This window comes from Triturus cristatus, chromosome 5_1, assembly GCF_964204655.1.
Source record: "Triturus cristatus chromosome 5_1, aTriCri1.1, whole genome shotgun sequence".
In the NCBI taxonomy this organism is placed as follows: domain Eukaryota; kingdom Metazoa; phylum Chordata; class Amphibia; order Caudata; family Salamandridae; genus Triturus; species Triturus cristatus.
Window position 1 is genome coordinate 963,789,920 of NC_140587.1, and position 72,089 is coordinate 963,862,008.

Here is a 72,089-nt window from a genome sequence, read left to right on the forward strand (position 1 = left end):
GGCTATGGGGTGTAACTGCCCAGTGTGACGGTCACGTTGAGACAAAACAGCCCCCACAGCGATGTCTGAGGCATCAGCCTCCACAATGAATGGCGCCTCTCGTTGTGGATGTTGCAGTATAGGAGCTGTGGTAAAGGCCTTCTTTAGGTAGACAAAGGCTGTCATGGCCTCGGTGGTCCAAGAAAAAGGAACCCCTTTCCGTAAAAGACAAGTGAGAGGGGAGACCAACTGAGAGAAGTGGGAAATGAACCTCCTGTAATAATCGGAGAAGCCCAAAAAGCACTGTACATCTCTCACAGTCGTAGGAACCGGCCACTCTTGCACTGCGGTTACCTTTCTTTCTGCCATGCATAAACCAGAGGGGCTCAACATCACCCCCAAGAACTCAACTCTTTATGTAGACAACCACGTAATTATCTATGTACTCCTTCAACACATCGTTTAAAAAACCTGTAAAGCCGCTGGGGCGTTGCAAAGCCCGAACAGCATCACCAGATACTCAAACAACCCATAGCGTGTCTTAAAAGCCGTTTTCCACTCATCCCCTTCTCGTATTCGAACCAGATGATAGGCACCTCTCAGGTCAAGCCTGGTGTAAACGACGGCCTCCCGCACCTGGTCCAGCAGAACCGAGATGAGTGGAAGAGGGTATCGGTTCCGGATGGTGTTTTTGTTCAGGACCCTGAAGTCTATGCACGTCCTCAAATCCCCGTTGGCCTTTTTAATAAAAAACAGGGGCGAGGCTGCAGGTGACCGAGAGGGACGGATGAACCCTATGTCAACGTAGTGGCGTAAGTATTCACGCAAGTGTTGGGTCTCTGGTTCCGATAAGGCGTATATCCTAAATGATGGCAAAACCGCTCCGGGTATCAGATCAATCTGACAATCCTAGTCACGGTGTGGTGGTAGGAGCTCGGCCTTGCTTTCACTGAACGCATCTTTGTACCTGTCATACGCTGAAGGGAGAACCATTTCCTTTTCTGCTGCTGTGACAATACGGTACCCCTGTGTAAGAGCCAATAGACGGGCCGGGTGAGTGTGAAGGCATGTTGCCATGCACCTGTCAGAGTCGAACACCACCGTCTAAGTAGTCCAGTCAATCGTGGGGTTGTGGCTCCACAACCAAGGCATACCCAGGATCACCTCATACTGTGGTGCCTCAATGATATTTAATGTGATCTTCTCGACATGGTCCCCGTCTTTCCCTTTCCTATTTCCAGTTCTTCTGTTACTTCGATAATGGGACCTGATTTTAGCGGTTTTCCAACTACCGCCACTACTGTCTCTGGTGTTTCTCTAGGAACCCGAAGGAGACCCAGACGCTGGACCAACCCATTATCGATAAAGTTCCCTGTGGCACCGGAATCCACCATTACCCCGACCTGATGTGTCCGGGACCCATCCGAAAGAAACATGGGCAGCACGATATGTGCTTCCAACATAACCAGCTCTGTCCCGGCCCAAGAAGGCAACAGCAAACTTGGTGCTGGTGGCTGTACCCTTCCCCCTTCCAGGACAGGAGTGGTAGAATGGGGTGTGGGTACCGTGGTAGCTGCCACCTTCTTGCTGAAACCAAACGGGCTCTGTATCTTGGGTTTGGTGGGACAGTCTCTCACAAAATGCCCCTTTTTTCCACAGTACATACATAGTCCTAACATCCTGCGATTCTCTCTTTCGGTTCTTGTTAATGGGGCCCTAACAGCCCCTACTTCCATAGGTTCAAACTGGTGTTCCGAGGAGGACATCGCTGTCCTAACTCCTCTCTCTGTTTTCTCAGAATGGTCATACGTCCTTTCACCCCTCCGTTCTGCTAGCCTATGATCCAAACGTAACGTGAGATTCATTAAATCCATATTCGAGGTGGGCTGCGGATCTATCTGGGCGATCACGTCTTTCATTTCGTCCCTCAAACCTTGATAGTACAGGGACATTCTCTCCTCCTCCGGCCAAGCGGTTTCGGCAATCAGACGATTGAATTTGTTGAGGTAAGTCACCAAATCCTGTTTCCCCTGTCTCAGTTCTAACAGCTCCCTGTTTGAAGAGAAGGTCGTAGCCTGCCTATCAAACACCCTTTCGAATTCTCTGCGGAATGCATCCCAGTCAGAAAACAGCGAATCGTCGTATTTAACCAGAGGTACCGCCCAATTAGCCGCATCGCCAGTCATGTAAGAGATGGCAAAGGCAACCCTGGAGTGATTCGTGGGAAATGAAGCTGGCTTACACGAAAAGTGCAACATGATTTGCGTTAAAAAGGTCTGTATCTTTTGCGGGTCACTGGAAAACCTCTCAGGACTAGCCAAAGGGAATGGAGGGGGCACATTTACTTGTATCTGCAACGTGGCCTGTGATGCATCGAACAGGCTCCTAGCCTGTCGGTCTACCCTTTCTCTGAGGGGGGCGGTTTCTTTAGAGGCAGCCAGTTCTTGCTGCACTACCACTAACGCTTGTAGTACGTCGTCTAAGGTCGCCATGTTTGTGTCTCGCCCTGATCGGAAGGAGTAGTATATCATGGGCGCGTAATCCTGTCAGATTCACTGTGACTCCTTAGGATCCGGACGACGCACAAAGGAGTCCACCTCCCGATGTCCCTAACTCTGAATAATGCAACACAGAGTATAAAGCAATCATGCGAGGGAAAGGAATTAGGGCAGGAACAGCGGGGGTGAGGAGACCTGTGACAAAAGAACACACACGGTTAACACATATTATACACACCTCTGCTACACTCATATGGTCTCACTAACCCTGTCTATTACCTAGGGAGCCGTCCTTCCTTACTACGACACATGTACCAAAACGGTGATACGTCTCTCCCGTAAAAATGCTGTATACCTACAACGAGAAAGCAAGACAGGTCAAACCACCATCAATCAAACTAGCAGTTATAACACTAACACTCTGCCTCATACATACTAGTACTCATTCCTTTCCTGCTCATAGTTAAAAGCGTATCCAAAATAGTAGAAGGTTACTTATGCATCCCGCATCAGCCCGAAATACTCCCGGACTCAGTATGCCAAAGTAATCCAAGGTAGTGAAAGTAGCCAAAGAAGCACTTCCCTGTTTTTGCGGAAAAGACACCTGAATATCTGCTCCAGAGGCGGGCTGTAGATCTGTTCAAAAGCCCCGCTTTGTGTTCTACAACTCGATCACCACCCCCATGACCTTGTTCCAGCAGGAAGGAAGCCAGGGAGGCCGGGCAGCATAGCGCTTACGTCAGCGCTCTCTGTCTGCCCTTCGAAACAGCAAAGCGCCAGGAGCCAAAGGAGAGGGGAGTCAAGAAGGCAGGGCAGGAGAGCGCTTACGTCAGCGCTCTCTAACTGTCCTTTGAAACAGTAAAACGCCAGGAGCCAAAGGAGAGGGGAGTCAAGAAGGCAGGGCAGGAGAGCGCTTACGTCAGCGCTCTCCAGCTGCCCTTCGAAACAGCAAAACACCAGGAGCCAAAGGAGAGGGGAGTCAAGAAGGCAGGGCAGGAGAGCGCTTATGTCAGCGCTCTATAACTGCCCTTCGAAACAGCAAAACGCCAGGAGCCAAAGGAGGGCAGCGCGCGACTCCCAGTCTGAGTAGTGCTTCCAATAGTGCTGGCTTAAGAACGTGTTTGCATCCCCTACCAAACACAAAGTCCAGCGGCCTGGGTTACTAACAGCGGAGACGGCAGCGCTTACCTCAGCGCGCGGTCTCTGCACGAGTGTTCCACCGTTGCGGCGCTTCCCTTAGCGTCGGTTTTCTCCAAGCGGCGCGGGGGGAGGAAGTCTTCTACTTCCAGCGTTTCTGGAACCTGAAAGCCGTGAATCCTCACGGCACGGAATAGGCAGGATTACGTGCGCGGGTGCCTCGCGCCGCCTGGTAATGACGAGGATGCCTCGCCCATCAAGCTGCTGGGTATCTGGGAGTTGTAGCCTATACCCTACGCAGCGGTAGGCGCCTAGACTCGGTGCCTGACAGCCAGGACCAAATCTTGCCAGTTTTTGTCAGCAGCGTCTCGCTTGGCTTTATTTAACTTCACTTTGTAACTGTTGCGAGCCCAAATTACTTCAGTTCTAGAGTGCTCTCTAACTGCTAATTGTAGAGCATTCTTGGCTATCTTACAGTCATTATTAAACCACTGGTTTACCCCAGTGCTAAGGGGCCTTCTGCCAGGGCTACTTTTAGTAAAAACAGTTTGTAAAGCCTCAAAGAATTTAAGATGCACCGATACAATGTGATTTTATACCGGGGTTGTGTACTTTCCACACTGCTACACAGATTGGTTAAAAATGATGTGAAGAGCTTGTATATTCTAGTATACAAGCTCGGGTCAACTTGGATTTTGGGCCATGCAACTCTTCTGCGGTTATAAGTTACGCGCGGCTCCTCGTTTTTAGAGATTTGACTTAAAAAATTCCTGTCCAAATCAGTACCCCTCATTTTTAATAGTAAAGAATTGTGGTTGCTGTCATCCCTTTGTTCGATGCGCATATCTTCAACCAGTGACCACACTCTTACATCAATGGATATCTAATCGATGATACTAGAGTAGGCACGCCTTTTAAAAGTGGCCTTCCTCCCTAAATCAGATGCAGTTCTCCCATTACAGGCTCTCAGGCTCCTACCAGTGACTAGAGAAGCAATCTGCATGGAGACATTTGATAGCCGTGAGCCTTGTTCACCAGCAGCCAGATTAGGAATACCCCATAACTCGTCCTCTTGTTCGAGCAGGGTGCTCAATAAGGTAGATGGTTCAAAAGCAGCATTAAAATCCCCCACAACAATGACTTTAGAGTTTGATTGATATATTCCAACCAGATCGTCCAGCAGTGAGAGTACGGAGGAGTCGCTGTTATAAAGTTCAGACCTAGCATAAACGTTGAACAGGGTCAAAATTAAGCCAGCCGGAAAAACAAGCTGTATCCCCATAATATCTGGAGAGTCAATTGGTATGTGCTTATATTTGCAAGATAAAAAGTTTTTTACAAGTATTAGTTGCCAACCACTAGCCCTAGCCGCCGTCTTGGGCGGGATAGCTTCCAAACTATAAGTAGTGTAACCGTTTATATGTACTCTATCTACGGCCCAGGTCTCTTGAAAGACACTGATGTCATTTATCTCTATGTAGGAAAACCAATCTGGGTCATGGAGTTTTGAGTGGATACCCGCCATGTTCCATGATATTATTGTTAGAGTGCTATTTACCTCATTATTGATAATGGTTCTACACCAATGGGTGTCTGTACCGATTGGAAGATCACTACCACAGGATGTGCTGGTCGGACATGATTTTAATTGATGTTGCATCAAGGGGGTAGTCTTAATAGTGCAATTTGTGTTGTTTGTTAGCATATCTGTGCTTATACTTAAATGCAGATTAATTGAAGCTTGTTCAACAGTATCACTGCTGACCCGAGGCGCGAGGATTGGTTTGTTTTCAGTATACGGGAGGTCTGCGATAGCTACATTAAAATCGGTATTACAGGTTTCTTGTTTTAAGTAAGGTCTAACAGTGATATTTTTCTCAATGGGCTCCTTTGTAATTGACCTATGGGACAACTTAGGATCACGGGTCTCCACGACCGCCAGGCAATCAATTGGTGCTATTGCTGTTGTGATGTCCCTTATAGTACCTATGTCCACAGTTAGCCCCTCATCCAGTGAGGACAGTCAGTCATTGTCGTCTAGGGGTTAAAAACGTCATATTGATTATTCACAGGGATGGTGTGTCTGTGCTGTCTCCATCCTCCCACCGAGAACCCCCCTATCAAAGGCTGTATGGAGCTCTGTGGTTTGTAGAAGTAACCAAGGGGCAGGAAGCTGTTGGACTTGGCCCTTCTGGCAGGTTCACCCCTAAACTTTTTGCTTTTTATTGTGACCTGGTGTTAGTGATTTTTGGCTTCTGCGCACTTTACCACTGTGTCCCAGGGTAAAGTGCGTGCGTGTAGTGAGGTTGGCCTGCCCTCCTATAGGAATGCATGGGGGAATGAATGTGTACCTGGTAGTTCCTGATGCGTGGGGAGTGCAGGTGCGAGTTTGGTATGTGCGAACTTGTGAGAGTGAATGCTGCGCGATGATGTGTGCGGCGTCACTGTGGCTAGTGTAGAAGTGCCACTTCTAGACACTGGCATAAATGTGAAGTGACTGTCTAGCGTGTGATTGGCTGGTGTGCCTGGCTCCAGGAGTCAGGATGGGTCTGGCCCATTGGTGAGTGGAGAGGTCTGCATGTTGATGAGTGGGAGGAGTACACCTGGGACCTGAATAGGGCTGGGCTTTCCCCACACAATGCTGGCTCCGCCCCCTGTGGTGCGACTGATGTCCCTAGCCTGTCCAGTGAATGGGGAGAGGGGCTGAGCACAACAGAGTGCTCCAAAACCAGTTGCATCTGGTTTTTCCTTAACCCTGCAGCTTGGAACAAAGGAAATATGTATATAAAAAGGGGCTGTGACCCCATGTGTGTTGTTCTGTTGTGCCTGTGTTCTTGAGGGGACACTCTGCCAGGAGGACCCGCCGCGGGACCCAACTGCTGTTTCCTGTGGGTCCCTGCGTGCTGGCCTGCCTGGCTGCGCCTTGCTGGGGTCCCCCAGCACCATAGATCCTTTTGATTTTGCCTTCCTGGAGGCCTTGTGGATATTTGTTTGCATTCCCTAACAAGCGCTTTGCGTAGCGCTGGACTTCGTGAGCAGTTGGGAACTACCCGAGGTGTGGAGGATTCCCCCATGCTCCGAGGAGTCGCGGGTGCCCACCCCGCTTATTTCTTTATTTACGGAGCGGGTGCCCATCCTGGAGAAGTGTGGCTCAATGATTAGAGTGGCAGACCCTGATACAGAGGTCTAGCCCGGGACCAGGGTTCAATTCCCTGCCTCGGCGGGTCTTGGGCTAAAAAATTCCACGGACCTGATAATTCTTGCCTCGGTGCCATTCCAGTCATGGAGTCCCACTCTGCAACTCTGGGCAATAGCTTGCTTAATCTCCACAACGGCCCCCACAACGCTAAGGATGCCTGGCCTCCACCTTGGGGGTGCCCAGGAGTGGACGCCTCACAGGGAAAGCCAGGATGGGTTCCACAGCGGTATTTGTACAAGCGCCTTGAGACCCTTGCGGGTGAGTAGTGCGCTATACAAGTATCAATTTACATTTTACATCTACCCGCTCCATCCTTTTAATTTCCAGAGGGAGCCTAACCCTCAGTTGCCCACTTCACACTATTTTTACTGGCGGGAGCCCACCCCGCTTGGTAAACGCTCTTACGAGGGAGCCTACCCCTCCTTTACCGTCTCACCGCCACGACCCGGCGACCAGGAAGCCAGGCAGCCTCGGGGAAGACGTGGGCGTGGTTTAGACAGGAAGCGGATGGGAGCCCACCCCGCGCTCCTGTGAAGAAGACCAGAAGAGAGGACGAGGCCGGCGTTTTCCACCCCCGGGGCTCCCAAGAGCGAGGGAGAGCCCCGGTGTGCAGCGGAGGGCAACGAACAGCGGGAAGCAGACGGGAGCCTACCCTGCGGTCCTGCGAACAGAAGAAGACCGGGAGAGTGAGGACGGCGGTGGCGGCTCCCCACGCAGGGCTCCCGTATGTGGAGGGAGCCCTGCAGGTCTCCAAGAAGAGAGAAGACCCCACCGGAGGAGTCTCCGCGTCAGTCCGGTGAGTGGGGCCTCGTTGTCAGACCGGAGGAGGGGGGTGTGTGAAGGGCCTTGCCGGTGCCTCCCCCCCTGCAGCTGCAATGTATTGGGGGCATTGCTATTCAAGAGTCCCCCGTGGCTCCAACGGTTGAGGACCATTATTATCCAAGAGCCAGAGAGGCTCCAACCTTCTGGGGGCATTTTGTCGTGCTAAAGTCCCGAGTAGGACTCCAACCTTTTGGGGGCACTGTTGGCAGTGTTGGTTATTCCGAGTCCCAGCTCAGGACTCCAACGCTTTGGCCCCTTTACTTCAGAGCCTGTGAAGCTCCAGCGTTTGGGCAGAGTTACTTCCAGAGCCTAGGTGGTTCCAGTGCTACATATTTGTTTTGAAAGGCACAGTGGTGCCTCGTTTTCCACAGCTGCCCAGCACTTAGTGGGCAGCTGCAACGTTTAGGTGGTGCCCTGCACCCTGTGCGTGGCTGCATTCGCAGCTAGCCCTGACTCTGCTGGACAAAGGGCGTTTGAGCCCCTGAGAGGCCAGGTTGGCCTAGGGGACAGGTCTAAGTGATCTGTGGGCTATTTGTCATTATTGCCTAATGTGATTTATGTAATGCTTTGTGTATCCCTCTAGATGTATTTTTATACCTAGGAGGTTGTGTTACCTAGTATAGTGATACTAGTGAGTTCATGGTTCCCTGCGTAATATTTTCCTAAGGTGGTTAGGGTTGCGTAGGTGGTACTTACCTGTTACCAGTGGTTACTGGTTGTGCGCTACATTTTCTAATTGGTGCTACAGTGATTATATGTGCTATGGTCTAAAGTGTTATTCCTACAAAGTGCTAATTCTACCACGTGCTAGTTCTAAAAGTGCTTATTCCTGACAGTGGTCCATGAGGCCCTGTCCCATGTAGATAATTCCCCTGTAAATTCTGCCCGTGCCAGTGGTACATTGTAAAGTGTGTATTTATTATCTAATGTGTTTGGTATAATACAATGGCTATTTTTATATATAACCTTATGTGGAGTTTCTTTTGTGGTGGGCCTTGGGTGTTGTTGCTGGGTGCGCGCGCAAACGCTTTACACATTGCCTCCGGGATAAGCCTGAATGCTCGTGCCAAGCTACCAAGGGGGTGAGCAGGGGTTATCTTTGGCGTGTAACTCCCCAGCCCTGACTAGAATGGCGGTTTCTGCCTGGCTTTGGCGCAAGCCCTCGCCAACCAGAAATCCCATTTCTAACATTGGTGATCAGCGGTGGGATAGGACTTGCGTTCATGCTGTACCGCAGCAGCAACTGGCTGCACTACAAAACTCTGCATTTTAGATAATCACGTATTTGGGGATTATTGTTTAGAGTTCCATTATTTCTTCTCCTAAAGGTGTCCTTTGTGAATTGTGTACTCCTATTTTAGCTCAGACACCTAGGTTCCTTGTGTTGAACTTTTCTCGAGAACGCCCGCCAAAATGGAGCCTGCTTTTAATTTCTGTGGTCTGTTTAGATACAGTATGTTAGAGTTGGTCAGATTCTGTGAAGAGAGAGACATAGAGGTGGGTCAGACACCCAGTCCAAACTGAGGGACAACCTGATCCTATGGCAAAAGGATGAATGGAAACGTGAGCGCAGTGAGGAGGAGAGGGCCCGGGCCGCACGCCAAGCGGGTGGTGGGTCTGAGGGGGGCCCTGAGGAACCTGAAGAAGAGGAGGAAGAAGATGACCTGACAGGGACGCCAGTAGATAGTGAAGACCCCATAGATAGGGAGTCCCTTGCTGGGTCCAGTGTCAGGGGCAGCGTCCCATCCCTTTTCCTGTCCCCAGAGGAGTGGGTAGATAGGAGGGATGAAAGGGAGCATCAGCTGGCTTTGGAGAAGCTCAGGTTAGAGCATGCCAAGGAGATAGCGCAGCTGAATGTGGAGGAGAAAAAGTTTGAGACCGAGAGGGTCTTAGCTCAGAAGCAGATGGGGGAGGCTGAGAGGGCCTTTGCCAGAGAGAAACTAGCTCTGGAAGGTAAGTTGTCCCCTGAGCGCAGTGGTAGTTTTCTGGATTCCCCAGGGAGGGTAGAGTCCAGTGGTGGCAGCGATATAGAGTCCAGTGCAGGACGTCCCATTCCCAGTTCCCCGAGTATGGTACCTTGTTCCCAAGAAGAGGAGTATAGGTTGAAGTTCAGGGACAGTAAGAAACCGTCTCACCAGTCTTGGGAGGAGTTTGTGGATGAATGTGATGATGCACTAACCGATTGGGTAATGCTTAACCCGGAACATGGTTATTTCGCCCTGTATGGTCTGGTTATCAAAGAGCAGATGCTCAGTAGTTGTTATCCCGGGTTGCGCCAACACCTGTTGAGGTATAACTCCTTTTGTCCTTGGTACCTGGCAGAAGAAGCAGACCGATGAGAAAGGGCCCAAGGTTCTGAGGAGGCATGGGAAAGCGATTCCAAAAGTAGTGGCTCATGTATCTTCCCGTCCAGTATTGGGGAAGAGGCTCAGAGTAGCCCAGCTAGTTCCCAGAGTAGTGAGAGGGGTGTAGGGGCTGAAGTCCTGTCTCAGTGGAGTAGGAGTGAGTGGGTGACTGAGTGTCCCCAGGTGCCCGAAACCCAGTCTCAGAACCTGGATGGTTTCTTCAGGGAACACCAGGTTGGGGGCCTAGGCTGTTCTGTTAGTCCATTTGAGGAGGATCACCTAGCGTATGGAGAACCTGGAGCATCTGTAAGTAGAGCTCCAGGGGTTCTGGTGTCTGGCAGTGCCGCTCCAGTAGGGAGGGTACAGAAGTCCAGCGAGAGGGGTGGCATAGGGTTGTGTTCCCCAGTGGAGGTGCCAGTGGGTCAGGGACCAGCCGGGAGGGCTGAGTCTCCTAGAGGTGACCATGGTGACCACACGTCTGTCCTGGGAGATCTTCGCGCACTGTCAGGTGGACAGGGGATGGGAGATCTGCCCCAGGCAGACTGTCACGCAACATATGAGGCATATGTTACCCTCGGGTGGATGGTGTGTAAGTTCCCAGAAGTCCTGGAGTGCCAGGCAAGTACTCAGCCAAAGGGTTTAGACCCCTGTTTGGGAGGCCAGGTTCAGGATCAGCCTGACCTGGAGGGAAGGACGACTGTAAGCAGTGTCCTGACCGATGTAGCTGCTAGGGGCACCACTCCAGTTGGGAGGGTGCCGGACTCTGGAAGGGGGTGCAGAGGGAGGGAGTACTCGCCTCTGACCCCGGTACAACCTGAGGGGTGAAACCCTAGGTTGGGAGGCCAGTTCTCAGGGAGAGGTCCTGAGCTGGTGGGTGAATTGTGTTACGAGGTCGCCTCTCAGAGGAAGAGAGGACGAAACCCTAGAAGAAGAGGTAGGGGGAGGAGAGGCTCGCCCGTGACTGTTGGTCAGCTTGAGGGTACAGACCCTAGGCTGGAGGATCAGTGGCAGTTTAGAACTGCCCTGATGAGGGGTAGAGTGGAGAATGGTTGCTATGTGCCAGGGGTTACAACCCCCCACTCTGTGGTTAGGCAAGGACCAGTGGCATCTGGATGGCCTAGGGCCTGGTCCTGGCCGCGGACAGCTGAGGAGTACCAGTGGGGTAGCCCAGTTGGTCCGCAGAGCTTTTACAGATGGAACCACGTGGGTTCAGAGTGACTTAAAACCGGAGAGTGTCCCTGCCGTTGCGGGCCTGCATCCGTGTTTTATCGCCCCAAGCAGGGAAGACCATCACGGTGGTGATTGGTCTACCCTGCGTTTTGGCTGGAAGGGGGTTGTGTTGGACTTGGCCCTTCTGGCAGGTTCACCCCTAAACTTTTTGATTTTTATTGTGACCTGGTGTTAGTGATTTTTGGCTTCTGCGCACTTTACCACTGTGTCCCAGGGTAAAGTGCGTGCGTGTAGTGAGGTTGGCCTGCCCTCCCATAGGAATGCATGGGGGAATGTATGTGTCCCTGGTAGTTCCTGATGCGTGGGGAGTGCAGTTGCGAGTTTGGTATGTGCGAACTCGTGAGAGTGAATGCTGTGCGATGATGTGTGCGGCGTCACTGTGGCTAGTGTAGAAGTGCTACTACTAGACACTGGCATAAATGTGAAGGGACTTTCTAGCGTGTGATTAGCTGGTGTGCCTGGCTCCAGGAGTCAGGATGGGTCTGCCCCAGTGGTGAGTGGAGAGGTCTGCATGTTGATGAGTGGGAGGAGTACACCTGGGACCTGAATAGGGCTGGGCTTTCCCCCACACAATGCTGGCTCCGCCCCCTGTGGTGCGACTGATGTCCCTAGATTGTCCAGTGAATGGGGAGAGGGGCTGAGCACAACAGAGTGCTCCAAAACCAGTTGCATCTGGTTTTTCCTTAACCCTGCAGCTTGGAACAAAGGAAATATGTATATAAAAAGGGGCTGTGACCCCATGTGTGTTGTTCTGTTGTGCCTGTGTTCTTGAGGGGACACTCTGCCAGGAGGAACCACCGCGGGACCCAGCTGCTGTTTCCTGTGGGTTCCTGCGTGCTGGCCTGCCTGGCTGCGCCTTGCTGGGGTCCCCCAGCACCATTGATCCTTTTGATTTTGCTTTCCTGGAGGCCTTGTGGACATTTGTTTGCATTCCCTAACATGCGCTTTGCGTAGCGCTGGACTTCATGAGCAGATGGGAACTCCCCGAGGTGTGGAGGATTCCCCCGTGCTCCGAGGAATCGCGGGTGCCCACCCCGCTTGTTTCTTTATTTACGGAGCGGGAGCCCACCCCGCTCCGTCCTTTTAATTTCCAGAGGGAGCCTACCCCTCAGTTGCCCACTTCACACTATTTTTACTGGCGGGAGCCCACCCCGCTTGGTAAACGTACTTACGAGGGAGCCTACCCCTCCTTTACCGTCTCACCGCCGCGACCCGGCGACCAGGAAGCCAGGCAGCCTCGGGGAAGACGTGGGCATGGTTTAGACAGGAAGCGTACGGGAGCCCACCCCGCGCTCCTGTGAAGAAGACCAGAAGAGAGGACGAGGCCGGCGTTTTCCACCCCCGGGGCTCACAAGAGCGAGGGAGAGCCCCGGTGTGCAGTGGAGGGCAACGAACAGCGGGAAGCAGACGGGAGCCTACCCCACGCTCCTGCGAACAGAAGAAGACCGGGAGAGTGAGGACGGTGGCGGCGGCTCCCCGTGCAGGGCTCCCTTGTGTGGAGGGAGCCCTGCAGGTCTCCAAGAAGAGAGAAGACCCAACCGGAGGAGTCTCCGCATCAGTCCGGTGAGTGGGGCCTCATTGTCAGACCGGAGGAGGGGGGTGTGTGCAGGGCCTTGCCGGTGCCTCCCCCCCTGCAGCTGCAACGTATTGGGGGCATTGCTATTCAAGAGTCCCCTGAGTGGGGCTCCAATGGTTGAGGACCATTATTATTCCTTTAGAGCCCAGTGTGGCTCCAACGGTTGAGGACCATTATTATCCAAGAGCCAGAGAGGCTCCAACCTTCTGAGGGCATTTTCTCGTGCTAAAGTCCCGAGTGGGACTCCAACCTTTTGGGGGCACTGTTGGCAGTGTTGGTTATTCCGAGTCCCAGCTCAGGACTCCAACGCTTGGGCCCCTTTACTTCAGAGCCTGTGAGGCTCCAACGTTTGGGCAGAGTTACTTCCAGAGCCTAGGTGGTTCCAGTGCTACATATTTGTTTTGAAAGGCACAGTGGTGCCTCGTTTTCCACAGCTGCCCAGCACTTAGTGGGCAGCTGCAACGTTTAGGTGGTGCCCTGCACCCTGTGCGTGGCTGCATTCGCAGCTAGCCCTGACTCTGCTGGACAAAGGGCGTTTGAGCCCCTGAGAGGCCAAGTTGGCCTAGGGGACAGGTCTAAGTGATCTGTGCGCTATTTGTCATTATTGCCTAATGTGATTTATGCAATGCTTTGTGTATCCCTCTAGATTTATTTTTATACCTAGGAGGTTGTGTTACCTAGTATAGTGATACTAGTGAGTTCATCGTTCCCTGCGTAATATTTTCCTAAGGTGGTTAGGGTTGTGTAGGTGGTACTTACCTGTTACCAGTGGTTACTGGTTGTGCGCTACATTTTCTAATTGGTGCTACAGTGACATGGTCCGTGACTGGCTACCCTCCCCTCCCAGCTTCCCACACCACCTTGAAGGATTGACATAGGCAAGTTGTCTTTTGGAAGGCGGGGGGTCAGGGACCCCCCGGCCGTATTTATTATACAAAACAATAAAGGATGAATATCAACATTACATCAATTATGTTAAGAAACGCAAAATTCATGACATTAGATCTACAGTATTGAAGACAAATATCAAAGGCTAACCTTAACAAAAGTCTAATACAGCGTGTTTCCTATCCAAATCTAACACCCTGCCTGAATTTTGCATTCTAACATTTCTGGCCCGACGACATGGTCGCTAACCGGTGTCAAGTCCTACTAACCACGCCCTTACTCACAGATGCGCATGCGCGACAGGGGACCGCCTACCCCGTCGGCATCGTGAACTCCATTTAACCAACAAGGAGGGCCCTTACACTCTGCGTCATTTGCTGACGTCATGATGTATGTGCGGGGTGGCTACCAGCCTAAGGAAAGCATGACTCCCTCCCCCGCATCTTTAGCAGCTAGCGGATATTCCTGCCCCTGAAGTTATAGGAGGGACCAGTGTCCCCTCCCCCTGGGCCGCCCCCTCCGTGGATGGTGACGCCCCCCCTAGAACCTTAAATTGCTGCTCACCGATCATGACCTTACCGCCACAGGCCAGCATTGTTTCCCGACAATCTGGCCCCCCCCACAACTCCCGCCTGAAGGTCATCCCTACCTCACAAAGCCCTTCAACCAAGCTAGGATATTACCACACCATATTGTATTCCCTGCCTCAGTCAAATGAACCCCATCCTGTAAGTACAATTCATCCCCCCAAATAGTCCCATGTGGGATGGTCTGTAAGTGCGTGGTTCGGAAAAGTTTTTCTAACTTGGTATTGATCCTCTTTACCGAGTGATTCAATGCCCTGACGGAATCACCCCCACGCCACTGCAGCCGCGGTATCAGCTGGGACCATACCACAGTGCAGTCAGGGCGTACCCTCCTTACCCAACCCGCTGCTGAGATGATCTCTTCCAGGAGGATCCTCCTACCCAGTCTAGCAAGGTCATTTCCCCCCAGATGAAGAATCACCACCGCCGGTGGTGCTGCATGTTGGGCGACCATCTCTGCAAAGAATCCCCGAAACTGACTGAGGCAGAGACCCCCCCTCCCAAAGAAGGAGATGGGCAAACCTTTGTGCTCTAGCTCCCTTCTACCCTTGCCTGTAAAAAAGACATGTTTAGCACGATTAACATATGAATGACCAACAATCCAAACCCTGCCTGACCGCGTCCTGTGTTCGTGACTGTTCACGCCGCGATGAGTCGCCGATAAATCTTGATGATGACCCGACACGAGTTTTCCGCCTGCGTCACAGAGCGAAGAAACTGCAAAACCAGAAGAAACAACCCAACGTCAGAAAACTCTAGGTACTTTACAACATGTGTACCCGCACATACCGTTTATAGCAATTGGAATTGGGTGACCATCTCCCAATTCTTTTAACACTGTTCACATGCAGACCCCTTGTGATTGCCTCAGTGGCTGCGCCTATCCTAAAGGAGTGTGTGCCAAATTCCTTAGGGTCAAGGCCCACCCTGGTAATAGTCAACTCCATGACTCTTCTGAACTGGTATTTGGTTAAAGGGGTGTCGTCAGCGTGTAATAAGAGCGACCCACCCAACAATCCACCTCTCTGCCTGATGAAAGTCTCCACATGGTGTACCGGGCAGCAAGGATTGGCCCTCGCCCTGTGCAGTACCACAGTCTCCCCCCACGCCTCCTGATCAGTTTTGGATCTCAAAAGTATCACCCACAATGTGTCTCCCTGTATTGTTGTGTTCAGGAATTGGATACCCCCCTACCTATCTGCCTTGGAGGCTGCAACCAACTCGCTCAGCCTCAAAGCTCCATAAAAGGCTAATGTGAAAGCTGCTTTAAACAATTGTATCTCCCAGTCTGAACTACAGACGTCATGCAATGCAGGCAATAATGCAGTCAGCCTCCCCAAACCTATTGGTTTCCTAGTGTCAGCCGTGCTGCCCTGTAAGCGGCGCCAACCCCTCAGACCCTTCCGCACCACAAAGCTGTTAGTTGGGTCTTTTACTCCCTTTGCCTGTGCGTAGAAGGAGACAGCTGCCCTATGCCTGTTAGCTGTTGCCACTGAGCGACCCTCCTGATGCAATTTACCCAGATAATCTGTAAAACTATTCTCTAGAGCCCATTTGGATTCCCAGTCTCGCCCCAAGAAAGTGCAATATGAACCAAACGCCCCTTCATATGCTGTCCTTGTCTTGGGGGCTAAGCTAGCAGCCACGAGGTCCTGTAATTTGGGGCATCAATGTGCCATAGCGCTGACGGAAAGTGTGTCGGTGTAGGCTCTGCTGATGGAAGATGTTCCCTGAATACCTGCATTTTTTGGCGAGAGAGTGCATCAGCTGCATTATTAAGGACACCTGGTACATGTTTTGCCCTGAATATAACATTCAATTTCAAGCATCTCAACACAATCTCCTTCAAGAGGCGGAGTACGAACCTACAGCGTGCCGCTTGCTGATTGATGCACTCCACCACCGTCATGTTGTCTGTCCAGAATATCACTGATTTGTTATGCAGAGGTTCTGGCCAGACCATTAATGCAACCCATATGGGGAACAGCTCCAGAAAACCAATGTTGGTTGTCAACTCACTGTGCACCCATTCGTCCGGCCACCTGTGGGTGACCCACTTGTTTCCAAGGATGGCACCAAACCCAACACTCCCAGCAGCGTCAGTCCATACACCTAACTCTGCTGAAGTAGTGGGGGGGCCGGACCACACAACCCTGCTGTTGAAGTCCTCCAGGAATGCCATCCATATCTGCATGTCCTGGCGTACCTCAAGCGACAGTCTAGTGTGGTGGTGTTTTTCTCGCAGACCCTTCCTAGCCTGCGCAATTGAGCGAGAAAAGGGGCGAGCCATTGATATCACCCTCAATGCGAAATTCAACTGGCCCACTGTTTCCTGAAGCTGTTGTAAAGAGACCTTCTCTTTGGCCAGGCACGCGCGTAGTGCCGCCTTGAATTTAGACACCTTCTCCTTTAGGAGCCTGAAACAACCCTCCACAGAGTCTATTTCAATGCCCAGAAATTCTAAGCAAGTAGCTGGCTCCACTGTCTTCCCCGGTGCCAGCGGGACCCCAAGAGCCCGCATGAGCACGCAAAATTCCTGCAATGCCCGCGCACACTTCTGAGACCCAGCCGCGCCCAGGAAGAGAAAGTCATCCAGGTAGTGCATGACCTACTGATGCCCGGTTGCCTGCCTCATTACCCATTCCAAGAAGGAACTGAACGTCTCGAAATAGGCACACAAGATCGAACAACCCATGGGCATGCATTTGTCCATGTAATACTTCCCATCAAACTTGAACCCCAAAAGGTGGTGATCCCTCTGATGCACAGGGAGAAGACGAAATGCAGACTCTATGTCAGACTTGGCCATCAATGCCCCTGAACCCAGGCCCCTAAGCAACACCACCGCTTGGTCAAAAGAGGCATATTTTACACTGCAGACATTCTCATCTATAGCATCATTCAAGGATGCCCCCCTTGGGGCTGAGAGATTATGAATGAGTCTATATTCGCCTTTCTCTTTTTTAGGGACAACACCAAGTGGGGAACAAACAAAGTTGTGCACTGGCACCTCATCAAATGGTCCTGCTATCCTACCCAGGCGTAATTCTTTTTCAATTTTTGCAGCCACTACCCCTGGGTTATGCTTTACAGACAGTTGGTTCCAGCACTCAGTCTTACCTGTGTACCCTCCTGCCGGTATCCTGAAACCCCAAGAAAATCCCTCCTGAAGTAATTTAGCCGCTGCGTGATCTGGGTATCTGTTGAGCCAGAGAATCATTGCCATGACATCAATGGGAGTGTGTGATACTAAACCCTCCTCTTGTCTATTCAGGTTTCCTTTTCCCCCTGGAGCCCTGGTTGCCACCCTTAAATCTGCAGGAGGTCTCGGGGTGTGAGGGGTGCCCACACAGGGAACAGGCGTGTTTGAACTTACATGTGCCCGCTGCCCTAGTGCAGGACCAATTGTTGAAATCCCAACATACGCCCTTTTTATCCCCCCAACCCTTACCCTTTCCTGGTACCTCACTTCCTTGCGCATGCCGAAAGGGCTGTTGGGGCTTGGCCGGGTATATTTTCTGTGCACCAGTTGCCCCCATCGCTGCTGCCCCCCAGTTATCTGATTGTACCATGACAGGGAATCCACCATATCCCATGCTAAAGAGGGATTGAATTATTTAGCTTTCCTGCTTTCCTGAATGAAATGTCATATTCCTTCCACCCGTTCCCCACTTGTGTCTCGCTCCACATGGCAATCCTGCTCTGGTAGCAGGCCATTTCTGCTTGTAAATTGGGCGACCTTTTAGCTGTAATGGCACTGAACACGGAAAAGGCCCTCATCCAGTTAACAAATGTCTCCTCAACTCTGAACTTAACCAACTCTATTCTCCATTCACTGGGCAACATCCATTCCTTTTGTGACTTGGCATATTCAAGTTCCCTATTATCAATCAGCAAGGAGAATATGTTGATATATTTGCCCGCCCAGATCATCTCTTTCACAGCCTGAGACATATGCTGCGCCAAATTCTCCTTCCTTGAGGGCATAGCACCATCCTTAAGTAATGGCAAAGCCACCTCCTTACCACTGTTTATGCCTTGTGACGTAGGACCATCCTTCTTTGCCGTCTGCTCGCTGGCGGAACCTGTTAGGGGAGTGATTGGTGCCAATGGTGCCCCTTCCCCCGCCCTAGCCAACTTAATCATCTCAACCAGTTTCAAGGCTTCAGCTGAATGATCTTGAGAAGATGGCAATACACCCCCTAACTGTAACCAGGGTAAAACGGCGGCTATCTGGGATGCCAATTCCACCGGAACAACGTTATTTGGGGGGGTTGGGACCCCGACGGGGGCAATGTTCACGGGGTTGATGGGGGCAATGACCCCGAGTGGGGCAACCGGCAATTCTGGCGTAGGAGGAGCTGGCTCAGCCAGTGCCATTGGGGGCATCACGGGAGTATCCTTAGGCACTCCCACTGGCATTCCCTCCTCCTCAGCTGTATTCTTAGGCGTTGCGCTTGCAGTTTTCTTGGACTTGCCCCTCTTAGGAGGGGTGACAAAATCACCTCTAGGATGTGGTGGGTGGATTATCCTTCTTGGCCTGCCTTGTGGTCCAGGAGGCCCATCCAACCTCTGATTAATTTCTGCCACACTCCTACCTAACTCATCCACCTTACCCAAGCGCCTATCAATTGCGGTCATCCTGCGCATCATAGTCTGCATCATTTGTTCCATGCGGGCACTCTTATTAACTCGTGCCCCCAGCATTCTCCACAATACTCAATGCAAACTAATCCTAGCCAACCCAGGCAATTGTACCTTCTTTCAGATGGAGGATGTGAAGATGGCCATAAGCACCATGCAACTGTGACCGCAAAAACACACCAAGCTAGTCTTAGCGTGTGGGCGAGCGCCAACCCCTTGTAGGAAGGTCTCAAGCCCGGCGGCCCCCCAGAAGCAATGAAGTGGAGGCCCGCCTCACTCCCCTTACCACCGATGACCCGTGTGTCCTCAGCCCGTTGCTGTGCTCTGCACCCGTGATCTGTTGTCTGCCACTGGAAAAACACCTGTGGGTAAACAACTTCAACGTGAAGCCTCAATGTGCCAGCTGCCACTCTTAGTTCCCAACCGCACCGAAGGAAATACCACTGCCCTCACTTTAACTTGATAACCAACAGTGCCTATTGTGTGCTTAAAACACAGACTGCTGTGCAAACATGAGGCTCGAACTCACGACCTACTGATTAAAAGTCTGAAGCTCTACCAACCGAACTATCAAAGGCACTAAAACAAACACTGTTCAAAGTTCCATTGAAAATGACCGAGAGCCCAAGGAGATAGGACTTTCTATTTGTATACCCAAATCTTCATGCATGTAGCTTTATATAGCGTGCGCTCGACCCGAAGGTTCACTTGCCGTAGGAGCGCTTCCCACGCGCACCTGTTATGCTGCACAATATCCGAAGCACTAAGGAGACCAACCGCCTCACCGCTTACCGCACTCTTACGGGGGGGGGGGTCAGCCAGCGATCCCGGGCGAGCTTGGAAATCCGCCTGTGGCCCGCGAAAAAACCTCACCGGTACCGTCGCCTCGTCCCTCACGATTCCCGGCAGTGGCGGCTTGCCAAATAGGTAAATTGAACCGGCGGCGCTCCTTCGTGGTCCCGTTGTACAGGCGTCTTCTCTCCTCCGCTTCCCTCGACGATTCGCACCTGGAGAAAAGAAAAGGAAAATTACACGCCCCGAGCGTGGGGCACACGAGGTATGCGGGGAGCGAGCCAGGGGCAAGAGGGCGCCCAGCTCGCTCCCCGGGCCTTTTAAGGGCGTTGTTACACCAGGGGGTCGCCGGCCCAGACGGGCCGCCCCCCGCCCGACCTGCCCCCCTGCCCCGGTAGCTGTACTGCTGCTTCCGGGTAAACAGGGGAAGCATCAGCCTATTGGCGGTGGGGGCGCGCCGCGCGCATCATTGACCCGCAATGCAGCCCCACCACCGAGAGGCCGGGGGAGGGGGGGGCGCCGCACCGCCATGTGGGCAGGAGGGCCAAGCGGCCCCCCCTTTACATTATATGTGCTATGGTCTAAAGTGTTATTCCTACAAAGTGCTAATTCTACCACGTGCTAGTTCTAAAAGTGTTTATTCCTGACAGTGGTCCATGAGGCCCTGTCCCATGTAGATAATTCCCCTGTAAATTCTGCCCGTGCCAGTTGCACATTGTAAAGTGTGTATTTATTATCTAATGTGTTTGGTATAGTACAAAGGCTATTTTTATATATAACCTTGTGTGGCGTTTCTTTTGTGGTGGGCCTTGGGTGTTGTTGCTGGGTGCGCGCACAAACGCTTTACACATTGCCTCCGGGATAAGCCTGACTGCTCGTGCCAAGCTACCAAGGGGGTGAGCAGGGGTTATCTTTGGCGTGTAACTCCCCAGCCCTGACTAGAGTGGTGGTTTCTGCCTGGCTTTGGCGCAAGCCCAAGCCAACCAGAAATCCCATTTCTAACAGAAGCTAATCCCCGTTTTCTCTATGAACCTGTTGCCCACCCTTTCTAGAATATCTTGGACCAGATCCGGTGACCCAAATGATAGCACTATTCAGTCGCCTTCTAAGGATTTTTTGGATCTCCCTATCCAACTGACCCGCCTCGCCATTTTGAACTCTGTGAAAAGGGGATTGGATAGACCTGTCCTTGCACTTATCTCATATAGGGCCTTATGTAGGTGGGGTGGCATTTACCACTTCATAAATACCAAATCATACCGATTCGGTATTTATGAAGTGGTAAATGCTATGTAGGTAATTGGTCGGTAAATATTACCGATTCGGAAAAATTCGGTAATTACCGAATCGGTATTTACCGATTCGGTAATGAGGCATACCTTCCCATTGATGGGAAGGTATGCCTCATTACCGAATCGGTAAATACCGATTCGGTAATGGGGGAGCACATGCAAGGGTGGCAGGGTGTCACATTGACACCCTGTTGCACCCCTGATTCGGCCATGTGTGCACATGTGGCACACATACATGCCCTGAGGGCATGTGTGTCTGCCACATTGCACACATCTACGGGCAAAATATTGCATTTACACACATATTCGTCATTTACCACCAACTATTAGTTGGTGGTAAATAACGAATCCCCACACACACCACACAGTCCCCCTACATCTCATTTCTGTATTCAGAATTTACCGAATCGGTAAAATTACCGAATCGGTAATTTTACCGATTCGGTAAATTCCGAATACAGAAATTCTCCCCCTACATCTCAAAAGCCAAAATACCGGTCGGTAACGGTATAATTACCAAAAATCGGCCGTTACCGACCGGTATTTGGCTACCTACATGAGGCCCATAGCGACTTATTTCATAGATTAGTCCAATGTTCTGTGTCTCCGGGTTGTAAGATAGGGACATTAGCCAACACTATGGTGTATGGTGTTGATTCTGGTGGTAAATGTAGTGTATTGGCACCTGTCATTTCTCTCACTGGCATGCTAGATTGTCCATGGCTGATGTGTAACTGCATTCTTGCCCTACGTGTATTAGTAGGCCTAATTGGGGGTGGTGCTTTTTGAATATTCAACAGCCATTTTTGGTTGGTGGTTTGAGTATGTAACGCATCGTTTGGCCTCCCCTTTGCTCCCCCATTGCTATTAACGGAGTAGGAGTCCAATGGGAGAATTTGAGTACTGCGAGCGCTAGGCCAGAATCGGCAGTACTAGGGGGGAAACTTGGAGAGCTACTAGGCCCGTTGGGCTAGACGTTCTTATTACTACAATGACACATAATAGCCTGGAGCTGCTGAGCCAGCTGGATGCTTGTATGGAGTTGCTGATTCCTCTGGCCCTCCTGGTTTGAGTGTAAAATGCTTACGACCTTTTCTAATTTTACTATGCTCTCTTCCAGCCTGGATAATTTTTGTATCAGAGGACTCAATAAGCTACATATGCCTTCATTCATATTTATCCGAAATTCTCTGCTGTCATCAATCTGCAGGGCGGTTTGGGATACTGGGGGTGGCTCATTGGCAGTGGAAAAGGTATCAATCACTGAGTTATTCCCTTCCTCATCGGCCTCCCTCGCAATGCCTCTGCGTCCTCTTTTTGAAGTAGGATATTGATTTTCCCTGTTGACTTACATTGAAAAAGAGGAGATTTTAGGCTGGAAATAGATAAAATAAAGCCCTTTTGGGCTTAAAACCGTGGTGAGACTCATGCCTGAATCGGGTGGGCACCTACGCGTTATGAACCAGGTCCTTGTGACTATGATCTACAGGGCTGTGGGTTTTGTCTAATAATTTACAGCTTTTTGGAAAGGTGGAATTAGGAATGCCCACTTTAGGGCGATGGATATTTGAATGAATAAATGCATGATGGAACAAACCTACAGAAGGAGTCATTGTTATAGTAAAGGACCATGATTACCAGCAAGCACTTTAACTCACTGCAGGCCTACTTAGGGCGGGACTTGTATTTAAATTAGGTAATTTATGCCTTTTAACAGCTTTGCCTTTTCTTCATGCAATGGCCTGTGACCAAGGGCTGGGGATCCCGAAACACGTCAGGCGAAAGGAACTTTGTCCTGAAGTAAACTTCTGATTTTGCGGCCATTCGAAATAAACCACATATCAGCCTGTTTGGAGAGTGCGTCTTTTTTTGGGACAAACTGGCACATGCATCAATATTGGCTGTTGCGATTCCTTAATTACGATTTTTAAGGAATCGCAATTAAAGAATCGCAAAAGCCTATGCATGTAGAAATCGCTTGAAAAATAGCGATTTCTAAACATTCCTTAATTGCGACTCACAAATTGCGAGTCGCAATTAAGGAATACCTCCCCATTCATTCCTAATGGCCAAGAGGCCCATAGGAATCAATGGGAAGACATTCTCAATTTGCGATTCTCAATTAGAGAATCGCAAATTGAGAATGCAATTTCAAGGGTGCAAGGGTGTCAAGATGACACCCCGCTGCACCCCTGAAATCGATCTGTGCACAAATGTTGCGCACACACATATCCAAAGGACATGTGTGTGTGTAACCTACGACTTTGAAAAATGCACTTTAGTGCATTTTTCAAAGTTTTCGCTATTTACCATGTGGTATGATTCCACGGTAAATAGCGGGCCCAAATAGCGAAATCGCTATTTTTAAAGGCATCTTGCTTTGCAGTTAAGGAATCACAATTTGCGATTCCTTAAATGCAATCGCAATTTAAGAAATCACAAAAATTTGCGATTTCTTAAATTGCGAGTGGCAAGTTGTTTCATGCATCGCAAAAGCTATTTTTGCGATTGCAAACGGCCGATTTTTGCGAATCGCTCCGTTTGCGATCGCAAAAAGCTTTGATGCATGTGCCTGAAAGTCTTTGATGTGCAAATAAATAGTGGGTCCAGCCGTAAAGAAGCACCACTGCGCTATAGAGCGGGCCTTGTGACTATGATCTAAAGTCACAGACGGAACGATGGGCTGTGGATTCCGTCTGATAATTTACAGCTATTTTGGCAAGGTGGCATTGGGAACGTCCATTTAGGGGTGATGGATATTTGAATGAATAAATGCATGACAGAACAAACCTACAGAAGGAGTAATTGTCATAGTAAAGGCAGTGATGTATTTGTAAAATAATAAGTGCAGGTGCTCAAAGTTATGCTTAAACTCCCGCGGCTGGTGCTATAAAATGTCAGAGCGTGAATATCAAGGGTACACAGTTCCGAATCCACCTCAGGCCTCTTTAATTCACTGTCAGTCACTTCCTGCCACGTTATCTCACTCTCAAGTATAATGTGTCTGCTTTCTCCCTTGGTGATGGATTTTCTGTTTCTTTTCCTCAGTCTTTTTGTTTTGTTTGTTTTTCCCTCTGTTGGCCTCAGGAAATGTCTGATGTGGAAAAATAAGTGCTGGTTCCAAAATGTAAGTGCTGATGCCACCCACTGACAACCACCGGCTCAAATTAAGCACTGAGTAAAGGACTATGATTACCAGCATGCACTTTAACTCACTGAAGGCCCATTAAGGGCGGGACTTGTATTTAAATTTGGTAATTGATGCCTTTTAACAGCTTTACCTTTTCTTCATGCAGTGGCCTGTGACCAAGGGCTAGGGATCCCAAAACGCGTTAGACTGAATAAAATTTGTCCTGATGTAAACTATTACACTTTTTGTTAGATTTTTAAAATAGACATCTTAGTGTTTACTGTTAGTGACCTATGTGAATCTCCCTCTAATTTCACAACTGCACCGTTCCATAAGAAATATAGGGGCAGATTTACAAGCCCCTTGCGCCACTTTTGCGTCATTTTAAACATGGGAAAAGTGACGCAAAAGTGGCGCAAGGGGCTTGTAAATAAGCCCCATAGTCTCCCAAATCTCACATATCGTGTTTCTAAAATTCACAATTCATAGCTATCAATAGTTTACGAGCACATTTTTCTATGTATGTATTTGACATGATCTACTTCATATACACAATACTATAAAATAAAATAAAAAACCCACGATAGCTTTTTAACTGAAAGAAGCAACATACAATATAACATAACGTGTAATAGAAAATGTTGTGACATTAATATCAAAAGGAGTTGCAATGTTTTTCTGAGACTTAAACAGTAGCATGCCACACAAATCTCCTGGAGGCCTTGTGAGAAGAGAAAATGTATGAATCTGTTTTAGCATACTCATGTTGCAAAACAATGGCAATCTCAAAGCACCTCCGGCGCAGTAGTCAAACATGGGAAATCGAGACAAGCAGCACTTGAGCTAATGATTGATGAGGAGAGCATTAGAGGTTCATAGATAATCCAAACTGTCCGAGGTCGTCGCAGACAATCCCCAAAACTGTTATACCATAGATACCGGCGCGTAGTCTTTCTTTATAATGGAAGCGTAAAACCTGCACAAAAAACGATTTTTCATTGTTTATATCTGTTTGCTGGGGAGTTGGGATGTAGCAAATAAATGTCCTAAATTTCAGCGTGAAAAACTCGGAATACAGTAGGTGAAAATATCCTTGAAGAGCTCCATTGAAGAGAAGCAGTAGAGTAGCAGAAAATGGGTGGGCCCGCTGTGGAAAGCGATGATGGGTCCCTCGGTCGCCCGAGGGTCCCATGAAGAGTGTCTGCCCTTCAACGAAGGGGCTGCAGGGACGAGTTGTGTCTCTAGAAATATTAGGCAAAAGTGAGTTTGCTGGCAAGGACGACGTGCTGAAATAATCGAAACGTCTTAGAAATCTTTAAACCCAAACACCAAAATAAACCTCCTTAACTGTATGGTTTTGTATGCTATAGAATCGTTGCGGTATATTTTGTGTGACAGTTCGAGCTAATTACGTGACAGTGATTTTCACAGTAAAATAAAGCCAAAAAGTCAAGACGCTTTAACAAAAAGAATGATTAAAATCCACTATATTATACAGTTTAAAACATTACCAGATTTTTGCCCCACTCAATATTTAATCAGTTTATTAAATTATATCACTTGGTGAAGAACAATACACAGTATCGAGATAAAAATTGTATTTTACAGTGACACAATAAAGGGCTACCTCTAATATTTGCCATGACTGTAAGCTGAGGCCCTATTGAGATCATGTGTGCCCTGTTTCACAGTTAAACTGTCAGATTAGTTTCGATAATTAGTTTCCACAGAGTAAAGGCAGTGAGTTAAAAATTAAATTGTGGCTTTAAACCAGCATTCTGTAGAAAGCGTCAGGGTTGAAAGTCTGGCTCAATAAGTCCACACTATGAATTCTGTCTAATTCATGTTTTTGGTGATGAAAGTAATTCTCCAGACAAAATCTGCCTTCATTGACAGGTTTGCAGATAAAGATGGAAACGCCAGTGATATAAGTGAGAGTAAATTTCGACAATTTACTGAGCGAGAACTTAAAGGGCTATATTCCAATACTCTACCCGTGCACAAGTTAGTTCATGGACCAAAAAAGTGTACTCTACAAATGATCTTCAATCAAATTGAAATAAATGGCCACTATTTACTAAGCGCTTTATTACAAACGGGGTGCTGCGCCCAGTTTTGTTATACAGTGCTTAGTAAATAGTGGACATTTATATCAATTTGATTGAAGATAATTTGTCTTCCTGGTCTGAGCTGGAGCACACCATCATTGCACGTGGAAAGGGTGCATGAGCACAAAATTGAGGCTGAAGGTGTCTTACGAGCAAACTTCAGTGCTGAGTTTGAATTGTAATTGGACTGAATATATTTCACCATTGGATGGATAGCTCTGCATTTGTCCACAACTGTCTTTTGTCCACACAGAGGACGCTGCCATCTTGTTTTCCTGATGAAGGCCCTCCATTTAATTGATTGATGGGGTGCGAAACATTGACGTAGTTAACCTGTTAGCTAGACATTTAGGACCTTATTACAACGTCAGTCGGAGTTGCCTCTGACAGACACCGTCTCGGACTCGGGACCAACTGACCTGAGGTTCGGCGGTTCCAACCACCTGATTACAATGCAACCGAACACTGTTCGGTCACATACTCACTTTTCTCTATGGGAGCTTGTGTCACAACTGTAAACCGGCCGTAATACAGGTTCATATGGAGAAATGGGGGGGTGTAATGCCTTCCACACAGTTCAGGGTTTTATGTACCCCCATAACCACTAACCGTAGGCCACAGGATGAAGGGGGCTTTGCTAGGGCCCCCCAAAGTCGCTTTCCGACAGCCTTTCCATGTTGGAAAGGCCAGCACAAAAAGGCTATGGGAAACCAACATTGTAATCCCGATGGCAGAAATGCCATCCATTGCGGATTACGGTGCGGTTCCGACTGGCTGAAAGACTCCGAGTGCCTGTCAAAACAGAGTCGGAATGACCTGCCGGTTTACATTTTGACCGCCGACATCGTAATCGGGCGATCGGTTAGCAAACCATTTGTGTCGGTCAGAATGCCTCCGACCATGGTCGGAAAGCTTCCAACTAGCGGTCAGAGGCTTTCCGACCGACATCGTAATCGGCCCTCAAAGGTGTAACTTATGAGCCTGTACCAACATTGTGGTCTGTGATTTAAAAAAAGAAATGTACAAGCAGCCAACCTTTTTTTCTTTTTCGCTGTTCAGACCTTCATTTTCATATTTATTTCACTGATCTCTTTGCATCGTGCCATCACATGATGCACATGCTTGCTTTTATAGAAATTTCTTGCATAAGTAAGATGCAATCCTACCCTGTTCCAAATTCAAGTACATCTGGGTTTTTTTTTGGTCGGGGATTTATAATATGGTTAAGCACCCCTGTAAGATATTCACTGTTTTTTTGTTTATATATATGTGTGCAGGGATCAACTCTATATTTCTATTAGCTCTCCAGTCCAGGCCCAAAGTCTACAAACCTACTCCATCTGAAGAAAGAACTGAATTGAAAGTTGAAACATTGCTCTTTCACTGCAGTTCGAATTACTTGCCTTTGAAGGGACAGTCCCACTAAAATGGTTGCACTTTGTGCCTGCACCCTGTTGTTGGGATCAGTGGCAGGTCCACAGATATTCCCCTTGGGTGAGACAGCACAGCACAGAACCACTGACAAACAGTATAGTGTGAAATAGGCCGCTTTAAGGAAGCAGGTGCATATTACATTATATTCATATCCCTAGGCAACCTTTCCATACAAAACTATAATGCCTTGCTAAACATGTTTTAATTCTCAACTTAAGCCCCTTACCCCGGCACCAATAAATCCCCAACTCCAGTGGCTGTCACTGTACTCCAACCTCCAAGTATTCCATAAACTTCCACCCACAACTTCCTGTCTCCCACAATGTCTGTCAACTTACCCCCTTTTCCCCTCCTTCCAACTGCTGGCCTACCCCAACTATCAAATAAACCATATTTAACCATGAAAACTTCCTGTAACTCTGCCTCACCCGCACCCGCCCTTCAGCGACAGCCAAAGCAACATTACCCCTTTGTGCACCCATCCCATTTTGCCCCCCACATCGAAAAACCACCCTCTAAAAACCCTTATTCTGGGGTGGCGGGTGGTCTCTGAAAGTTTCCCGGCCTATTACCCAGCCACTGTGTCCTTCAACAAAATAGTGGCTGGGGACCCTTGATACCCTAAGACAGTGATACTCAAAGTACGGCCCGGGGGCCGCATGCAACCCTCCAGACCATTACATGCGGCCCCATGGGTAGCAGTAGCACTGGGCTGCTGTTTACTTGACTCAGCACTAACATGGAATTTTTTTTTAAATATATAGCAAGCAATTATTTAAAAGTTAATTGCAGTTAGGGAAAGGAGGTAGCTAGGCCCTTAACATTAGGAACACTTTTATTTATAAAGACATCCACTAGATTTACATGCTTTGCTTCCCCTACACCCACTTTACACCCCACGCTGGCATCAGTGCAGACCTCAGACACACCATAGACCAAATTTTGCGGCCTCCGGTAAAATGTTTGTGAGTACCCATGCCCTAAGATGTCACCTAATAGCTCCACCCCGTCTACCTTTACCAAATCCCTGCTTTCCAGACCTCTAGGCTATACCACCAGCCCAATCCGCCCGGGAGCACACCCCCTGATGTCGTCTGTCACCCCCCAACACCCACTCCTCTTCCAAAGAGCATGCTTCCATTGAGTGTGTGGCACTTCCTCAGTAATGACTGTGTGTCTCTATCACTGTGGCCTGGTTGTTGGGGTTAAGGTGTTCACTCATTTGCATGTGTCCACTCGCTAGTGCAAATGAGGGAACACACCATAACATTGCAGTGTCACTGTAAGCTTAAGTCATAAGATTCTTGAGGCTGGAAAATGCCCCAGTATGATAGGAATCTTACTTGTACTGCAAACTTTGGAATCAGACTTCTAACTACCAGTGGTCACGTGACTGTCCCATTCCCTGATTTTATATGGCGTCTAGATGTGTGAATAGCGTTAGTAGAAAAAGTGCCAGTGAACTCCAATAAGGAGAAAGCGAGGTAATAAAGAACGTTTAGGGTTAATTAACAATGTAGATGTTGGGGATTTAACCTCTTGAGTGCCCATGACGAGCTGGTCTCGTCATGGGCCGCGGTTGCGCTGTGCCCATGACAAGACCAGCTCGTCATAAACCCCGCCCGCTAATGAAACGCCCGGCACAGGGCAGGGAAAGGGGCGGGCACTCAAGGGGTTAAAAGACGGTGCAACTACAATCAGGGTGGCAGTATTTTCATTGCTTATATCTATTTTCTGCTTCGGATATATTCACCCCCACCCTGTGCTTCTTTAAGTATAAGTATAAAAAAGGCTTATAAAGCGCTCTAATGCCAGATGGCGTCTTGGCGCTGAGGTGTAAGAGGGCAGTGAAGACAGGAAGGGCTGGAGAACTAGAGGACATGAAACAGCCTTTGAGACATATATCGGCTTGGTTTGCAAATGGCTGCATCCAGTTCCGAGCCACTGGGCATATAATCAGAATCCTCCAGTCCCCTTTGTTACTACCGCTTGCGGAAATGTATACTGATCGGTGACATTAAGGCTAGTTTTATTGAAGTTAATGCACAGTTCGGATCCAAAATCCAAAGGGGGAGGGGCGACAGATAAAATAAAAATGAGATTGTAGGACCACCGTGTTTGTCTTCTCTCTTCCTCTCTTTTCCGCGCCCCCACCTACCGTACATCTTTTTTTCTAAACAAGCTAAGAGTTTTTATAATTCGTCACCTGGCTGACAGATGAGTTCTGGTGGAGAATATTAGAAAATGTCTCAAATCTCATATATATGCTAATAGTATGCTGAGACTGGCTGTGGTATGCCGGAGTTTTAATCTGTCTTGACCAGTGTGGAAAGTGGAGGAGACAAGTCATTGCACTCGACAATTTATGATCAAACAACTGAATTGTAAAGGAAGAGAGGCATGCAGAAAGGGAGGGTAATTTTCTGATTTAACAGCGTTGTTACTACAAATAAAGAAATCTTGATTTTGACTGCGCGCGACATTAAATGAGTTTCTTGGATCCCTGCGCTGAATCTTTTATTTTTTTTCCCTTTCATTATTTGTAATAAAGCACCCTGTTTAGATAAAAGTGACAGATAAGGGGCAATTGCATATGGAAATCAAATGCGTATAATAAAGCCGTCTTCTGTTTATTAAATGAACACATGTAGATGACTTATGTGCTGGAAGTGCCGGTAATACTTTTTTTTTTTGCACGCCATTGTTTGCCTTTTCGAGCTAGACAGAAAGAGTCTTGTTTAACAACTTTCAAATGACTCGACGCCTGCGTTCCTGCTTATTATTGTTCAACAAAATATGCTTTGTGATCTAGAAAAAAGTCAGAAAGCCATAATTGTATTTTTTTCTGTATTCTCCGTATCAGAACAGCTCTTTAAAAATCGTGGTGTCATATTAAAACTCTGTTTATTCTTTCCAGTCAAGAACATAGCCTCTGTTGGCATACCCCCGCCCCCTCCAAACCATCCACCTTTACCAAAGGTGGTTGGGGATGAAATTGACCCGCGGGAAATCTGCTGCTGGAAGAACAGTTATCAGCATTAAGCGCTAGGAGGCCAATGTAACTGATCAACGCTGCGCTAAATAAATATTAATTAACGGAACATAACATAACAGCATAGCAGTGTAACATAACGTAACAACACAGCACAACATAACATGACCGCATAGCAGAGTAACATCAACGTAACATAACAGCATAGCAGTGTAACATCAACATACCATAACACAGCATTACACCATACTAGAATAATATAACATACATCGAGCACCCATACACTGCACTGTTACCGACACTTGCCTCTACAAAAGCAAAGTTGGACACGTTGCTATAGATAGATTGCGTATTAAACTATCAAACTTTGAGGGTGGTTCATAAAAAGCATTTGCCAATTTCTTTTGACAGTAATTTGCATAAAGAGCTACAACAATTATTGGCGCAGAGACAAATGTGAGACAAACATAGAGTGATTAATTTCACATGACAAATTAAAGCATTGCCTTAGATGTCGCCCATTGAAAGCAGAATTCTAGGGTTTTAAGTACAACCATATTATCTTGCAAATTGCGGGCTATTCAAGTTCAATAGAAATGTAATTTAAAAACAGTAAAGAGAAGTGATTTACACTTAGTTTAAAAACGTATATAAGATCCACAAAAGGTAGAAGACAATAGTAAGGATAAACAGTCAAAAATGATATAAAAAGGGAAATAAACTACGAAATCCTTAAAGAATGAAGAGTAATATACAAATCGATTTGTCCCACGAAAATAAAACATAAACCTCCCAATTTGTGAAATATATCTAATGTGTATCTATTACTAAATAAAAAACAGCTTACCCTGCATAACAAAACAAAACAAAGAGTAAACAAACCAAACGCGATGACAGTGGAACCATTCCATAAAAATGATTTTTTAAAGAAGCATGCATAAAGAGAAAGTACATGTTTATGTTAATGACATTGTATCATTTTATTACAGCTTGGGATTTTACCTTTAAAAGCATTTAATTCCAGATGGAGCATCACTGAGAACACTACCAGTCTCTGTTATTTATGTGCAAGACTTACCGCATGTTCTGTTTGAAAGCCCAAATCTGACACTAGTCGAGGCCAGATGCCGGCATTTAAACCCTATTCAAACCAGATATAATATAACTTCAGTTCAAGGCCTTATTTCGCTTCTACAATCGCCGCTTGATGAATTTGTGTGTCATAATTTGTTTACATTTTTAAAGACCTTTTTAAAACTTTAAAACTGTTTTTAAATGGCTATCCTATGAATGTTTTATAACAAATGTATTTTCAAAAATTTGTTGTTCTCAGCAGAGAACTAAATCAAATGAAAACTTGAATATTGAAACTTGAGAGACGGCAAAAATTCTAAGGGACATTCATGAATAATTATGAAGAAAGAATTATATTGAATGGGAGGGATGTAACTTTCTAGCAAGAAGTAAATAGGAAATTATTATCACACTGGTGTGGCTTGCATAGTAATGTCGGTGCACTAAATGTAATCGTTTTCTGTAGTTTCTATGGATAGTAAAGAGTTACACACCAGGACGCAGAAGCCACACCAAGAACATTAAGGCTCTAATCACAATGGGGCTGCAAATATCAAGTGCAAACTTGTGTTATCTTGCATTAGTGAGAGGATCTCAAATTACTGGATGTGCAGTATTCACTTGATTAAAATTTGCTAATCCAGGAATGGGGTACCATATGCAATTGGGAGAGGTTTTTATCCATTACCAGTGTGCAAAATAACATTTTGCCTTATTTGCTCCAGTGATTTCTGGCATTTTTTTACCATCTGTAAATGAGGGAAGCAAACAAATGCAATATACACCCCCTCTACAGTTCCATTTTGAATGTAAATGGAAGTTTAAGCCTGCAATATGGTTTCATTCACCATTGTAAATAGGGCCTTTATTCAAGATTTATTTTATTATGATTTGGAACTCTAAGAGGTCCACATAAAATACAATAAAACGTAAAAAGGAAAACAAGCAATGCATACAATATACAGTCCATGGAGCTCTAAGTGCAAGATAAAAAACAATCAACTTACAACTATACTCTAAGACCCTATGCACAGAAAACTGCTAATATGCAGGTGATTCATTTGCATTATAACACAATACTAGATTTGCCTATGAATACAACAAACAAATAAAGCACAATGTTGTAAAGTGCAACACTAATACAGTACTTCTAGTTTAAACAACCGCAATGGAGCGCACACCGCTAGCTCCTCCTCCGGGTTGCCCCATGGGAAGCTGGTACATGAAGTTCTTGAGTGGTTCACCCCAGTGGGTGCAAGTAAGTACTTGTTAAACGGATAATCTCTAGACCCGATACATGTCCCGGGTTTTAAAATATCGCCCGAGACATGGCTCGGGTTTCGGGATAACTTCCCTCCTCAGTAGAGAAAATAGTTAGGGGTGGAAGAGAGGGCCGCCAAGCAACCGTCAAGGGCCTCAGTGCCCGCACAGGCACGCAGGTGCGTCGTCCAGGAGCTAGTCAGCTCAAAGCTCAAGGGAGCCATTTATATAAACAACCGCAATGGAGCGCACACCGCTAGCTCCTCCTCCGGGTTGCCCCATGGGAAGCTGGTACATGAAGTTCTTGAGTGGTTCACCCCAGTGGGTGCAAGTAAGTACTTGTTAAACGGATAATCTCTAGACCCGATACATGTCCCGGGTTTTAAAATATCGCCCGAGACATGGCTCGGGTTTCGGGATAACTTCCCTCCTCAGTAGAGAAAATAGTTAGGGGTGGAAGAGAGGGCAGCCAAGCAACCGTCAAGGGCCTCAGTGCCCGCACAGGCACGCAGGTGCGTCGTCCAGGAGCTCGTCAGCTCAAAGCTCAAGGGAGCCATTTATATAAACAACCGCAATGGAGCGCACACCGCTAGCTCCTCCTCCGGGTTGCCCCATGGGAAGCTGGTACATGAAGTTCTTGAGTGGTTCACCCCAGTGGGTGCAAGTAAGTACTTGTTAAACGGATAATCTCTAGACCCGATACATGTCCCGGGTTTTAAAATATCGCCCGAGACATGGCTCGGGTTTCGGGATAACTTCCCTCCTCAGTAGAGAAAATAGTTAGGGGTGGAAGAGAGGGCCGCCAAGCAACCGTCAAGGGCCTCAGTGCCCGCACAGGCACGCAGGTGCGTCGTCCAGGAGCTCCTCAGCTCAAAGCTCAAGGGAGCCATTTATATAAACAACCGCAATGGAGCGCACACCGCTAGCTCCTCCTCCGGGTTGCCCCATGGGAAGCTGGTACATGAAGTTCTTGAGTGGTTCACCCCAGTGGGTGCAAGTAAGTACTTGTTAAACGGATAATCTCTAGACTCGATACATGTCCCGGGTTTTAAAATATCGCCCGAGACATGGCTCGGGTTTCGGGATAACTTCCCTCCTCAGTAGAGAAAATAGTTAGGGGTGGAAGAGAGGGCCGCCAAGCAACCGTCAAGGGCCTCAGTGCCCGCACAGGCACGCAGGTGCGTCGTCCAGGAGCTAGTCAGCTCAAAGCTCAAGGGAGCCATTTATATAAACAACCGCAATGGAGCGCACACCGCTAGCTCCTCCTCCGCGTTGCCCCATGGGAAGCTGGTACATGAAGTTCTTGAGTGGTTCACCCCAGTGGGTGCAAGTAAGTACTTCTTAAACGGATAATCTCTAGACCCGATACATGTCCCGGGTTTTAAAATATCGCCCGAGACATGGCTCGGGTTTCGGGATAACTTCCCTCCTCAGTAGAGAAAATAGTTAGGGGTGGAAGAGAGGGCCGCCAAGCAACCGTCAAGGGCCTCGGTGCCCGCACAGGCACGCAGGTGCGTCGTCCAGGAGCTCGTCAGCTCAAAGCTCAAGGGAGCCATTATATAAACAACCTCAATGGAGCGCACACCGCTAGCTCCTCCTCCGGGTTGCCCCATGGGAAGCTGGTACATGAAGTTCTTGAGTGGTTCACCCCAGTGGGTGCAAGTAAGTACTTGTTAAATGGATAATCTCTAGACCCGATACATGTCCCGGGTTTTAAAATATCGCCCGAGACATGGCTCGGGTTTCGGGATAACTTCCCTCCTCAGTAGAGAAAATAGTTAGGGGTGGAAGAGAGGGCCGCCAAGCAACCGTCAAGGGCCTCAGTGCCCGCACAGGCACGCAGGTGCGTCGTCCAGGAGCTCGTCAGCTCAAAGCTCAAGGGAGCCATTTATATAAACAACCGCAATGGAGCGCACACCGCTAGCTCCTCCTCCGGGTTGCCCCATGGGAAGCTGGTACATGAAGTTCTTGAGTGGTTCACCCCAGTGGGTGCAAGTAAGTACTTGTTAAACGGATAATCTCTAGACCCGATACATGTCCCAGGTTTTAAAATATCGCCCGAGACATGGCTCGGGTTTCGGGATAACTTCCCTCCTCAGTAGAGAAAATAGTTAGGGGTGGAAGAGAGGGCCGCCAAGCAACCGTCAAGGGCCTCAGTGCCCGCACAGCCACGCAGGTGCGTCGTCCAGGAGCTCGTCAGCTCAAAGCTCAAGGGAGCCATTTATATAAACAACCACAATGGAGCGCACACCGCTAGCTCCTCCTCCGGGTTGCCCCATGGGAAGCTGGTACATGAAGTTCTTGAGTGGTGCACCCCAGTGGGTGCAAGTAAGTACTTGTTAAGCGGATAATCTCTAGACCCGATACATGTCCCGGGTTTTAAAATATCGCCCGAGATATGGCTCGGGTTTCGGGATAACTTCCCTCCTCAGTAGAGAAAATAGTTAGGGGTGGAAGAGAGGGCCGCCAAGCAACCGTCAAGGGCCTCAGTGCCCGCACAGGCACGCAGGTGCGTCGTCCAGGAGCTCGTCAGCTCAAAGCTCAAGGGAGCCATTTATATAAACAACCGCAATGGAGCGCACACCGCTAGCTCCTCCTCCGGGTTGCCCCATGGGAAGCTGGTACATGAAGTTCTTGAGTGGTTCACCCCAGTGGGTGCAAGTAAGTACTTGTTAAACGGATAATCTCTAGACCCGATACATGTCCCGGGTTTTAAAATATCGCCCGAGACATGGCTCGGGTTTCGGGATAACTTCCCTCCTCAGTAGAGAAAATAGTTAGGGGTGGAAGAGAGGGCCGCCAAGCAACCGTCAAGGGCCTCAGTGCCCGCACAGGCACGCAGGTGCGTCGTCCAGGAGCTCGTCAGCTCAAAGCTCAAGGGAGCCATTTATATAAACAACCGCAATGGAGCGCACACCGCTAGCTCCTCCTCCGGGTTGCCCCATGGGAAGCTGGTACATGAAGTTCTTGAGTGGTTCACCCCAGTGGGTGCAAGTAAGAACTTGTTAAACAGATAATCTCTAGACTCGATACATGTCCCGGGTTTTAAAATATCGCCCGAGACATGGCTCGGGTTTCGGGATAACTTCCCTCCTCAGTAGAGAAAATAGTTAGGGGTGGAAGCGAGGGCCGCCAAGCAACCGTCAAGGGCCTCAGTGCCCGCACAGGCACGCAGATGCGTCGTCCAGGAGCTCGTCAGCTCAAAGCTCAAGGGAGCCATTTATATAAACAACCGCAATGGAGCGCACACCGCTAGCTCCTCCTCCGGGTTGCCCCATGGGAAGCTGGTACATGAAGTTCTTGAGTGGTTCACCCCAGTGGGTGCAAGTAAGTACTCTTCCACCCCTAACTATTTTCTCTACTGAGGAGGGAAGTTATCCCGAAACCCGAGCCATGTCTCGGGCGATATTTTAAAACCCGGGACATGTATCGGGTCTAGAGATCAAACAAGTACTTACTTGCACCCACTGGGGTGAACCACTCGGGAACTTAATGTACTATCTTCCCTTGGGGCGACCCGGGCACTGAGGCCTTTGACGGTTGCTTGGCGGCCCTCTCTTCCACCCCTAACTATTTTCTCTACTGAGGAGGGAAGTTATCCCGAAACCTGAGCCATGTCTCGGGCGATATTTGAAAACCCGGGACATGTATCGGGTCTAGAGATCAAACAAGTACTTACTTGCACCCACTGGGGTGAACCACTCGGGAACTTAATGTACCATCTTCCCTTGGGGCGACCCGGAGGAGGGGCTAGCGGTGTGCGCTCCATTGCGGTTGTTTACAGTACTTCTAGTTTGCTCATTCTGTCCATCATTATAAACAAAAAGTCAATATAATAAATCTGTTCTATGCTGTGCCAAAGTATTTGAAACCTAAAATATGAAATTCCTCAATTTCATGAGTGAGTACATGTACTATAAAAATTTACAAAAATTCAAATTATTTTAGAAAATATTTAATAATTGTGTAAAAAATGAAAAATAATTGTACAAACTATTTCTGATGGTGGTAGTTATAAACAATTCCAGGCCTTTACTACCGTAGTTATATCGAACTTTGAAAACATTGGTCTTAGCAGTTGGCACCACAATGAGTGAAGATAGGTACATACAAAAAGTATGTGATCTAAATCTTGAACCCACTTCCCACAGTGATAACAGAGCCTCTCCTCCTTTGTTAGTCCTTCCAATGATCCCATAGTAATTTTTAACGGAAGCAGATTCAGCCTTAGTGATAAAGTAGTTTTGCGTACACCATACGAAAGGTTCCATAGTACATATGGTTGTGGTTTTTTTACAAATACTACTCTCCAATATTATTGAATTCTGGGCATACTGAGCACACAATGTGTTATCCTTTTCTGGCTTAATTCATAGATCGAATTTTTTATCATATTTTTTAGGATGAGCTTCGGAAGGTGAATCATCCCATTCAGATCAATTTTAAACATATCCAGAGCTTTCCTATAATTAAAAATGGGGGCACTCCTTCCTCTCAACTAATAAAAAAGTTCATGTCTCAATGCGGCTTAAATAGACCAGGGTTCCTCATTGATTAGATAATTCCTCCACCTTAAAAAGCAATGTTAGACTTTGGGGGTCTCTAGTTGGCACAGGTATGCACTTGTGACAAATAGGGACCCTCTCCTCTAGTCAGGGTAAGGGGGTACACTCCTAAAATAACCCCTGCTCACCCCCTTGGTAGCTTGGCACGAGCAGACAGGCTTATTTCAGAGTAAAGCATTTGTGAACACATACAGTAACCAAGTGACAACACTACAAATGGACACCACACAGGTTTTATATAAAAAATAAATATTCTTTATATAGATTTACCACAAGACCATTAAACGACAAAAACAAACAATACTGTTACTCTAGATGGTAGAATTTTGCTTAGTTCTCTTAAGTTCTTAAATGCGACACTTTAAGTCAATGTACCTTTCAGATGCGACATGCAGGGCAACAAAAGTGTTGCAACGATGTTGATGCATTGAAGGTTTTGGTGCAAAGAAATAAAGACGTGAAGATCTTCCAGATGCGTTTCGCTTCTCCGATGTTGCGAGAAGACTCGACTCGATGCTTCAGCTGCAGCGGCGACACACTTTACGCGATGCGACGACAGCGGCCTTGGCAGCGGCACTCTTCTCTGACGTTTGCGAGATGCTTCCGCTCGATGCGATGTTGCAGCGGCGACACCCCTTTACGCGATGCGACGACAACAGCTCCGACGGCGGCACGCTTCTCCATGGATGCGAGGCGCTTTTCTTGATGTGGTGCAATGCGACAACTACGATGGCTGCGATGGCGACACGCTTCTTCCTCGATGCGAGACTCTTCTCTTGATGCGGTGCATTGCGTCAGCTACAATGGCTGCGATGGCAACACGCTTCTTCGGCGTTGCGAGACACTTCCTGGATGATGCAAGACACTTCCGCTCGATGCGATGCTGCAGCGGCCACACACTTTACGAGATGTGACGACAACAGCTTCGATGGCGGCATGCTTCTCCTTCTTGAGTCGCGCTTCCAGCTCCTTGCGACACGCAGTCCCTCAGAAGGCCCAACAACAGCAGCAGGCACTTCCAAAGAACTCTGGGGAGCTGGGGGTTGAAGTCTGTTGTTCCTGAGACTTCAGCAGGAGGTAAGCTCTTTTCCAAGCCCTTGGAGATCCTTCACAAGTTGAGCAAAAGTACACACAAAGTTCCTTTCTCCTCTCTTTGGCAGTAAGGCAACCACTGCAGGCCAATCCCCCAGGTTCAGGGATTGTTTCCTCCTCAGCTTCTTCTGGTTCCTCCCTCAGCAGAGGTTCTTCTTGTTTTCCCAAAGTGATCTAAATTCTTGGGATCAGGGTCCCAATACTTATACCCCAAAATCCTTTGTCCTCTGAGGGCAGAGGGGCCTTTGCCTAGTCCAAACCAGTTCCTGAGCACTCTGTTTACCAGATTTCTCCTTTCCTTTCACAGTGTAGGGCAGAAACATCAGACGCTCCATAGGAGGTGGGGCCAGCATTGTGGAAGGCAAGTACAGCCCTGGAGCCCTTTGTTGATAGGATTCCTTCTCTTCATTCACTGTGCAGGGCAGAGACATCAGCCGCTCCCCAGGGGGTGGAGCCAGCATTGTGGAAGGCAGGCACAGCCCTATTCAGGTCCCAGGTGCAACTCCTCCCACCCATCTAGATGCAGATCTCTCAATTCACCACTGGGACACCTCACCCTGTCTCCTGGAATTCCCCAGCCCTGTCACTCAAAGAACCCAGACAAAGGAATACACAGCCTAGCAGAGGCAGGTTTGAATGGTTAGACAAGAAAATGCCTACTTTCTAAAAGTGGCATTTTCAAACACAGGATGTTAAAACCAACTTCACTAAAAGATGCATTTTATCATTCTGAGTTCAGGCATACTAAATTCGAATTTCTACCATGTTTCCTGAGTCAGTTAGGATTATAAAATGTAATAACCAAACTGCCCATTCTGGCCTATGGAGAACAGGTAGCCTTGCAATAGTGAAAAACGAAAATGGCTGTAATTCACTATTAGAACATGCCACACACACCAGGGCATGTCCTACCTTATCCTTACAATGCACCCTGCCCATGGGCCTACCATAGGGGTGTCTGATATGAAGAAAAGGGAAGGTTTAGGGACTGGCAAGTGGATGCACTTGCCCAGTCAGCATGACAGTACCAGATTGCACACAGGCTCTGCAATGGCAGACCTTAGACACATTTTTACAGGCTGCTTCTGTGGGTGGCACAACCAGTGCTGCAAGCCCACCAGCAGCATTTGGATTTACAAGCCCTGGGCACTCCTGGTGCACTGTACTAGGGTCTGACAGGTAAACCAAACCAACCAATCATGGAATCACAAATCATACATCAATTTACAATAGGGAGCACTTGCACTGTGGCACTGGACAGCAGTGGCACAGTGCCCTGATCAACTAACACCAGCAAAAACATATGAGGCAACAATGAAAAAATTAAAGGGAGACCCACGCCAAGGCGCCAGGTCTAACAAGGAGCCATAGCAAATACATTTGTGAAGAGGAGCCTAAATTGGAACCAAACAGCAGATGGGGCAGCCAAGTAAATCAGATTACAGATTTGGTGCCAATTTCACATTTCTACTGTGTCAAAAAAGACCAATACTGCTCTTCCATTACTTCACAGGCATAGCTCGATGATAGCGGTATCTATCTTATAAACCACAATACATGAGCAAAATGCCTTTTGCCCACAAAACGTATATAGTCTGCTAATAGCAGAGGCTGGAGACATAGCCTTACTTCTACACTGGCTAATGTGTTCCTTATTTAAGCAATTACTACAAAATATTCTATCAAGTTATAAATACAGCTTCACCACTTTCAAGTTGCTTATTCCCAGGAACCAGTGCAGTCCCTTCTTAACTCTGCACCCCCTTGACCTAAAAACCGTAACTTCACTCTTAAGAATATTTATTTGAAAAAAATGCTCATCAGCATACTTGCACAACAGGAGTTAAGTCCAGCATAACTACATCGTCAGCTTAGAGAAAACATCCAATACTCATTACTCCTACTTTAGACGTTTCCTCATTACAACGTCCGAGTCTGCAGGGTAGATCATGTATGTAGAGGGAGTAAAGAAGGGGCACAAGTAGGAACCCCTGCTACAACCCTTTATGCGTTTCTATTTTAAACAAGAGACCCTGCTTCCCTCCCATCAGAACTTTTGACCAAGTTGAAGAGTGCAAAGTGATTATCAACCTAAGCAGTTGCGTGAGATCCCCAGTGCCACAAGTTTTCTCCACTGCGTCCCACCATCAAACCTATCGAATGCTTTGGAGAAATCAATAAAGGCAGAATAGAAGGCCATTCCCTTGTCGACAGGATACTTATCTATCAGTGTTTGGAGGGCCTTAATATTGTCTGAGGTTCTGCAGTTCTTATGAAAGCCAGCTTGCTCTGCGACAACAAGATTATCATTAAATGTCCAATCCTGGAGGTGAAGGAGAATGCTCTGGGCCTACAAGTTGCAGATTGCGTCCAACAATGCAATCTGCCTACAACTAGAGGGAGAGTTTTTCTGACCCTTTTTATATAGGGGCACAACTACACTACCTTACCAGGATGATGGAATAACCCCATAATGATAACAGTATTTGAACACCGGGCACAACAAAAAGGCCTTTGCAGAGACCTCTTGTTTGATGACAGATATCGGGAATTCATAAGGTCCCATCGCCCCAGAAAATCTTGTGCCTTTAATAATACCCTCTATCTCCTCACTGGATGGTGGCCCATAATCCCCAAAAGAAGGAGGCTCATCCCTCAACTCAAGCAATGTTGCACAATTGGGATTTACAGCATATACCTGCAATATATAGTGGGACCATTCTGCATCAGAAATTGGAATGGTCTCTGCCTTTAATTCTAGTGTCACAATAATCTGCTATCAATGACCAGTATTTGCGCGAGTCGCCAGAAAAGATGACCTCCCTCAACTTAATCCATTTCTGGTCCGCCTCCCGCCTTCATTCGGACACCTTCAGTCTAGTGCTCATCTGCTTCAGACTGTTAATTTCCCTTTGCCTCAATGACAACAGATGGTTCAATTGTTTTCTTATTAGTAAATTTATATCATGGTTTACCTTCTTTACCTCCCAAGAAATAGCTACAGGGAGTTTAACGCTGGCATTACTTTTTTCCTCCCAAATGATTGAAACAGGGACAACTGCCCTTCAAACCAAGCAATAGGGTTACCTGCAAAAATAACGGAGGGAGCTAATTTAGCAATTTTAACATAAGCAGACAAATTCATCACATTATTTCCGACCAAACAGTACGCCCATTGGTTTTACTGTAAACAATGGAGTCATCTATTGAATTCCAAGTCTCAAATTCCTTAAGCTCTCAATCAAAAAACACAAATAGAATACTATGATCACTTAGATTCAACCTTAATACCTCAAAATTGGAGCATTTGGTAGGATACCATCATTGTTAAAAAAGGCTTCTTTGGACCCGCTATGTCCAGCTAGCTATAGGCCTATTTCGTTGTTGCCATTTCCTATAAAAATTGTAGAGAGGCTGGTCACAAGAACCTTATCTAACTTCCTAGAATCCAACTCATGTCTGGATGCAGTCCAATTTGGATTTAGGCCAGCCCACGGGACTGAGACCGCTCTGATCACCGTGCTGGATGACCTGCGAACGCGTGTCGACATGGGTAAGGCAGCATTTTTAGTGCTGCTTGACATGTCGGCCACGTTCGACACGGTGGACCATGCTGTCCTTTTGGACCGCCTTCAGAGAGCAGGTGTTGCTGGTTTGGCGTTGGGCTGGCTAAAATCCTACCTTGCTAATAGACAACAAGCAGTGGCACTACCACCTTTTCGCTCAGCCCTACCTCAGGTGAAGCAGGGTGTGCCACAGGGGTCTGCAATCAGTCCGATCCTTTTTAATCTTTACCTTCAACCCCTAATCAGTTTGATAAAGTCATTCGGCATTTCAGTCATCAACTACGCCGATGACACTCAACTGATTTTTTCCTTTGAGGGTAAGGAGGTGGTTTCGAGGGACACTTTTCATCAGTGCATGTCGGAAACTGCAGAATGGCTTCGGCTTAATTCGCTCCAATTTACCGGGGCAAAAACCGAGGTGCTTTATTGCTCCTTGGACCGGCCCTCTCGCCCGCTGCCAAAGGATTTTTGGCCGGCTTCTATCCTGGGCACAGTGACAGCCGCTGAGTCGGCTCGTAATTTGTGGGTCATGTTTGAACCTAGCCTGCAGCTTGATGCCTCTGTAAATAAGACCACTGCAACGTGTATGGGCTTACTTCGAGCCCTACGTAAAATGTTGCCGCTGCTTCCCTTGGGAGCTCGAGCAGAGGTGGTGCGTAGTACTACTCTGAAGGACTGGGCTATTCTAAGGTCCAGCGGTGCCAGGGGACAACACCTGAAACCTTCGTGGGTTACCTGTTCCGGCGTACAAAACACAGAGACTCGGGACACTTCCGGCGGCGTCAAAGATCAGCGTTTATTACTGCAGGGATACAGAAGTCGCAAGAAGTACACAACGTGTAGGTTCTGGGAGACTGCTTCAAATTGTACAAGTGGATCGCTCCTTTTATACACATTTTCGTCATTGCACAACATGACGAACAAAGGTTACAACTCAGTTCCCACAATAAACTTCAAGAGGGTCGCATTCATGTTTCAGAAGCCCGGAACATAATTACATCAGCATTGCCGATTCCCAACTGTAAAAGCACACTATCCCCACATTAAGCACATTCCATTCTGGCTGTAAACGAATTAGGAGAAAGGACAGGAACAGATGCAAAGGAAAAACAAGGATGCACAACAGATTGGAAAAGAGTGTAAAGAGCAATATCAGAAACTCGATTGCAGGATCAAAGGACTCGTGCCTAATGCATGCATGACTGAAACAATACACTGGCACGGCAAGATGACCCTCGAGCGGAGCCATCTGCCTTTGCCGTGTCAACCCCCTCATCATAAAGACACCTTCAAAGGAACACGTGTCCTCCATGAATACTCGGGAATCCCAGGGTCACGAAACGGACAACGTCCGTTCGCTGGCTACTTGAGGGCAAGAAACAAAATGGATGCCGTATCTAAGATGGAACCCGAGGGTTCAGATGGACATACCCAGGAATGAGACGAACCATACATAGTAGCGTAGCGAAAACGCGTACACCAACTAAACTCGTCATTTGCGGTTCGTAGATACCAAGCTCGTACATATTCGAACACACCCAAAAAGTGCCATTACGATTCTCACGGAACCTCAGACGCTCCTTTTGCCCTCATGTAGGCAAGCACTAGTCGAGATCAGAATCGATTTCGATATTCATCAAATCGTTTAGTTGTTGCTGGAACATCATTCTATCCATCAATGTCTCCTTGGTAACAGATGGCCGTCTTATACACGTTGTAGCACAGAGGCCACATAAGGCAGGACCACACTGCACACAAAGACAACACGTGAACAAAAACGTTACAACAACCCCCACGATCATCAGAATCTTCCAACCCCAAGTTGATATCAGGCCCCAAAACCATCCTAGAAGTGTCCAACCACCTTCGTCCACGTATATGGACTCGGAGATCTTATGTAACTGCGAGATGGCTTGGTAAACAGTTGGAGCGTTGTCAGGGATGAAAATGCAACAACTCGAATGGATCACTTTGCACACACCACCTCTATCTGCTAGAACAACATCTAGAACCATACGGTTCTGCAACGTCATAAGTCTATCTGCCTGAAGTTCTGCTGTTAGATTACCAAGAGCACTCGCAGTTATGTTAGCAGTCGACTCTACCACACGGGTCAACTGTCCCAGGTTCCTACTATTAACCATAGGTCCCCAAAACGGCAAGAAACCCTTAAAGAAGTCTCCTGCTTCTTGACCGGCAGTGTCCTCTTTACTAATAACACCTCTCGTAACTCTAGTCTTGTGATAGTCCGAGGCAACTGTAAAAGTTAGTGGCAAAAGGTTCGCGACATAACAGGTACCCGAGAAGTCACGGGGCAACCATGTATATGCACGTTCATAACATACAAAATAGGTACCCTTGGCAGTCAGAAAAACAGGGGAAGAGAGCATCGGTAGAACATACGTGTCAGTGCAAGCACTGTTCCCGAGTTGTGCTCTCGGATTTCGACCAAGACCCTTCAAGCAGAAGTTACCGAGGTGGGGTACGATCCATATTGGAGACGAGCTCTTAAGCTGTCTATCACCCCCTGACATACTATACTCAGCTTTAATCAGATCTTTATAGGCTTGCACCTCTTCCTCTGGAATAAGCGATGCATCGAAAATATCTCTATCTAAATCAGCAATCGCTATCGCCAAAGGCTTGTGGTATGGACCAGGGCCAAAGTTTGCGGAACGTGGCTCTCGACTGGGGTAGGAATCTAGTGCACTACGGAACATAGTTTGGAATGCTCGAGCTGACCCTTGGGAGCTATAAGGGAGAACCAAGTACGGAATACCCCTATCCATGGTATGTGGCATTAACCCGCACACCAAACAATTAGTAGTATTCATCACCAACTGATGCTGATGTAGGAGTTGAACGAAGGAATTATTCATAAATTCCGCACGCCTAACCTGTTCATGTTGGGGCAGAGGATGAAAGGAATGTGGAGAAACAGTGGTGACAGCACTTAGTTTAGGAGAAACAGTAGGTGAAATGGAAGGCAATAACGATTGTATTCCAAAATACACTCCACCCACCAATAGCATAGACACAGTCAGAAACAGCAGGAATACCTGAAACAAAAAACATTTCGTTCGTGTAATCTTATGCAATTTTGATCTTTGCGCCGACATCCTTTCTTCTTCCAACAGCTTAGAGAATGCCATCCTCTAAAAACCGTCCGTGACGTACTTGACGCACTTCGTTCTGAGTAGCGATTATCAATTCCCAGGAGTTCCCAGGAGTCGACAAAAGTAACCAACCTAGTGTCAGGAACCTGCTAAACAGAAAGGAGTACCCGCACGGCCCTACGGTTAACCCGGATGATAGGTTTCCCTAAACAAACACTCGACTTAATAAAAATCTCTTAGCTGTAAAGAGTACACATAAAAGGAACTCAAAAATCAGAAAAGGATGTAATTGTTCATAATGTTCGTGGCAACAGTAAAGGAAAAGATGAGGAAAAATGTATTAGTCTTTGTAACGTGAGCGAAGAAAATATCGATTTCTTCCAGATCGAGTCTGCTCCTCAAATAATTGTTCAACTGGCGTAACAGTGTTCAGTCGATCAGATGACAATGCAGACCTTGAGTTCTCCGAAACTGATGACTCAACAGATGTGTCTGACCGCGATGAATTGTCTCTTACAGGTTGAGCATCACTGAACGGCACAAAGCATAGGGGGGTCTCAGTTTCCGTTGCCGCAATACCAGTTCTCACCCAACTGTCTACTGGTAAAGGGATCGGAACTTTCTTGGTATGCGTGGCGTGAACCCAGTTCTTTCTGCCTTCCAACCGAACTGCAGTCCTTGTCGCCAACAGCACTTGGTAGGGTCCCACGAATCTCGGCTCCAGGTTACGCTTTCTGCCGAAATTACGGGTAACAACCCAGTCACCCGGTTGAAGCCGATGTCCAGGACCCTCTGTCTGTGCCGGTAAATCTTCAAAGACCTGTTGATGAATTAACCTTAGTTTAGCAGTCAGATCATGAAGATAATCAATTAACATTGAATACTCAAGACTGTCAAAGGCCTTAGGCCTTGGGACTCCCCAAATGTTCGCAGGGCGGCTGAACACAATCTCATATGGGCTAAGCCCTACTCGAGAGTGCACAGTCGCCCTGGTCGATAAGAGAGCCAGAGGCAAGGCATCAGGCCATGACAGACCAGTCGTAGCTTGTATCTTTGCAAGTTTCAGTTTCAGAGTACCATTGTACCCCTCAACCAAACCCGCTGCCTGGGGATGATTGGCGCTGTGGAATTTCTGTCGAATTCCAAGGCCCTTACACACACTCTGCATCACACTTCCCACAAACTCGCTTCCATTATCTGACCATGCAATCCGTGGCATTCCATACCGAGGAAAGTAGTCTTTCAATAGGACTTTCGCTGTGGACAGGGCAGTATTGTCCTTAAGAGGATAGGCCTCGATCCATCTGGAGAACGCACAAACCACAACCAAAACGTACTTCAGATTGTTGCATCTCTCCATATGGATGAAGTCCAGTTGGATAACCTCAAAGGGACAGGCAGGAGGAGCAAAATGACCAGGTGGAGTGGGGGTGCCCTTGCCAGGATTATGCATCAAACACACCATAGAACTCTTAACCACCCTCTCAGCACATTAACAATACCATCATTCTTCCATACAGGGGACAATAACTTACATATACCTTTCGCACTAATGTGTGACAAACCATGAGCCATAGTCACAACAGCTAGCACATATGCATCCGGTAACATCCACCTCTGATATTCTGACAAGTCAACCCAACATCCATGCGTGTCTAACTTCCCCGTGCTTTCTTTCCACTTAATCTTTTCAGTTTCAGTGGCCTCATTCTGAATTGCTTTCACGCTCTCAACAGTGTCTTCACACATACCAGTCTCCGTCGGCCACCTCACTGAACTCGTAACATACATTCGGGTTGCCAAGTTCTTAGCCGTTTCTTTAGCAATCTCATCCGCAAATGCATTACCACGACCAACGTCATCCGTAACCTTTCGATGCGCACTACATTTAATGATCGCCACTTGTTTAGGCAATGTAAGTGCATCCAAAATATCGTTCACGAGCTGTCCGTGTTGGATCTTCGCACCATGCGATGTCATAAATCCTCTTTCTCTCCACAGTCGACCAAAACTATGTGCAACACCAAATGCATACTGACTGTCGGTAAACACATTCACTCGCTTTCCCTTAGATAAAACACACGCTCTTGTCAATGCAATGTGCTGAATTTTGGCTCAATCTTGCAGTTTCCACAACCGTGTTCAATGTCACTACAGCATACGCAGTCGTCACATCACCATTCGGCAACTTAAAACATGAACCATCAACATACAAAGTGCCATCGGGATCTGTCAATGGAGTGTTCTTCAGGTCCACACGACCCTTTGTTTCTTCCTCAGTTCGTAAATAACAATCATGTGGTGGTACATCATCTGATTCCATTTTAATCGGCAACAATGTCGCCGGATTCAGCACATTACAACGCTTGATCTGTATATGACTTGCCAAAAGTGTCAACTCATATCCGGACAACCTTGCACTCGTCAGATGTTGAGTTTTTTTCCGATTCAGGAGAGTGTCAACTGCATGTGGAACCATCACTATGAGCATATTATCCATGACCAGACCTGCAGATTGTCGAATAGACACTGCAGCTGCCGCTGCCGCTGTCGCCCTCAAGCAACTGGGCAACGCTCTAGCTACCGGGTCTAAAGTTGAGGAAAAATACGCACATGGACGCTGCTTACCACCGAATTGTTGCGTCAGAACACTCAACGCACAACCCTCTCTCTCGTGAACGTATAGTGTAAATGGCTTACTGTAGTCAGGAGTACCTAACACAGGAGCCGAACACAACGCATCATGCAGTTCAGAAAAACTTTTCTGACATTCCTCCGTCCACGGCAAAGGAGTCGAGACATCCTTGCACGTGAGAGCTATCAATGGCTTCGCTAACAGTGAAAAGTTCGGAATCCACTGTCTGCAGTATGACGTGATACCTAGAAAGGCACGCACATCTCTCTGAGTTGTTGGCACAGTCATTCGAGCAATTGCTGCAATTCTTTCAGGGGTCAACCTTCTTCCCGCCTTTGACAATAAGTGACCTAGATAGGTTACTTCTTGACAACAATATTGTAGTTTAGAAGGTGACACCTTGTGATGTAGGTCACATAAATGCTGTAACAGTGATACTGTAGCAGTTCTGCAAATCTGTTCAGTGTCAGCAGCTACTAACAGATCATCAACGTACTGAATCAAGGCCGCACCAGCCGGTAACACAAACGCATCAAGTTGACTCTTAAGAGCTTGGCTGTAGATCGATGGACTCTCACAGTAGCCCTGAGGTGCACGTTTGAACCTGAAGCTGCGACCACCTAATGAGAAACCAAATAGATCTCTGCTTTCCTTAGCAATTGGAATGCTAACGAAGGCATTCTTCAGATCAATTACCGAAAACCATGATGCAGAAGCTGGAATCAGAGTCAGTAAAGCCGTAATGTCAGGTACCACAGGAAACTGTGGAATAACAATTTTATTTACTTCCCGTAAATCAATAACAAAACGATACACAGGAGGTTTGGATGGATCAGTTCGTTTCAAAATAGGTAACACAGGACTATTACACACGTTACCCCGAGTTTCTTCAATAACATCTTTATCGATCAAATCGTAAATGATTGCTAATAGTGCTCGTTCCCCATCGCACGTTGGATTTCAATTGAACAACATAAGGTGGTACATCCAGCAGGCCCACATCATTGGGACCTGTCACCCACAAAGACTCAGGAAGAGAAATCAATTCCGGTGGGAGCTTATCAGTCGACAAGTACATAGGAGAGATCACTCTCTGACCCAACGTAAGCTCCACTCCTGCAGGAGAACAGTACAAAGTCGCATATAATCGTTTCAACAAATCCAGGCCCAAAAGATTCTCAACACAACCAGTAGTCAAAATCAAAGGAGCATCTAACTCACGAGACCCAATTGTAAGAGGCAAAGGGCTAGAAACTGGATTGCTAACAGGGGCGCCAGAGAATCCAACGGAAACATTCGTTAAGCCAGACAAAGGCGCGCCAGGGAGTTTCGAATGCACGATGGAACTTTTAGCTGCACCAGTGTCCAACAGAAAAGGCTCAATTACGCCCGATGTGGCAACTGCGACATAAGGCCCTCTCTGATAAACCGGAACTGATACTACTCCCCTTCTTTGTCCAAGGCTGTCCTAGTAATTACCGTCAGCATCAACATCATGCTCGACATAATAGTCGTCCACATGATACTGTGCAGATCTACCAGACGATGGATCGCGCCGATCAAAACAATTTTGCGAGTCTGATGAAGTGGCAAAACGCTCAGTCTGATTCTGAGTAACACCACGACCTCTACCACGTGATGCCTGTTGAGGACCACTACGACCTCCTCGAGCCGAAACACCATTGTTTCGGTCACGCAAAACTGGACAATTGAACTTCAGATGGCCCTCACCCCTACAATATGCGCATTGATTATACCCCAACGCAGAGCGAGGTGTAGAAGAGTTAGTACGCAACTGCGATCTCGAAAACTGCGATTGTAATCGATTTGGCTGCTGCGAGTCATTTTGATTCGAGCGCGGAGGATACGCTTGCTGCAACAAGACCTTAGTTTTAAGATCCTTCGTTTTCTTATCTGCGCGTTCGCTCTCTTCTTTCTCTCTATTTTCGTAGTACTGGGCCGTGGCTAATATCTGAGCAGTGGTAGAAACGGCCCACGAACTTTCAGAATTCTTCAACTTGTTGCTTAGTTCAGGCAACAAATTCGACACAAACTTATCAACAAACAATCGCTGACCTCCTTCAGAGCTCATATCCTGACCACTATGATCGATAAATGCCTCCTCAAATCTCGTAAAGAAATCGGAGACACTCTCGTCCTTCTTTTGTTTGCATGCAGACAATTTGTCCCAATTAACGCGTATTGCTGGCATAAGTGTCTTCATAAGAGTAATTATCCTCTGGGGCAGATTCTCAATGATCTGTTCAGGTTTAGCCCCACCAATTTGCCGCCCGTCAGCCGCCGCAAGAGCAGCCCAATCACCGCCTAACTCAGCTACGTGATTCTCTTGACGGATTTTCGCCCAAATCGGTTGAGGCACTACATTACCAAACAACATGTCAATATCGGCAAGGTTCATAATAGTAGCATCCACTAATTGGGACAACTCCTTGTAATAACCTGCAGGATTCTTGCGGGGATCAGGCAAAGTCTGCTTTACCTGCAAAACTTCCGATCGCTTCCACGGGAGGTGTATCCAGACTCTCTGAAAGTGCGGTAGAACAACAGGATTAGCAGCAGGATCACCTGGCATCCATACTGGGGGAACTTCCCGCATAGGATACTGACCAGGTTGAGCCAACCGCGCCTCAGTGTCGTCCTTAAACAATCTGCAAGGTTGCACTGTAGATCGAAAAGATAACAAACGCTCTAGAGCACGTCGGACATTATTACCCACAATCATACCAGTCGAAAACTGATTCCGAAGCTCAGTCATCTCGGGCGGTACATTGTCAACCCCCTCATTATCCCACTCTGCTCTCAAGAATTTACACATTTCCTCGAACACGAACCTTTGTGTGGGCTCATTGAACTGGGAAAATGTCTCAAAAACTATACGCGAAGGGTACTTCGCAGGATGCCTAATCCATTTACGTGCCATTTTCACTAACGACTCACGTTCCCTACCATCAGGAATTTGACTGCGCCTCTGAGCGACATCAGAAAGGTCAGACCCGAGTATGGGTCAGAAAAGTGGAGAATAGAGATTAGCGACAGCATTAAATATACGACTACGAACAGAAGGAGAAGAAGAAGGAAGCACAGGAGCGACGACATTAGGAGTAAACGTAGAAGTAGTAGCGGTAGTCGGGATAACGGGAGTAGTAGCAAGATGGGGCTGATGAGATACTGACAAAGGAGCAGTAGGAAAAAGAGCGGGCAAAGGAGGATGAACAATTTGTGGCACAAGGGGATTCGGAAGAACAGGAGGAATCAAACGACCCACAGTATCTGGTGCATAAGGAGGTGGTGATTTCAATAGATAAGACAATATGGGATCTTCTATCGCGTCTTCTCCCGTCTTATCAGAACCAGCCGGTAAAACCGGATAACATTTATCCACCGCCATATGATGCAGTCTAGCAGAAACTTCCTGCTCCTTCTCGTCTTTGTCTCGCTGATACTGTTCTGCATTTTGCATCACCGTTATAACACCTTCTTTCTTATTTTTCTTGAGTTGTTTGATTTCTTTCTGCTTGGCCTCTTTACGCCATAACCGAAAGGAATCAAACATGGCCGGCCTAACCTTCTTTTTAAACAATTTAGCTTCAAGATTATCCAATATTGTAGGTTCGAAACTACCATGTGATGGCCAACTAAGAACACCATCGTTTTTAGTATAACGAATCCAATAGTCATTGTATACAATAGGACCTACTCCATGACGACTATAGAGCTCATAAATTGGAGTTCCAACTGGAGGTATCGGACATGAATCCTCCAATCGGGAATCCGTGCTGCAACATTTAAGAAAACCAAACAAAGTACTACGGCCAGGCATCGTGCACACTAACCGAGTTTACAAACTTCAAGGGCTATCGAAGTACGATGTCCTCGCAAAAATGCAAGACCCTCGGTTTTTGGCAATTGCAATCGTCAAATAAAACCCAACAACTAAGAACCAACAACTAAGAACCACAAATGCAATGGAACCATGCAAACAACCAAGTTGCTCTGGGAGCGACCCACAAATACTTAACTGAAAGAGCAATGGCGTCACCAGGAAGGCCCGTCTATCGTCTCGCCGTACAAAGGACTACGCCAGGCGCCAAAACAGGTCGACAGTCAGGGCATCAGTCCGTCGCAGCCGTCAGGAGGCGGGAATCTTCACGGGAAAAGTCTTCGGGCCACTTATTTCGACAACTGGATCGATGAAGCGGGGTGCACCTTCCCTCGGAGATTTCACACGAAGGTTCTCACGATCGTCGGGCTTTGGACCGGTACCGCTGATGTCGCCCCACGTTGGGCGCCAACTGAAGGACTGGGCTATTCTAAGGCCCAGCGGTGCCAGGGGACAACACCTGAAACCTTCGTGGGTTACCTGTTCCGGCGTACAAAACACAGAGACTCAGGACACTTCCGGCGTCGTCAAAGATCAGCGTTCATTACTGCAGGGATACAGAAGTCGCAAGAAGTACACAACGTGTAGGTTCTGGGAGACTGCTTCAAATTGTACAAGTGGATCGCTCCTTTTATACACATTTTCGTCATTGCACAACATGACGAACAAAGGTTACAACTCAGTTCCCACAATAAACTTCAAGAGGGTCGAATTCATGTTTCAGAAGCCCGGAACATAATTACCTCAGCATTGCCGATTCCCAACTGTAAAAGCACACTATCCCCACATTAAGCACATTCCATTCTGGCTGTAAACGAATTAGGAGAAAGGACAGGAACAGATGCAAAGGAAAAACAAGGATGCACAACAGATTGGAAAAGAGTGTAAAGAGCAATATCAGAAACTCGATTGCAGGATCAAAGGACTCGTGCCTAATGCATGCATGACTGAAACAATACACTGGCACGGCAAGATGACCCTCGAGCGGAGCCATCTGCCTTTGCCGTGTCAACCCCCTCATCATAAAGACACCTTCAAAGGAACACGTGTCCTCCATGAATACTCGGGAATCCCAGGGTCACGAAACGGACAACGTCCGTTCGCTGGCTACTTGAGGGCAAGAAACAAAATGGATGCCGTATCTAAGATGGAACCCGAGGGTTCAGATGGACATACACAGGAATGAGACGAACCATACATAGTAGCGTAGCGAAAACGCGTACACCCACTAAACTCGTCATTTGCGGTTCGTAGATACCAAGCTCGTCCATATTCGAACACACCCAAAAAGTGCCATTACGATTCTCACGGAACCTCAACTCTCAGTAGACTAGACTACTGTAACGCACTGCTTCTGGGGGCTCCCAAGTCACTGGTATCTAGGTTGCAGAGGATTCAAAACATGGCAGCCAAATTGGCCCTGGCTCGTTCACGCTCTGCGTCATCTTCGGCAGCATTATCCGATCTCCACTGGCTGCCTGTCCAGCAGCGGATTCTTTTCAAGGCCGCATGCATTGTTTTTAGGGCGATGCATGGGCTGGGACCTTTGCCGGTCCAAAACTTTTTTTCCTGGTATCAGGCTTCTAGACCTTTAAGATCCTCCTCGGCGTTCCTGATAAAAGTTCCTAAATTCAACAGAGTGAGGATGGGCGGCCGCGCTTTTAGCTTTGCAGCCGCTAAGGTGTGGAATACCCTCCCTCTGTCGCTAAGGAGTAAGCAAGATCTAACTTCCTTTAAAAGAGATTTGAAGACCTATCTCTTTCCAAGAGCAATGTAGTGTGTTAGATCTGATGATCTGCTGAAGGTCAAGCGCCAGGATACCCTTGGGGTGGCAGTCGCGCTCAACAAGAACGTAATAAGAATCAATTAGTGATTCACTCTGAGAGGGGTGAAAGTTAAAAGAGGCTGGCGAGTCCTCCAGAAACCTACCATTTAAAGCTATAAGATCATTAGATTTCAAGCAATCTAAAAAGCTAAGGCCCTGCCAGTCTGAACTAATGTTACCAGGCAAAACAGTCTCTGGAATATTGCACACCTCTTCTAGCTCTGTCTTTCCAAAAAACAAGGATGAACAGTTCGACATTTTTACATTAAAATCTCCCACAATGATTATCAATGTGCATTCTTTCAATACCCTAATATTATGTATAAAAAAGAACATGGACTCAACTAAAGTATCACACGACCTTCTGGGAGGGATATACATATTTACCAAGAGAAAAGACGTATAAAGTCTTCCAGTCGTATTACACAACGCTAACTTTAGACAAATGCACAATTTTGAGGGATGGCCAAACACCTTTGGATTCCAGTTTATACTACTACAAAGTAAAATGGCTATGCCTCCACTAGCATGCCCTTTTATTGTGGATTTTGCTGTACAAGAATAAACAAAATAATGATCATAATTAAAACCAGCACATAACCAAGTTTCCTGTGGACAAATTATCGATGTGTAGAACTGCATTAAAAAAGTTAACTTGGACTTAAAGTCTTCCAGGCCTGCCATATTTCAGGAACTCATTTTTCCCAAAGTGCTATTTCTCCAACAGTGAAACTTTAGATTTTTTAAAATCATTTTGTGTACCTGCTACCCAGCTCTATGGTGCTACCTCATCCCCATTCTCAGATTCATTAACCACCAGTCCTCATATCCTGCAATGTTTACCACTCTCCTCCCCTTATCTTTACCAAATGAGAGTGTAATATACTTCAGACCTACTGCCCCTCCACTAGCAATTACATCTTGGGAGAACTCCTGGATGACGCATCCGGGATAATCCTGCTTGGTATTTGAGGTTATTTCGAATACCTTTTCTCTGAAAATAGTCAACATTAGCCAGGATTAACATTATGATTATCCTAGAGCTAAATGTGACCCTAGAACTTGGAAGAGTAGTCACGGGATCTACATACACCCGGTCAATATCCCTGCTAAACACTAAACTCAGGTCCTAAATTTCTAGTAGGAGCTGAAGAATGTAACTTCTATTTAGTGGGCCTGATTCTCCATCAATTAGATATGCTATCAAGGCCAAATCCTTTACCGGGTTTGTTGTTATACCTTGGCCCTGCCCTTTGGTTAAGTGGCTGTACTAATGTGATGAAAGGAGGATCCTTGCCTTTAAGAGTCCTCACAAGTTTGGGCACTAAGCCCAAGGGAGAAGGTTCCTCAACAAGGGGAACTGAAGAAGGTCTTTTGAGAACCCAGCTCACCTCTATGGGGGCTCCACAACTTCATCCATAGTTCTCACTAGTTCAATAAGCTCATCCATAGCATCATCCTTCACTATACAGCCATTTACTACACCCCTATTATTATGGACAATTAATCCCATATCATTAGTTCCCCTACCCAACTGGTGACAGTCTTGGATTGGTATTTCTAAAATATGAGAAGAGGCAGGCATACTGATTACTTCTAAAAAATCAGACTGCAAACCTGGATAAACTACAGCATTCTCTGGCCCTTCTGCTTTTCAACACTCCGTAATGATTACGAGCTGTTCTAGAACATTAAAGAACCTGAGTTTTTTTCCTTACATTTTGTAGTACGGCGGACTCTTCTCTTTTTCCCCTTCAGATGTTTTGTCTTATTGCAACCTGGGCGGGCCCCCTTCCCCCGAATTTCCTTTTTTGATGCCACAAACCAGGAGGACAGTTGAATAAAGATAAATCTGGACAGGCCATTACTAGTCTTGTCCTTTAGCACTTCCCACCAATGACAACAGGTCCAACCATGTCGTAACCCTTGCCCTCCCAAGTGGAAGACTTAAGCCGTCTTTTAACATTCAGGAGTTCCGAGAGAGTCCCAGACTGGAGCCAAGTCTAAATAATAGCCAATGCCCCACCTCCTCCTAACTTTATAGCATAGATTTAAAGCAGATCCTAATACTTTTAATAAAACTTTCTTGAAGAACCTGGGGTCACCAAACTTATAAAGGAAGAACTCCACGATCCACTGCTTCACCATCTCCTCCAAATGTTTTCCCCAAGTGGAGTCTGTAGTGAGGAGGTCCACGTAGGTAGGTTGTAATTCAGGAAGATTTATTTCATGAAGATAACAAGTAGTAAGGTTCAGGACATCAGGTAGTTAAGTGGTCAATAAGAGCCCCACTAGGAGCTGCCTGTCAGCTGCTCAGCCCATGATCAACTGTCACTCTGCCTCTCTCAGTCCCAACATTCCGAGGCATCATCAGACTCCAACATTCTGATGAGTCAGAGCACAGGCATTGGCTGAGCAGGGAAGGTAAAACACCTTACAATATATATGCAGGATACTACATATATCCCTTTTCCTTCTAACAGAAGAACAAATGCAAAATACGATAAAAGATAACGAGAGTTAACAAGGGACATATAGCAAGGAAGGAGCAACGGTGTGACAGAGAGAACATGAAGGAGAGCAAGGCAGAGTGAGGAGATAGATGGGAGAAGAAAAGGAGGAGAAAGTATAGTGAAGTAAGCAAAAGGAATAAACCCAAACTCAACAACAATGAAATAGAAAGAAGGCGACGGTGAGACACAAGAGAGGAAATAAGAAATAGAGAGAGACAGGCGTACCAAAGACACCCCTACGCACACCCACTGGCCAGGCAGGCAAGCAAGGAAAGAAGGACAAGGCACGGCGGGAACAGTAGAGAAGACAAACCCAAGAACAGGGAGAAGAGAGGGAAGAGATTCCTCCAGAACAAGGAAGAACAAGAAGAACATAGCAGAAAGGGAAAGACTGAGAACCAAAGAAGAATAACAGAGAAATGGGTAAGGAACAGTATCCAAAGATGAAGGGGAAGTGGACATCGATAGGAAATCTGAACCGGGGAAAACAGAGAGGAAGCGAAGAGACACAAAAAGTATCAATATACTCCTCCCCATTTCCAAATGGACAATTCAATAATGTAATATATAAAATTAGCATATTTCAAACAGCAATAGTATCATAGAGAACAACATAGAAAGTAAATAACAGCCAATGGGACTAAGACCCATGGCTGTCCTCTACTCCAAGGCAAGAGTGTGAGGAGAACTGTGGATGGGAAAAAACCCATGACAAAGTAGGCCGTGTAAAGTAAACCCCATGTAGAGGAGAACAGAACTGCCCTGTAAAGATGGGACTATAACCCTTAGAACGCCCTGTGTGAAGGTGACAATGTAAATGAATGGGACTATGACCCATAAGACGGTGCCCTGTGTAAGGGTACTTGTGAAAATGTAAATGAGACTGTAACCCATGAGACGGTGCCCTGTGTAAGGGAGCTATGTAAATGTAAAATGTGACTGTGACCCACGCAATGGTGCCCTGTGTAAGGGTAAAAACCGAATGAAACCTATGTAGGCAAATGTATGTGGGAAGATGGGGCTAGTACCCATTCCCATCCCTTTTTAGGGAAAAAAAATAATGTGAACATGTAAATAGAAACATGAACCCTATGCAGGTAAGTACCCAGAGTTCATAATGCTCGAAGTAGCCCAAGTAAGCAATAGTGTAGCTAACAAAGTGGGAGTAGTACCCAATGTCCTTAAATACAAAATATGGCCCATGTAGGTAAGTGTATGAGCAAAAGGTAAGGAAAGTGTATACTAAGGCAGGTGCTAACATATTATGTGAATAGATCCCAACAGGAAATCCAATACTGAGTGTGGCAGGAATAACAATCAGTTCCTTGATGTGGTGCTCCAAGAACATTGGATAAAATGGAACTGTAAACACAGACATGTGCGTGTCACAGATATGCTGTGACAACCACCAGCATTTGTAAGCAAGATGCTTTGTAGTGGTAGCCATGGGCAGATAATGTCAGGTAGCACCCTCATGCACTTGCAAATAGAGCGCCATATCTTGTTGTAGCCCACGTGCTCTGCCAAGCTGAAATGTGAGTTCCAAAGGGGTTCGGAAACCACGGACAGAATGTTCATGGGGAGTAAACACTCAACCATGTAAATGTATTTTCTTAGACCTAATATGTGGCAGAGATCCATACCTGACGAGCAATGCCCAAAACTGAAATGAAAAAGTCAAACACGTACTTTTTTTAAAATTTCGAATAGGAAGTCCACCGTGAGCGGTTGCGTTGCCAAAAATCAGATAGTATCCTCCGAAAAAAAGAAACTGAGATGCCAGAACGCGCAGTAGCCCAGGGGCTTGCATGCTGATTCTAATCACAGTATGGCGGCAAGTAAGACACGCAGAGCCGGGTGGCTCACGGCACAAAGGTGCACCAAACTGAGTCCTCAGTGGAAAAAGCTGACGTAATAGAAGATCTACGATGCGTCCCGCGCGGCTGCCAGTTTGAGGTAAGGTACATGCCCTCGTGGTTTTAACTGACGAAAAGAATGGTCATAATGGCCGAACAGATGCTTGATGAAGGGACTGACAAAACTTACAACTGAGTAAGTGTTTCAAAATGTTTCCTATGCGGCCCGCATCAGCTGGCAAGAATGAGACCGCAAAACACGTAGGAGGAGGATAATGCCTTGTTTTGATGCGAAACACCACGATAGTCAGTCGCTGTAAAACCTTCAGTGACAAGAACATATCCAGGCAGCATGACACCCAACTCACCAGCACAGTTCCATCGGCATAACGTGAGCATGGAATAAGGCGTCCCAAATCTCTTGCACTGCCCGGAACGAAAGTCAAACACATCTTTGGGCAAAGTGACAGGCAAGAACCAAAGCCATTCTTAGAAAAATATGTCACGGGCAATACGTTGTCAAGAGGAACATAGGAGTGGTGTAGAGACGTGAAAACACCCACCAGGTTCCCTAACAGATCCAGAAAAACACACATGTCTTGCACACTGTAAAATGAAGGCAGTCACCCTTTATGTACACAATTTCTTTTTAGCAGAATGATGGTGGTCACGCAGACAGGACCACATGTAGAAAGATTTAAAAAATCCACCAAATGTAGTGTAGATGTGCACAAGGTCACACAGCGTAGGCAGCAGAATGACTCCAGACTTGCCATTTGTAGTTGTATGCATCAGGGTCGAAGACTGTGTGCCAGAGAGTGCACCAGGGTGACAAACATGAAGTTTTCCCCTGTGAGGTTGGTGTGCTGGTAGGCACAAGCTGTGGATGTAGTGCCAAAGTCCAAAATGCATAATGTAGATGAGCACAGCACACCTGGGGAAAGGGCTGGCCGATGGTGAGGCCACTGGTGGGGCTTAAAGGCGTAGTGCTTCGTGCTTACTTGTTTTGTGATGTCTTCTTTTGTTTTCTGTGAGAAGCTTGTTTCCTCCTTTTAATCGTCTTGGTTATCCTGTGAGGAATTTACATGTTTCTTGTTCGCCATTGTTCCTTCCTTGTGGATACCTCCTCTTGTGTACAATGTGGTTGTAACCACCATAGTTTTTGAAGATTGCGCCATCTCTTGGTCCTCTTGTATGTCAGGTACCTGAGATCTGCTTGTAGCTGTAGGTTCGTCACCAACTCGTCGCCATAAAATGTAGTGAGGAGGTCCACGCAGGTAGGTTGTAATTCATGAAGATTTATTTCATGAAGATAACAAGTAGTAAGGTTCAGGACATCAGGTAGTTAAGTGGTATATAAAAGCCCCACCAGGAGCTGCCTGTCAGCTGCTCAGCCCATGATCAACTGTCACTCTGCCTCTCTCAATCCCAACATTCTGAGGCATCATCAGACTCCAACATTCTGATGAATCAGAACACAGGCACTGGCTGAGCAGGGGAGGTAAAACACCTTACAATATATATGCTGGATACTACAGAGTCATCCGCCTTTACCGGTAGTATCCGAATGTTTTGAAATTGGAAAGCTGTGCAGTACCAGTTAAAATCAGGTAAGGCCAATCCACCTTTGTTAAGCCTGCATCAAAGTTTTTTCCAAGACAATCTAGTACCTTTATGAGCCCAAATAAAACTCACAACCTTCCCCTGCATTCTACCAATATCTTGTTTAAAGAACGCAAGGGGAATGGTATTAAAGAGATAGGTCAATTTAGGAAGTATAACCATTTATATTAAGTTAGCAAGTCCAAAGATTGTCAATGGGAGGTTTTTCCATCTAGCTAATAGGTAGTCAATTTCTTTAGCGACCATTTTCATATTGAGCTGCCGGATTTCATCTATTTCATCTACTATTGTGAAGCCCAAATAGCTAAAGTTGGGACTCACCTTCCCATCCCAGTACGTAATATTGCACCACATAAACTCAGCTTTAGTAGTGTTTACTAAATAACCAGACAGGTAACCAAATGCAGCTAATAAATGTTCCACCCTTGAAATAGATATAAGAGGATCGGCCGTATAGATTAATAGATCGTTGGCATAAAGTGCGACTTTACAGCTGTAGGGTAGAAAACTGAAGGGAACTACGGCGGCATCCAGTCTCAACTGTTGGGCAAGAGGTTCTATATAAATATCGAATAATAGAGGAGAAAGAGGGCAGTCCTGCCGTGTCCCTCTTAATATATTGAAACTAGGGGTTAATGTGTCATTAAAAAATAATCCTAGCCGATGCCCCTTCATAGACCGCCTTAAGCGAATTAGGAAAATTAGGGTCAAATCCCATTGTGCTCGTGACCTCCCAAAGAAAGACCAAACACACTCGATCAAACACCTTAGCAGCATCCAAATCTACTACGGCCAGGGGAGCAGATCGTTCAATAGCTAAGTCTATTGTGCCAATTGACTGTTGGGTCTGCTTCTGTATATACCTCATTGGGATAAAATCCTTCTGGTCCGGATGGATTAGCTGAGGGGCGACCTTAGCCAATCTCCCCACTAAAAAGATCTTATAGTCCTCATTCAGCAGGGAGATTGGCCGATAAGAGTCTGCCCTAGAAGGGTCTTTGGAAGATTTCAAAATGAGGACAATTGTAGCCTCCTTCCAGGATTTAGGATCCTGTCCACCATGTCTATAGATCGAATTAAACAGGATTTCCAAGATTGGTATCAGCTCCTCCATTAAAAGATAATTCACTTCATTAGGTAGGGCATCAGTACCTGCAGCTTTGCCGTTCCTCTTTTTAGCAATACTTAAGCGAATCTCCATCTTAGTTAGGGGAGCATCAAGTGTCTTGCCACTCGTCGCTATTAAACTAGGCAACTGTAACTTACCCAATCAGGCCTTGATATGCTCTATGTTGGGAGAGATTTCTCTCTATCATTCACAGCCAATTGGCTTTTAAAATTCCTAGATCTATCTGCCCAGTCCTTCCAAGCCAATAGTACACCAGCCTTTTCCCCATATTCATAGTTCTGCAGAAATGTGGCATTCCACTGCGCTCTACAGTTTTGATCTATTTGAGCCCTATACTCTTGCCTCGCACCTTCAAGGAGTCTCTGCAGCCTTGCCTGTACATCAGAAGACCTCGAGCCAGCTTGAAGCAGGTCACCCTCCAGTGAACACACTTTGTCTTCCAAACCTTTTAAGCTTAAACATTCAGCCTTATTTTGGGCATAGGGCAAGCTTTGTAGCTCCCCTCTAGTGTGTGCCTTAAAAGCATCCCATAAGACATCAAGTGGGGTAGACCCAATATTTTCCTTAAAGTAAGCCACACATGCCCGCTTTAATGCCTCTGTGGAAATATGGATTTTTATGATCAGTTATGTCCCCTATCTTGGACCCCAACGGTTTCATGTATAAGTCACAAGTACATGTATGTTCCCTCCAGTTCCAGTTTTGAAGAGGCAAACACATGTGCGTCCACCGTCAACATGTCCTCTTTCAGATCCGCCATGAATGGGCCGGATATCCTATTCCTAAGTATGAAAGGCCACCGGCTTTATATGGTTCATTTATCCCATTTTACAGTCCAGGCGAGTAGGCCCTGATTCTGCCATCAAGCCTTTTCCTGCCTTCTGCCTCTGAAAGCTCCAGTCTGAGCACGCATCTGCATCCATGAACTTTGTCCTACTCCCTGCGCGGCTAACGGTGCCTAACTCGGCCTGTCTGCCTGCCAAAAACTGTATTTCACCTTCAAGATTATCTGCTCTGCTCCGCTCCTCATCCAATGCATTCCTGTCTAACAGTTTAGGTAAACATTCCTCCAGCTACCGTGCAAAGAGGCCAGGCCTCGTTGTCTTTATGCAAGTAATTCATAGCCCTGTTACCATGGAATATTCCTACCCCCTCGCATCTAGTGTAGACACTTAGACGCTTGTACACGCACTAACAGTCAGTATAGTCAGTATAGAATAAGATTCTATCCTAAGAGACCTCTCTTTTTGGATAACACAGTTCTTTAAACATAGGATGTAAGATATGATTTAGGATTAGGTTGACATAACCCCAGACTTCTGTCTCCACATGTAGAGCTAAATGTCAAGTCCCATTCTCCCCCTAGTTGCACGTCAATCACACGTCATGCTGCTGCGCGCGCATCTCTGCCAAGTATTTTTGCTGACATTGCGAAATTCTTTCATGGAACCACCCATTTGTGACATCATACCTAATGACGTTCTTTAGTTACGCCTAGTTACACCCATTTTAGTTACGCATGTATGTTTTATCTCTGTTATCAACTGTTACGCCTCCTGCATCTGTTTCACTGTAATGCCTCTTCTATAAAAATGATTACCTGTCAATAAAGTATTGTCCTTCACTTCCTGAACCTTCGTGGTGATGGAATATGAAGCCCACAAATTCGAATTGTGTTTTGGAATAAAGCCCGTTCCGAACCTCTAATACCACGGATTCTGCCTCTTATTTTACTGAGCTATTCTTATTAAATTTTCCGCATCAAATTAAGTACCGGTAATTAAATTATTTACCACATATATGGCGCCCGAACAGGGACACTTTCTCATCTCACGCGCCGGAGGTGCGTTGCAGGCCCGGTCTCCTGCCACAGCTGGACGGACAACAACGCGTACCCACAGGATTTCCTGTATCTCCCTCCTGCCGAGCGGGGGTAACTGAGGCTGCGATCAACACCCAGACGAGGCGGTGAGAAGTGCGAAGTATCCCGACCAGAGCCTAGCTGAGAGAGCAAGATCCGAGGTATACAGAGGCCCACCAGGTTCCGAAGTTCCGAAGTTTCGAGTCGAGTCCAGTCCGGTCCAAGTCCAGTTCAGTTCAGTTCCGAGGCCTTCCGTTCCTAACTACCCGGTGAGTACCATTGCCGGGGAGGCGTTCTGACGTGCACATAGGTTGTGCCGGTCAAGACGGGTTTGGGTACACAAATCCGGTCTGCACTGTTTCAGCAGTGTATCTGTACTGTTTAGCAGTATATCAAGTATGTCTAGTATATAATTCAGAATTACCTAGTTAGTGCCGAGTATTATGCTTAGTGACTAGTTCCCTAAATGGCCATCATTGTTGTTCATTAAATGTTAAATGTTAAAATGTTTTAAATACGTTCTGCATATTGTGGTGTGAATGACTGTTCATTATTGTGTTTTGTTGTATTAACGTGTTCAAAATTAGGTATCAGATCAGTTCTCAATATGCCGCTCTTTTCGAGATTAAGACAGATCAAAACTAGAAAAGGGGTACTCGAAGAAGCTGTTCCCATTCCTCCTAGGGACACTCCAGGGTACTTCATGTATCATAAACATGGCCTAGACGCCATATTATTTCTTGATTTATGGGTAGACTACACCAAGGAATTACCAGAAAGTCAGAGGTGGCCCGCAGCTGGGACCTGGGATGCAGATTGCATCATGAAAGTAGAGGAAGAATTATGGAAAAAGAAAGCTAGACAATCACAGAAAGATGCCATTGAATTATGGCGTAAAGAATCATATAGACGTACAGAAAAAGCACTCAGACAGGAAGAGAAAAGTAAGGAGAATTCAAATAAAGTCCGAGAAAATCTATTAATTGAAGAAGGTACCCGAGCAAAATCAGAACAAGCAGACAGACAAAGAAATGCCCTTATGAATTGTATGTATCCTCTTCTGGCCGAAGGGTTACCTAAGGCTACTCCGGAGATACCAAAAGACTTGCCACCGCCATTGTTTCCGATAAAAGCACATCCCAAAGGGCATCCCAGAACAGCAGAAGATGTTTTCCTTTCCTCTTATTTAGACGACGCAGCTCCCGAGTATGCTAATACTGCACCACATAGACCGCCTGCCGAGGGGGTTCAACGCCAAGACCCTCCGTCTGTACCTCCGCAACAACAAATTCCGACACAAGTTCCGGCAAGCACATCTGTTTCTACAGCTGTACCCACACCTATGGTTGCTATATCACGTTCAACGAATCCTTTCACGTCCAGCACCCCAGGTGGTGCTACAGGAGGTACAACAAACATTTTTTCCACGCCACCCAGAGTAAATAAACTTTCCTTTCAAGAATTAGCCCACCAACGTACGCCCAAACTAGTAACTCCCGACATGCTTAAGGAACTTCTAGTAGATTGTAGATATGACCCTGTGCCCGGCAAAGAGGACGAAATGCTGCTGGCATCATTACGTATCCGACGAGCTGCAATATATTTAGGGAGGCTACCAGGAATGACTACACATTTAGAAAACATATATCACTTTGTCCAGTCAGGACGAGATTCCGAAAGTATTAATAGAGCCATGGAGTACCAGAAAGTGGAAATACAGGGGGAACTGTTACGTTTCCTCATAAATTGTGTGATCAGAAATCAAGACCGACCAGGGGTAAATACGGAAGAAATGCGAATTCTTACCACATGGAGTCGGAATATATCAGAGGGGAGACATAATAAACTATTAAGTATAGTAGCTATGTGTCGAAAGATCCGCAAAGAAGTAGAACGAATACACGAAGAAAGATTAGCGGTAGACCAGCCTGAACAAAACGAGGAGGAGGAGGAAGAATTAGAACTGCCCACAGGACAGTTAGAAACCATGGCCTATGTAGGTAGAGGGAGATCTTGTAATAATACTAGATGCTTTACTGATCCGATACGTCCGATACGTCCAGATAATAACAGAAATTTCCAAACACCTATAATAAATATAAGGTCCCCCGAACATTCGTTCCAAGCCGCTGACAAATTACTCCGAGAACGAAGGGGTTATCATATACTCGATTCTATGGACGAACAAGAGTTAGCCAGGTCAGCCGTTCACTGGGTTGACAGTCCCGGAAAATATAGTGATGATACACTAGCGCACACGTTTTTGAACCTCACCCCAGATGAACAGCGTTTAGCTGGTATCTACATGATTCAACAACTCCTTATATTATATAAAAGCCAACACTCCGATCCTGGTCCCCTACCTGATATATTGACTGAATTACTCACGAATAAATGGAGAGGTTCAGGTACTGAGTTAATTAGAGAAATACTGGAATCCAGAAAGCAGTACATTCTTTTTGTATGCCCCGAACATGTCTCACTGCCCATCAAGGAAAGAACAACGTATTATATGGATAGACAGAATCCCTTACGCGAAGTGCACCCGATAAAAGGTGATGACAATCAGTTTAAACGTGTGTTTGTATACACACCCATATCTAAAATGGAACTATTAGAAATGAAGAAAGTGGTACCCAGTCATGACAAAGACCCAGCGGGTTTCCACCGTGAAATTAAAGACATGTTGCTCATGGGAGAGTATACCTATCCCGACATTATGAAAATATTAAAGGTATTAATGCCTGCGGGCATTTACGAAAAACTCAAAGAAAAGGATTGGGAGGTGGGAGACCAAAAGATAGATTGGACAGCATTAGAAAACGAAGAAACAGCTCGAGGTCCAGGTTTAGGGCTCGGGGAAAAGACCAGAATACTACCAGGTTTATTAGTACAGGTACTGCCACGTTTATTAACTACGAAAAAGGAAGACTGGGGTGCAATCTCAGCCTGTAAACAAAAGCAAGATGAAGACACTAGTGATTTTTATGCCCGATTCGAAAAATGTTTTGGTATAAATAGTGGAATAAAAGCAAGTAGCGAATCGTATCCACATCTGTTTGTGACAAAATTAGTTGAAAATGCCTTGCCCCAAGTTAAGAATAGAGTATTGAAATTCGAGAGCACCTGGCAAGGTAACACTCCGTCACAAATGTTACAAATGCTGCAGTACCATCACAATAGAATTAGAGAGGAACAAGAACATGAACAAAGACGCATGAAAGACACGAAAATGAAAATGCTAGTTTCCCAGACAGTTCCAGCCGACGGTCATAAAAAGGGTATGACACAGTCCAGTGTTTCAGCAGGTTCTGTGAAAGGGACATGCAACTATTGTAAACAGCCAGGTCATTATGTACACGATTGTCCAGTTTTAAAACATAATATCGCCATAGGTAATACAAAAGAAAGACCACGGCCACTTAGACAGGATCAGAACGAACAAGGAGCCCTGCAGCGTGCACAGTCCATGCAGGCTCCGCAACAATCTATGCCAGCTCCACCACCGCAGCCTATTGCTGCCACACAAACAACGACACAACAGATGTACCAGACCGCACAGTATGACTATCCTGATTATCAACGATACTCATGAAACAGCCTAGAGAGGGAAGTTGGCTTACCCCTTATCGAGGTCCCTGTAGATCAAGAAGGACCTTATGTACACAGTGAACTATTAGGCCAAGATAGAAATTTTTTACTTGATACAGGGGCAAGCCGAACAACCATAAAACGTAGTGAAGTTCCAGGGGCACCCCTCTCAGGCTCACAGAATATTTCCCTTGGTTTTTCGGGAAAACCTATCATTAACGAAGTATCACAGCCTCTTCCCCTTACGATTGGTCCCTTGACACGAACTACAGATTTATTGCTTACTAAATCATGTCCAGAAAACCTGTTAGGTATAAAAACATTGAAAGCTCTAGGAGCTATAATATGTTGTTCTCCGGAAGGAGTAAGATTGTTTTTACGTGATTTCAAAGGGCACTATGTGTCCCGAGACATGGATCACCGACTGCAGACTTTACCCACACATTTATGGGCACAAGGCCCTACAGATGTTGGTTGCATGAACATTACACCGTATCGAGTCACACTAAAGACAGGAGTGGTACTACCACAAATGCGACAATACAAGTTACCCCCAGATGCTGTAGTGGCTTTACTGCAAATCATTGACGAGCTTATTACCCAAGGAGTGGTTGTGGAAACGGACTCCAATGTATGTAATTCTCCGATAATTCCGATTCTTAAACGAACTGATCCAAAAGCCCCGCCAGTATATCGATTGGTTATTGATCTGCGCGAATTAAATAAATGTATTGTACCACAATACCCCGTAGTCCCAGACATTTCTTCATTACTAACAGCCATTGATTCCGAAGCAACATTCTTTACTGTAATTGATCTCAAGAATGCCTTTTTCAGCGTCCCAATAGATCCGGAAAGCCAATACTTGTTCGGATTTAGTTTAAATGGACGAAGCTTTAAATTCACACGCGCACCTCAAGGATTCACAGAAAGCCCCAGCATCTATAGCCAAGCACTGAAACGAGAACTTGACAGTATCCACATGCCAGTCAACACTGCCCTGCTTCAATATGTCGATGATCTGCTGATCACCGCTAGAAGCGAACCTGAATGTGAAAAAGCCTCACTGACGGTTTTACAATTTTTGGCCGAAAAGGGGCACAAGGTGTCCCCTTCTAAGCTGCAATTCTGTGTCCAGCGAGTTGTTTACCTTGGGCACTCGCTGTCCAAGGAGGGAAGGCAGCTTACGTCAGATCGCATCCAGTTAATTGCTAACATGCCAATACCCAAGACACAAAAGGAGGTACGGGCTTTTATAGGCCTCACTTCATATTGTAGGCAGTGGATCCCTCAGTATGCATTTCTAGCAAAACCACTCATTCAGTTGACAACACAGGAGGCAGCCACATCGACTGTCCTCCCTTGGACTCAGGAACATACACAAGCTTTTGAAAGCCTAAAGAAAGCTTTATGTCAAGCACCTGTTTTAGCAACACCATGTTACAATAAACATTTTACGCTCTTTGTTACAGAACGCGAAGGTACTGCCTTGTCAGTACTCACTCAGGAACAAGCAGGATCACACAAACCATGTGCTTATTTCTCTAGTACATTAGATCCAGTAGCTCAGGCTCTGCCTGCGTGCCTGAAATCAGTGGCAGCGACAGCTTTAGCAATCAGACAAAGCGATGCCATAGTGTTAGGACATCCATTGACAGTACAAGTACCACACGCAGTAGAGGTTCTTGTGAACCGAACGCAAACACAACACTTGACTATAGCAAGACTCACCGGATACGAATTAACATTGTTTCAGCCACACATAGAAATCAGACGTTGTAGTACATTGAATCCTGCCACACTTTTGCCAGTAAACGGAACAGACCCACTAGCACATGATTGTATTGAAGTTATTACTATCACGACGAAACCTAGACAAGACTTGACAGACGTCCCATTGTCAGACCCAGACCTGACGTTGTATGTAGATGGTTCATGTATGAGAACAAGTACAGGAGAGCTAGTGGCAGCGTATGCAGTCACAACAGACACTGAAGTCATTGAAACAAATTGCATAAATACCTTGTCAGCTCAAGCAGCAGAGCTCATCGCTCTGACACAAGCCTGTATTCAAGCTACGAATAAGAAAGTCAACATATACACTGATTCACGTTATGCATTCGGAGTGGTACATGACTTCGGCGTGCTGTGGCGAGAGAGAGGTTATTTAACTTCTCACGGTGCCCACATTCAGCACGGACCCCTCATTCATGCCTTATTAGATGCAATACATCTACCCACTGCAATATCAATTATGAAATGTAAAGCTCATACGAAAGTTACTGATATCATTTCCCAAGGCAATGATCTAGCTGACAGAACAGCTAAACAGACTGCTCAAACTCACACATCTGACATGACAAAGACAATAGTTCCGACACCAACACATTGCATGATGGTTAAGGATCCCGCTCTTGACATAATTGACATACAGACACATGCTACACCAGATGAAATAAAGAAATGGACTGAATTAGGAGGGATCCAAACGGATCAAGGATGGATTATGAAGGAAAAATCTGTATGGTTCCTTCCTGATTCTATGGTTCAAGTTATCATTAATACAATACATAGTCCAGCACACTTAGGAGAAAAAGCTATGCTAGACAGCATTCAACACATTTGGTTCAACAAACATTTACGAGCAGCAGCTAAACAAAAAGTTCGTACCTGTATGATCTGTTGTCAGTTTAACCCAGGTAAAAGCATTCCCGTAGAACAGGGTGGATTTCAGCCTCCTGAGCACCCTTTTGAAGTCCTCCAGATGGATTATATCCAGATGGAACGATGTCGAGGATTCAAATATGTTCTTGTAGTTGTCTGTGCTCTTTCCCGTTGGACAGAAGCATACCCGGTCTCAGATTACACTGCCCCGACTACTGCCAAACAGTTGGTTCGAGAATTCTTCCCACGGTACGGTTTACCACGTGTTGTCTACTCAGATAACGGCCAGCCGTTCTCATCCGAACTAATGAAACACGTTTCACTTTTGTTAGGCTATCAATGGAGATTTCACTGTGTCCGACACCCCGAGGCAGCAGGTCTCGTGGAACGACATAATCAAACTCTGAAAATTAGATTGTCCAAAATATGTAGGGAGAAAGGTGTCGATTGGGTAGTAGCCTTACCAGTTGCACTCTTTTACATGAGAATGGTAGCGCACTCTCGAACAGGGCTATCCCCTTATGAGGTGATCTTCGGTAGACCACCAAATATGTGGGGGACGCCTATACCACGCAAAATAACTGATGTTGACTGTAATATGCTGACAGATTACCTGGCTTCCTTGATGTCTGCACTACAATCTTGTCGTTCACAGGTAGCTGCAGCCTTTCCCGACAACACCGAGGTGAAACCCCATGACGTAGTTCCCGGGGACCTGGTGTTAGTGCGGAATTTTGATCGGAAGACTCAGCTGGATCCTAGGTGGAAATCGCCTCAACTTGTACTACTCACCACGAGGACAGCCGTGAAGATCGAAGGTCGCAAAGGTTGGATACATTCAAGTCATATCAAGAAATTTCATGGACTACCGTCTGATGTACACGATACACCTCGCGTGTCTTTACCGATTGACTCAAAGCTTCCTTTGGTTGAACTAAGCGATAAGGAACTATACAAACTAAAACTACGGTCTAAAAAGTCAGACAATTTGATTGTTTAAGTCCTCTCCAAGGTGAATCGGTCGAATTTGTCTCTGACATGTATCCCCTAGGCCTGAATAGAGAAAGAAACCGAAAGATGCAGTTGAAACGACATGTGTACTGTAAATCACTGCGTAGTCATTGCACAGTGACGTTATTAATTTTGTTTTTCTTAAGTCTTTTTATAATAGTTGCAAGTATATTGTTGCACGTATATTATCCTATTTCTAAACATGTTTACAATGTTACTGCTGAACATTCTTTTAGTGAATTACCCCCGCATGAGTTGTCCTATAGATTTGCGCTGCGCAATAACACTTTTATTAGTATGTTACATCATTCCCATCAGACTAGCAATGCTACAAATTGTTGGATATGTGGCCGGCTCCCTCCCTATCAGAACTATAAGGGAATTCTGCCTCTCTTTCCATATCCGTTCACACACAATGGCTCCTGTGGAGCATGGTTTAGTTTAATTAATTCCCTAGATTCAAATTCCGCAGTTTATCAAGACAACTGGGTATGGGGAAACCTGAACTTAGTTTTGCTTAAAGTCTGTTATCCTAACAAGGAGGGACTTCCCAAAAGAACAGGAACTGATCTAGAAAATGAAGTATACGGATTAGGTAATTTCACGCTTAATCTCATGATCCTGAATGTTGAATCCGAAGCTGCACCAATTTTGCCCGCTATGTCAGTATTTCCAGTTAAAGGTGAATTGTGTGTAAGAAAGAATGGTTCCATACATATGGGCCATAGTAGATGCACCACTGTAATAGAATTCAGTGATCAAGGCAAATCTACATTTAGAGCTTCTCGCCATTCCTACTTCGTATGTGGTCAGACTGCATATACACGTTTGCCTCTAGATTGGGATGGTACCTGTTACATCGGATTCCTTTTGCCACCTGTTTTCCTAGCTCCTCCTGATTATCACAGAAATACTCATTTAGTACACAATAGACAGCAGAGAGATCTCCCAATCGTCGATTACACTGAAACAGCATGGGAAAAATACACAGATTTCAATAAAGGTTTCTTCCCCTATATAGGAACAGTTACCAATAGTAAGTTGATACGTAGATTAACCAGAACCCTTGAAGCAGTAGTGAACGAAACTATTTCCGCCTTAGGCAATTTAACAGAAGAACAGTCTGCTATGCGGATTGTTGTGCTTCAAAATCGTCTTGTCCTTGACGTCATCCTGGCCGATAGGGGCGGAGCTTGTAGGGTCATCGGATCAAGTTGTTGCATTTTCATACCAGAAAATTCGCCGTCTGTATATAAAGCCATAACTCGCCTTCATAAGATTGTAAGCCAGATACACCAGAATCCAGGCACCTGGACTTGGTCCGGTTGGTTTTGGAGTGTATTGTCAGCCTGGGGATGGAGGGTCCTATCCTTCCTAGGTATTGGCTTTCTCATATTATTCAGTTGCTGCTTATGCCTACAATGTGGACCAGCGATTTGTGGTCTGTGTGCCACATCGTGTATTCCACCACCAAGTTTTCATTCATCCCGGAAGAAGAAAGAAGAACAAATGATGTTATATGAACAGATCGATGGATTGATGAAGATTGATATCTCTTAAGGGCAAGTAGGGGACAAGGAGGGAATGTGGAAATATGGATTTTTATGATCAGTTATGTCCCCTATCTTGGACCCCAACGGTTTCATGTATAAGTCACAAGTACATGTACGTTCCCTCCAGTTCCAGTTTTGAAGACGCAAACACATGTGCGTCCACCGTCAACATGTCCTCTTTCAGATCCGCCATGAATGGGCCGGATATCCTATTCCTAAGTATGAAAGGCCACCGGCTTTATATGGTTCATTTATCCCATTTTACAGTCCAGGCGAGTAGGCCCTGATTCTGCCATCAAGCCTTTTCCTGCCTTCTGCCTCTGAAAGCTCCAGTCTGAGCTCGCATCTGCATCCATGAACTTTGTCCTACTCCCTGCGCGGCTAACGGTGCCTAACTCGGCCTGTCTGCCTGCCAAAAACTGTATTTCACCTTCAAGATTATCTGCTCTGCTCCGCTCCTCATCCAATGCATTCCTGTCTAACAGTTTAGGTAAACATTCCTCCAGCTACCGTGCAAAGAGGCCAGGCCTCGTTGTCTTTATGCAAGTAATTCATAGCCCTGTTACCATGGAATATTCCTACCCCCTCGCATCTAGTGTAG